The 69,869-nt window shown below is 42.2% G+C and overlaps 7 protein-coding genes across 11 annotated transcripts; 1 reads left to right on the top strand and 6 right to left on the bottom strand.

Moving 5' to 3' along the window:
* Positions 1–10,050: 10,050 nt before the first annotated feature.
* Positions 10,051–11,973, bottom strand: LOC308133800 (serum paraoxonase/arylesterase 2-like; the record flags this gene model as incomplete). Its single annotated transcript, XM_080501312.1, has 7 exons — positions 11,877–11,973; positions 11,714–11,784; positions 11,575–11,630; positions 11,395–11,439; positions 11,290–11,362; positions 10,277–10,400; positions 10,051–10,171 (listed from the first exon to the last, which is right to left on the bottom strand). Exons 1-7 carry the CDS (start codon positions 11,948–11,950, stop codon positions 10,051–10,053), a joined length of 564 nt encoding a protein of 187 aa, XP_080357438.1. The 5' UTR covers positions 11,951–11,973.
* A 1,593-nt stretch (positions 11,974–13,566) lies between these two features.
* LOC308133907 (casein kinase II subunit alpha-like) lies at positions 13,567–21,178 on the bottom strand. Of its 2 annotated transcripts, none has more exons than XM_080501453.1 (15): positions 21,122–21,178; positions 20,281–20,385; positions 19,968–20,045; positions 19,677–19,805; positions 19,485–19,596; positions 19,299–19,400; positions 19,158–19,208; positions 18,997–19,056; positions 18,831–18,914; positions 18,642–18,752; positions 18,420–18,521; positions 16,315–16,415; positions 16,037–16,185; positions 15,858–15,947; positions 13,567–14,469 (listed from the first exon to the last, which is right to left on the bottom strand). In XM_080501453.1, exons 4-15 carry the CDS (start codon positions 19,775–19,777, stop codon positions 14,354–14,356), a joined length of 1,179 nt encoding a protein of 392 aa, XP_080357579.1. In that variant the 5' UTR covers positions 19,778–19,805; positions 19,968–20,045; positions 20,281–20,385; positions 21,122–21,178; the 3' UTR covers positions 13,567–14,353. The 2 variants fall into 2 exon arrangements, with proteins under 2 accessions (XP_080357579.1, XP_080357578.1); XM_080501452.1 differs by having other exon boundaries at positions 20,294–20,385.
* Positions 21,179–24,976: 3,798 nt separating this feature from the next.
* On the bottom strand, positions 24,977–25,731 carry tyrobp (transmembrane immune signaling adaptor TYROBP; the record flags this gene model as incomplete). Its single annotated transcript, XM_080501435.1, has 5 exons — positions 24,977–25,096; positions 25,192–25,259; positions 25,352–25,495; positions 25,580–25,600; positions 25,695–25,731. The coding sequence occupies 5 exons, from the start codon at positions 25,729–25,731 to the stop codon at positions 25,040–25,042; spliced, it is 327 nt and encodes a 108-aa protein (XP_080357561.1). The 3' UTR covers positions 24,977–25,039.
* A 2,644-nt stretch (positions 25,732–28,375) lies between these two features.
* On the bottom strand, positions 28,376–29,241 carry hcst (hematopoietic cell signal transducer). Its single transcript, XM_080500210.1, has 4 exons — positions 29,169–29,241; positions 28,968–28,988; positions 28,693–28,827; positions 28,376–28,474 (listed from the first exon to the last, which is right to left on the bottom strand). Exons 1-4 carry the CDS (start codon positions 29,209–29,211, stop codon positions 28,431–28,433), a joined length of 243 nt encoding a protein of 80 aa, XP_080356336.1. The 5' UTR covers positions 29,212–29,241; the 3' UTR covers positions 28,376–28,430.
* Positions 29,242–34,418: 5,177 nt separating this feature from the next.
* On the top strand, positions 34,419–39,982 carry nfkbid (nuclear factor of kappa light polypeptide gene enhancer in B-cells inhibitor, delta; the record flags this gene model as incomplete). Its single annotated transcript, XM_080501310.1, has 12 exons — positions 34,419–34,512; positions 36,070–36,206; positions 36,310–36,340; positions 36,617–36,807; positions 36,896–37,074; positions 37,980–38,085; positions 38,169–38,315; positions 38,410–38,461; positions 38,629–38,786; positions 39,353–39,469; positions 39,605–39,769; positions 39,860–39,982. 12 exons carry the CDS (start codon positions 34,419–34,421, stop codon positions 39,929–39,931), a joined length of 1,449 nt encoding a protein of 482 aa, XP_080357436.1. The 3' UTR covers positions 39,932–39,982.
* A 7,995-nt stretch (positions 39,983–47,977) lies between these two features.
* LOC308133917 (FXYD domain-containing ion transport regulator 6-like) lies at positions 47,978–57,852 on the bottom strand. 4 transcript variants are annotated; one of them, XM_080501469.1, is made up of 9 exons: positions 57,611–57,851; positions 55,543–55,615; positions 55,392–55,418; positions 52,775–52,798; positions 52,516–52,542; positions 50,769–50,843; positions 49,037–49,120; positions 48,361–48,385; positions 47,978–48,251 (listed from the first exon to the last, which is right to left on the bottom strand). In XM_080501469.1, exons 2-8 carry the CDS (start codon positions 55,592–55,594, stop codon positions 48,381–48,383), a joined length of 294 nt encoding a protein of 97 aa, XP_080357595.1. In that variant the 5' UTR covers positions 55,595–55,615; positions 57,611–57,851; the 3' UTR covers positions 47,978–48,251; positions 48,361–48,380. The 4 variants fall into 4 exon arrangements, with proteins under 4 accessions (XP_080357595.1, XP_080357596.1, XP_080357597.1 ...); XM_080501470.1 differs by having other exon boundaries at positions 52,516–52,539; XM_080501471.1 differs by lacking the exon at positions 55,392–55,418 and having other exon boundaries at positions 57,611–57,852.
* Positions 57,853–58,548: 696 nt separating this feature from the next.
* fcgbp (Fc gamma binding protein) lies at positions 58,549–69,020 on the bottom strand. The gene is made up of 18 exons (XM_080500630.1): positions 68,676–69,020; positions 67,993–68,560; positions 67,573–67,835; positions 67,126–67,467; positions 65,910–66,483; positions 65,612–65,811; positions 65,146–65,287; positions 64,719–65,047; positions 64,056–64,626; positions 63,358–63,956; positions 62,414–62,981; positions 61,721–62,319; positions 61,048–61,615; positions 60,754–60,953; positions 60,253–60,633; positions 59,870–60,156; positions 58,941–58,983; positions 58,549–58,832 (listed from the first exon to the last, which is right to left on the bottom strand). Exons 1-17 carry the CDS (start codon positions 68,886–68,888, stop codon positions 58,971–58,973), a joined length of 6,417 nt encoding a protein of 2,138 aa, XP_080356756.1. The 5' UTR covers positions 68,889–69,020; the 3' UTR covers positions 58,549–58,832; positions 58,941–58,970.
* Positions 69,021–69,869: the final 849 nt, after the last annotated feature.

The raw sequence follows: 69,869 nt of genomic DNA, 5'->3' as shown, positions 1-69,869 counted from the left end.
GGGTGTTTCCGCGGTGGCGGTGGATCGGCCCGGGGGGGGGGCCGCTCCGGCCGCAGCCGCGGCTCCGGGGGTCTCCGGGGCGGAGGGGCGGCCTGCCGGCCCCGCCCCCACGGGTGCGTGGGGTTCCCGGGGTGCTGCAGCCACTGACTCCGGTGTGACTGGAGCTGAGACGGTGCAGAAGGAGACAAGGACAGAGGGAGTGGAGGAGGTTTTCATTTCAAGTGTGGACAAGAATGAGCCGAAAGAAAAGGCAAAAAAAGCTGCGACTGGTGGGCAGGTGACTGGTGAACAGGTGACTGGTGGGCAGGTGACTGGTGAACAGGTGACTGGTGGGCAGGTGACTGGTGGGCAGGTGACTGGTGGGCAGGTGACTGGTGAACAGGTGACTGGTGGGCAGGTGACTGGTGAACAGGTGACTGGTGGTCAGGGGACTGGTGGACAGGTGGGGACTGATGGGGAGCAGTGTATTGAGATGGAGGAGGAACTGCAGACCCTGAGTGGTCGGTCAGCAGAGCAGCAGGCTGGTCCGGAGGCTCCGGAGGTTCCGGGGGCTCCGGAGGTTCCAGGGGCTACTGGACTGGACTCTGAAGATGAGGTTGACTCCGACACTGCATCACTTGCAGGCAGTGTCTCTCACAGCTCGGACATTTACTCTTTGGAGGAGATCAATGTGTTTCTCAAGGACTCCTTTGGTCGGCAGGTTGACGTGGGGAGTTATTTTCCCAGTGCCGAAAAGTTTGTCCGGACGGTGAGCGCTCTTCAGAAGTCAGTCAGCACTGAGCTGCTGGATGAGAAGAAGCGCTATCGTCTGAGGAAGCATGTCACTGCGGTTAAAAATTCTTTAAAGAGCCGCAAAAGGGCAAAGAAGATGAAGTTTTCTAAATAATTGTGGTATGATCATACTTCACGGGGTGTTTTCTTATCTGCTGGTTCTCTTTGTCTGTTCTGTGTTTTCTTCTCCTCTGATGGCCTTGACAGTCGCCTCACTCAATGTAAACGGGGGTAGAAATGCACAGAAGAGGGGCTTATTGATGGAGACAATCAAACAGAAAAGGATAGACGTGGTCTTTTTACAGGAGACTCACAGTGACGCCCTGATAGAACCAGACTGGGGGTTGTGGTGGCCGGGCCAGCAGGTTCTGAGTCACGGCTCCAATCTTAGTGCTGGAGTCGCCATCTGTTTCTCTCCTCATCTTAATGTAAAGATTTTATCACGGCTAGAAATAGAAAAAGGCAGACTTTTAATGGTCACAGCGACAATTGATGATTTCAGTTTTTGTTTTGTTAATATGTATGCACCGAATGGTGGTGCAGAGCGGTTGTCGCTTTTTAAAAAAATGAAGGCAGTGGTGACAACCATCGGTCAAGGTGAGACTGTGGTGATGGGAGGAGACTGGAACTGTTGTCCAGCCGATGGTGTGGACAGGTGTTGAATAATTATCTTATATTTCTTGTAACACCGTATTAAGTGTGTTGATATAACTGAACGTATTATGCATGATGATTGGACAAGTGTAATGTAATAACTCACAAATGTTTTTCACAAATGTTTTTTTAAAATGAAGAAACATCTGGAGCAAAGGTAACTGTGTCCTCGGAAGAGCACAGAGTGACCATGAAAAAACATAGAGTGGACAGATAAGGGATACTATTAAGTTCAAAGAACAGGAACAGGTGCAAGAAAGGCCCCCCCCCCACGTGATAAGTTCAAGGACACCACTAAAACGCAGAGTGGACATCATTAAAAAATGCAGAGGAAGCAGAAGACGACAAAGCTGAGTCTCCTTTGAACATGCCGACTGACACTCTGGTTATCTCCAGATGGTCAGAGGGAAGTCCCTTTGAAGGTGACGGAAGCTCAGCTTATTTTTAGGTAGTCAGATAAAAAAGTTTGAAACACCTGGCAGATCAAAGGTGGTAGGACCCTCAGAATGTGTATATAAGGACTGAACCAAACGAACCATCTTTGTGTCTCTTGGTCGACCGGGGGGCTCCGAGTTTTAGAAATAAAACTCTTTTTGCATCCAGATCTCGTCTCCCAGCCTGTTTTCTTTGTTTTTTAGACTAGCTGAGTACCAGTATAGTTAGAGAATTATTCATTTGTGTTCGTGGAAGATTTCTGACATCGCAGTACTTGGCCCTGGACAGCACTCCATCAAAAAATCCACGACATCAAATTGGCGGATCCAGCCAGGAGGAGCAACCGGAAAGTGATCTCGCCTGCGGACGAAGACCTGACTCAGCACACGGTGGCCACAAACAATTGGAAAAGGTAAGCAGATTGATTTATTCTGCTCTAAATTCTTGTGTGCTTGATGTCTGGTCTCCGCCCCGGTAAGATCCTACCGGACCAAATTAATCCAAAAGAACCTAGCTAAAGATAAAAGTATTAATAATAAATATACGGAGTGGGAGGTTAGACTTGGATGCAAAATAAATTACACTAACACAACCATGGTGCGGAAAGAATGAGTGAAACCTGTCTGAATGTGTTTGTCGTCTTCTGGCTGGTGTGCTGTTTCACATTTCTGGGAGGATTGATCTGGACAGTGATTTAGGCAGTATATGTATCGGAGAGTCAAATCACACAGCAGGTACAGTAGAAGGGCCCGTGGGGGCATTTTTGTTTGTCGATTGATAACGCCATGGTTTGTTGAAAAAAAAAAAAAAAAAAGAAAAAAGAAAAAGAAACCAACGGACGGAGTGCCTTGGTAAGCCGGCGCAGCTCTGTGGATACCGCCGGAAGTTTGTTAAACTAGAATAGCTGGGTGCTATTGTGGTATAACTCAAGGCCGGGTCTGAACGGGCAGAAGCTGCTAGAAGCAGCTCTGTGGATACCGCTGGAAGTTTGTTAAACTAGAATAGCTGGGTGCTATTGTGGAATAACTTAAGGCCAGGTCTGAACGGGCAGAAGCTGCTAGAATTCCTCCTGAAGGTCGGGAGAAGGTGTACACAGCGGCTCTAAGAGGGAGCCAGGACAGAATGTTCTGTCCCAACTCGCGGTTGCCGCCAAAGGTCAATTCAAGGGTTCAGTAGGGAACTGGGCTGTTGAAACAAATTTTGGTGCTGCAAGGGTGGGTTGTAAAACTCTTATTCCCGACAGGGAACAGGTGTGAATGAAAAGCGTGTGTGTGTGTTGAGAAGAACTTCCAGGAGTGAGAGGTTGGAAGGAGCAATTTTGGCCAATTGTATAAATGTAAATAAATGCATGGAATGAAGAGAGGAGTGTCAGTAGAAAAGTGTACATAGGCAGCAAATTTTTAAAACTCGTCTTAAAACACATTTTTATTGTTTGGCTTTTATCTCAGCGTGAGACTTTGCTCTGGTTTTAGTGCCTTCGTTTTTTTTATTGTTTCAACCTTCTATGTTTTTGTTTATTGTTTTAACATCTTATTGTTTTTATTGTTTTAATGTTTTTATTTTGCGATTTATATTTTTATTTTCAATGTACAGCATGTTGCTTCAGCTGCAGCTGCTTAAAAGCGCGTTATAAATAAAGCTGAGTTGAGCTGAGTTGAGTGAGGAGAGAGAGAAGCGGTAAAAGTTGCAAAGGTGGAGAATTTACGACAGATACGCAACCAAACCAGAATAGGTTATCTGATCCTAGGAGCAGGAGCGTGTGTGACGCTGATACTGCTGACAGCAGGGCTGGTGTGGGTAATCATTGATAAAAGATTGTACTTGGGGAAGTGGAGGAAAATACTAAACCAGGTTTAGTGATTAATGTCAGGAATTTGACGAAATATAGAATTAGCAGATTAATTAGGAGTTAGTAAATGCTAAAATCAATAAAGTAAAATTCACTGCTTATATTTAATGAATGAAAAGAACAATTATTATAGAAAATATTACGGCGAGCCAACCCAAAAGTAATTGTTTATGAAAGAAGGCAGCAGTGACGAAGAGTCCTGGCAGCCACACATTGAAGAGACAGGAGATATAGAGACTCACGGAGTGAGAACACATTTTTGGAAAGAACGCACTTACAAGGACGAAGCTGGTGTTGAGCTGTGGCAAACCGAGCAAGAAATCAATCAAGCTGTGGCATTTAACAAAGTTTGTCAATCTAACGCAAATACAGGAGGAGTTTCCTGACGCGCCTTGGATATCAGTACTCAGGAGGCGCTGGAATGCAGGAGGCTTGGATGAGGTGCTGACACGGCTGTGTGAAGCCCCCTCTCGGCAGGCAACAATTCAATTGAGCCCTGCATTAAATGTACCAGAATGATACGGAATAGGTGGACGGCACAGGGTGGCAGTAAACCCACGGCTAAGTATCTCAATCATTCCACGAAAGGTGAAGTGGGAGACAGGTAAATTTGCTCAATTTACACGAACACCACAAGAAGACGGAAGTGAGATATTGTTATATGATTACACCAGAACACCGATAGTAAAAGCAGTAGTCACAGTAAAAGAGATTATTGTTCTAATACGAACTACCCCCACAGATGGAGAAGCAGAACTGCCCAGAGCCCCAGCCGTAAGACAAGGAGTCATGGGGACAAGAATGGGTAAGGAGATCAACAGGAGGGAAAGCCCAGCGGAGGTAATAACACGACAGCACCCCAAATTTGAAAAACAAATTCTAAAAAATATGAAAAAATGGAACAAAAAGAACTCCTGGAAAGGCGCAATGGCCTCTAGAAGGAGCCTTTGATGAAAAATGTTGTGATGAAATGGCAGTAAACATTAGACACTATAAAGCACACGACAACGGCAATAAAAGACGAGGCAAGAGAATAAAAGAACAGGAAATGTTGGAATGGTTTCAGCAGGAGGGACAAAGACGAAGACGATTTAAACAAACAAGACCTCCGACTCCCCATAGTCCAGTCCGCTCATCGAGCCTCAAAGGGGGTGAAGACAAGCAGAATGGTGGTAATGGGGACACCACCCCATTCCCCACTGCACCACCATGGGTGGTCGAGGCACCCCCACCATATGGATATCCTAAGGAGAAGAATCCATTTGCGAAAAATCCAGCTCGCCCAGTCTCATGGGACGCCAATCCATTTAAAGGACAATTCCCAATATTAAATCTGGATCAAGGGGAATGCTGTGGTCATCTGAATGGCAAGATCAAGGTCTCATGGGACAAAGCGGCAAAACCAGATGAGGAGCATCAAGGGGAGTACGACGAGGAGCTGAGACTGACCGCATCAGGTGGGTGGGAAGACGCGGGATCTCATGACAGAAAGAGCTACCAATTGCTGGACCAATGGTGCTTGACCAGTGACGAAGACAAGAGAGCCTATCTGAGGGTGAAGGAGAAACAACAACTGTGGAGTGGAAGTCCCCGCCCTACACCAAGTGACAAGCAAACAAGTAGAGAAAGGTCAAGAGGGTCTTCTCGAAGAAGCTCACCGGAAAGAAAAAGCCAAGCCACCAACTGGGAGGAAGACAGCAGCTGCTCATCACGACACACCGGACAAAGTGCTCCCAGAAAATCTCAAACACCAAGTGGCTCGGAAGAAATGTACACCATAAAGATGGAAGTGGAAGGAAGATTGGAGAAAGACCCTGCATGTAAACTGAGAGAGAGAAAAGACCAAGAATGGAAGCAAGGGCCAGATGACATGAGAGCCCAGTGGAGGAAAGAAGTGGAGAAGAGAGAAAGAAATCAAGTGCTGGATGAACCAGAAGAGGAAGATGATGACCGCAGCGTAGAATCCCCACCAGTGCAGGACAAACAAGAAATGTACACCACACAATGGGAAGACTATGGCCTACTGTCTCCACATGCATACGCTACACCTCCAGCCCCGCCAGCTGCATGGACACCTGACATGATAATGACCAGGCGCAGAACAAAACAACTGAAACAACAACAAGAAAGGGCGCATCCAACCATGATGCAACCACTGATGACAAAAGCGGGAGGACAAATTCAATATGTACCATGGTCTTTCATGGACATGGTAGGACTAGCATCACGTCTGCCTGACCTCACAGAAGGAGCAAACAAATGGATCACCAAGCTGGAGGAAAATACTGCAGGAATAAAATTGGCGCTCGGTGACATCAAGGCCCTGCTCATGAATGTGGCAGGCAAACAAATAACAGAAGAAGTCTTCACAGCCATACACCTGCCTCTAGTGGTGAGAGGAAACACAGCAGATCACGTGGGCTTCGGAGGACACCGCAATGCAGTGTGGGTGGAGCTACGACAGCATTACCCTGAAAAGATGGACCCATCCAAACTAGAAGGAGAAATACTATCCGACACAGACTTCCCAGCAAAATTCCTACGCGAGTTCCAGAGAAAATGGAGGGACGAAACTGGCAGTGCCTGGAATGCCAACCAAACCACACAGTGCCTGTTCAAAGTGATGGTGAAGAAAGCCATGCCAACTGCCGTCCAAAAGAAACTGGATGGAGTGGTGGGACTCATGAAGATGGAATGGCCCCTGTTCTCTGAGCATGTGGTACACTTTGTGGAGCAATGCAGGAAGGAGAAGCAAAAAGAAGAGGACATGAACAAGCAGCTGTCAAACAAACTGACACAGCTACAACTTGGAGAACTGGCTAAACAAAAGAAAGACAAAATGAAGGTGCAAGCTCCCGTCGTGACTGTCACTCAACCACAAGGTTCGGACCAGACCAGCCCACCACAGCCGCAAGCAGTAATGACACAACCAGCTCCCACCCACTAACCACAACAAGCGGCCCCACTGGACGCAGTAATGTCATCATTACCACCCATCAATGTATATGTGAACACCCGTGAAAATGCATACAGACCAGCACAAGGAAGAGGTCGGCCAGGACAAGGAGGAGACATGATGCGACGTGGTGGAGGAAGGGGGACAGACAGACTTCGGAGAGCTCCGTCTAACCCCCAGATTGACTATGCACAAGACAACGCCTGTTGGGGGTGCAATCAAACAGGCCACGTGAGAAGTGACTGCCCAACTAACCCATGGGAGGGCCCTGCCTCACACCGACAATAGGGGTACCCAGAGAAACCAAGGGGGGACACAATGGCACCAGCGCTCACAGGAAGACCTCAAGAAGAGCCCACCTTAGCAGTAGTCATCCAAGATCAAGAACACCAATTTATGGTTGACACAGGTGCCACATACTCTTGTATTGGAAAAACCGGCTCATCCATCCCCCTGTCGTGTACCTCAGTAAGAACTATAGGTTTCTCTGGGAAGGCCCAAATTATACCAGTAACTCAGCCAGTCCCCATGCTAATTGGAGGAAAAGCCATCACCGCATCACTGCTGTAGTCCACTGACACCCCAATCAATCTACTTGGGAGAGACATTTTGTGCCAGCTGCAAGCCAACATAATGTGCACACCGGATGGAGTATTATTAGAGAATTATTAATTTGTGTTCGTGGAAGATTTCTGACATCGCAGTGCTTGGCCCTGGACAGCACTCCATCAAAAAATCCACGACACAGGACAGGAGCAGAACCCCACCCCCAGTCCTCCCAGTTCCTCTCTCAGCTGGTGATGGAGGCTGACCTGGTGGATGTGTGGAGGAATAAACACCCCTCTGATGTACAGTTCACTTGGGTCAAGGTGGTGGACAATCGAATCAGTGCAGCCAGACTAGATAGGTTTTATATGTCTGCCTCTTTTATCACTCGTGTTGTGAATTGCCGCATTGTCCCTGTTGGGTTTACAGACCACCACCTAGTTTTAGCAGAGCTTCTTTTATCTGCTAAAAGGACAACAGGCTCTTTTTGGCATTTTAATGTTAAACTTTTAAATGATTTCAATTTTTGTGGGAATTTTAAATACTTTTGGAAATACTGGGCAGGACAAAAAGAGGTTTTTTCTTCTCTCAGTCAGTGGTGGGAGGTGGGGAAGGGCCAGATTAGGAGTTTCTGCCAGCAATACACCTCCTTCTCCACAGTCAGGATTCGGAGGGCGGTTGAAGAGCTGGAGACCGAAATTAGTGGACTGCAGAATGGTTCTGATCCTGACACTGGCTTGCTGCTCTCTAAGCAGCACCAACTGAAGACTCTACTTCAGGAGAGAGCCAAAGGAGCCTTGGTCCGGGCCAGGCTCAGCACCCTGAGGGACATGGATGCTCCGACATCCTTCTTCTTCGCCCTGGAGAGATCGGAGGCTCAGGGGAGGCAGATGGTGTGTCTCCGACTGCCTGATGGGCGGCTGACGTCGGACCCAGCAGAGATGAGGAGGCATGCTGTTGCCTTCTACACGGACCTGTTTGGGGCGGAGAACTGTGACGGGGATGCTGCTGCTGAGCTGCTGCAGGATCTGCCTCAGCTGAGTCCAGAGGACCGTCAGGTGCTGAGCTCAGGCCTCTCTTTGGAGGAACTGAGCACTGCAGTGGCCCAGATGGCCTCTGGGAAGTCTCCGGGCCTCGATGGACTTCCCCCAGAGTTTCATAAACATTTCTGGAGCCTGCTGGGAGGGGACCTGCTGGACGTCTACAGAGACTCTTTTAATAACGGGACCCTTCCTGCTTCCTGCCGCCGTGCGGTGATCTCCCTGCTGCCTAAGAAGGGGGATGTGACCCTATTGAAAAACTGGAGGCCTGTCGCTCTGCTGTGCACGGATTATAAAATTTTATCAAAAGTTCTGTCTAATAAATTAAAGGATTTTATTGATTTATTAATTGGCAGTGAACAATCATACTGTGTCCCCGACAGGTCAATCCATGACAATTTGTTTTCATTGAGGGACATTTTTGACTGTTGTAAATTGTACCACTTGAACACTGCTATTATTTCAATTGATCAGGAGAAAGCATTTGATCGGGTCGATCACTCTTTTTTGTTTTCAACATTGCAGGCGTTTGGGGTGGGAGACACTTTTCTGTCATGGATCAAGCTGTTATACAGCCAGGCGTCATGCGTCATTAAGGTGGGGGGAGGGCTAAGCTGTCCTGTACCTGTCCATAGAGGCATCCGGCAGGGCTGCCCCATATCAGGCCAGCTGTACAGCATGGCTGTTGAGCCACTGCTGTGCAGACTGAAAAATCGGCTGAGGGGTCTGTGTCTGCCGATGTCTGCTGCCGAGTCCAAGGTGGTTGTGTCGGCTTACGCAGACGACATAAACGTGTTTGTAGCAGGTCAAGAGGATGTGCTTGCTTTGCAGGACAGCTTAGCCCTGTATGAGAAAGCCTCTTCAGCCAGAGTGAACTGGGGGAAGAGTGAGGCGTGTTTGGTGGGACGCTGGAGTCCTCAGGACACTCCTGACCTCCCTGGTAATCTTAAGTGGGGGACCTCAGGCATAAAGGCCTTGGCTCTGTGGCTGGGGAACGAGGACAGGGAGGGGAAAAACTGGGAGGGAGTGCTGGATCTGGTGCAGGCCAGGTTGTCTAAATGGAAATGGGTGCTGCCACAGTTGTCCTACCGGGGAAGAACTCTCATCGCCAACAATCTGGTCGCCTCGTCTCTGTGGCACAAAGTAAAAGTTCTGGTCCCTCCGCCGGGCCTCCTGGAAAGACTGCAGCAACTTCTGGTAGATTTTTTTTGGACTGGCCGACACTGGGTGCGAGCGTCGGTCCTGTATCTCCCTGTGGCAGAGGGGGGGCAGGGCCTCATCGACACCGTCTCCAGAACTGTGGCCTTCAGGCTGCAGGCTCTACAGAGGCTCCTCTATGGCTCGGCGGTCTGGACACCACTGGCACGGCTGGTACTGAGGAAGGCTGGGGGACTCGGTCTGGACAAACAGCTCTTTCTCTCTAACCCAGCTGAGTACGATCTTTCCGGACTGACTCCTTTCTACAAATCCATGATGGAGGCATGGAAGACTCTGACAATCTCCCGTTCAGACACCAAGCCGGGGCCAAGGGTCTTTGAGGAGCCTCTGCTCCACAACTGTCTGATCCCCACCACGGCCTTCTCTTCAGCCACCTTGAGAGGTCAGCTCATCAAGGCGGGGATCATAAAGGTGGGCCATCTGGCTCGGACATCCACGCAGCAGCTGACGGTGATGCTGGGGGTTCGGTCCAGCAGAGTGGTCCAGTGCCTGGTGGAAGAGGTGTGGCGGTCTTTTCCTGCTCCTCTTCATTCCTTCGCACAAGACAAGAATCGTGTTGGACAGTGGAGTAGCGGAGAGGACTACGTTTTCCCCTCCCTGAGGGTTCGTCCTGCTGTGGGGGAATGGGAGGAAGAGGAGGGCAACCTGCTGACCACTACAACTCTCAGACTGGGCCCTCCCACTGCAACGATGTCATTCACACTGGGGGTGGGTAAAAAAAAAAAAAACCCACTCAGAATACTACGTTTCAGCATGTGATCAGTAAACATATACCACATTAATTAGAGTCAGGTTTTTGAAGTGTACCTGTGGAGAAGCTCATGTTTGATGGTTTTCACATGCACAAGAGAGATGTCTTCCTCATCAAATATGAAGAGCTCCACTTGGCTTTTGTGTTGAGGATGATTGACCACAAACAGATATATCTCATCTAAGAAACAATGAGAAACAAAGGGCCATGAAGGATATAGTGAAGATAGACTGAAAGAGTTAAAACAGAGAGGGGGCATACAGTTCCTCTCACTGATGATATAAAGCCTGATACTGTGAACAGGTACATTTCAATCACCTGAAGACATGAAGTCCTGTGTTCTGTGCAGATTGTAAAGTTTCCCAAGTCTTTGGTGATAAACTGGATCACGTAAATACAATCTGACTCGACTTGTTATACAAATTCGGGAGTATTTCTTTTAATTGAACCGTCAGAAACGCATCTTTAGTTGCAGGATGTCTTTAAAAACAAACAAAAAAAAAACAATGGGGTAATGCTTATTCCTCCTTCTGCATGCTGTATATGCCTTATGTGCTTCATCACAGAGATATACTGTACAATTAGTGAACGATTTCTTCATTTGTATTCAGTGTCAAATGTACAGGCACACCCAAAACTGTCCTGTTTATTGTACCCAGAAGGTAACTACTGTCTTTAATCACTGCCAGTGATTGCAGCAGGTTTGGCCGCATATTGTGCGCACCCATACACACACACACACACACACACACACACACACACACACACACACACACACACACACACACACACACACACACACACACACACACACACACACCTAAACACATAAAAAACCAACACTTGAAGGGAAGCAGCCTTCAGTTCAAGTGAACTAAAAAGAAATTCTTTACTTTACATAAAATGCATCTTTGGAGATATATATATATATATATATACACACACACAAACTATATATCTTATAGTGTGTGTGTGTGTGTGTGTGTGTGTGTGTGTGTGTGTGTGTGTGTGTGTGTGTGTGTGTGTGTGTGTGTGTGTGTGTGTGTGTGTGTGTGATTATAGACTCTACCGGTTGGATCAATGTACACACTGATGCCGTGAGGATTGAATGACTCCAGATCAAAGTTCCCACTAATGTGCATCTCCATCGCACTCAGACCAGGATCTTGTAGGTCCAGGTAGAAGATTTTTCCGGGTGCAGTCCTGGATATTTAAGTCCCTTAAAGTCAAATATAAATGAAAGATATTGCTAAAAAAAAAAAATCAAATTATGAACAAACGGCTATGGTTTGTAATGTCAACACCAGCCGTGCTCCTCACTTTAATACTCCCATCATTCAGTTTAAACACTTACAGCACTGATGAAAGCAACTCCATCATCAAGGATCGTTATGTCTTCGGATCCATTGACTGGGAAGAAAATGAAAAGTCTCTCCTGTTAAATTTCCTAAACGTCACACCAGTCATCCGGCTGCATTTTGATAAATACCAACCAAGATTTTTCAGGAAACTACAGTTGGGAAGATGATTCTGCACCAGCTCTCTGGAAGCCAGACTCCTTTTCCTGCAGATTTTCCAACATAATAAGTTAAAAAAAAAAAAAACAGCAGGAATAAACATCTAACCACATGATGACGCTCTTGAGTTCTACATTACCTCAAGTTGATGGCTCTCTCTCCCAAAAGCGCTGACAAGGCAGCGATGGCAAGTGTGACGAAGACCTTTCCCATAGTGAAATCATGAAGACGACGCTTCAAAAGTGCGTTAAATTGAGCGACTGTTGAGTCCAGGCGCGTCCCCACAGGCGCGTCTCGAGGCGCGTCCCCGGAGGCGCGTCCCCAGAGGCGCGTCTCGAGGCGCGTCTGCAGGCTGCGTTCAAGACCGTCGGAAATAATCCCAAAGCACACGTCTTCAGACGTCTACTTCCTTTCTTGTTGTCTTTGGTTGACCTTTATATCACACAACGCATGCATTGTGTGATTGAGCAGCATCAGTACAACAAGTCATGAGCGAAATCAAGATAATTATTCAAATTCATTGAACTAAAAATGTATAGTGATGGATATTTGCCAGCACAACAAAGTTTAATGATAAAAATCTTTAGCAAATGGAAGGGCCTAATCAGTTTATTATTGTTCATTATCAATGGAAATTGAACCTGAATGCTTCTGATTGGGAGTCGACCTCTTCACGCCACTGAGCCACAGCCACCCCCAGACTTACTTACTGAACCCACTGTACAACTACAGTATCTCCCATATTGGTATATACGAGATATAATTGATTTAAATCAAAATTTTCCCTTAGTTTAAGAGCATTTGTACATTTTAGAAAAGTTCACGAGATCATACAGCATGAACAAGTTGAACATTTTCAAGAAAATTAGGTGAAGTCTAAACATAAAGCTGCTTTCAACTATGCTGCTTGGTGGAAAATAAGCTTCTTTTGTTCAGCTGTGAAAGAAACCAGAGCACCTGGTGAACTTGGAGAACGAGTCCCTTCAACGCACAATGATGAGGGTCCAATGGTGGAATGGGAATGTTCATATGCAAAACATGTGTGGACGCAACGGTTCTTCTTTCAGGATGAGGTGCCAATTTCAAATTTGCCCTGTTCCTCGCCAGATCATTCTCTTAACGGCTTTTCATCCTTATATATTCTTTCCATCGATGGCTGTGCTGTGATGAGTGCATCTCTCTCCACCGTCAGACTCCTGGGCCTCAAGTTCAAAAGCTTTTCCCTTTCAAGAGATCGTTGTAGGTTGTGTACAATTTCTCTGTCAAACTAGATTGCACAAGCTCTCCATTCCTTTGTTCTCATTCTCCAAAACCTGTTCTGCCTGTTTTTTCATTTGTTTGACCAGCGACTTGTACTCGTTTGTACCGTTTACTTCTGAGAAAATTCTGCTGACATCAATTTCTTTTGTCAAGTCGTTTGAGCTGATATACACACATGCCAACAAACGTTCTCTGAAGTAGCGAAGACCCCTTCAAGGCTGCTTACTTCAATTAAAAACAGATTTCATCATATTGTGCATATTATGTATAAGATATGCAGCTTCAACATGTCAATAAGCTGCTGATGTTGCTCATGATCAACTTCTTGATTTAAAATTTTAGACCACATTCAGCCTTGCAGGTCTCAAGAAACCTTGATTCAAATCTCGTTCCTGTCAAAGCAACTGACTAAACTCATGTATTTGAGTCAGCAGGCTTTGCTGAAAACATATGGGATTATATATAATGAAATTAGTGTTGTTGGATAGTCTAAACACGTTGTGCCCAAGATTTATTCGTGTATTGCCAACCACCCAATAACAATGTAGTGCTTGCAAAAAAAAAAAACCCTGTTTAAATTGTTTATTTTTGAAGTTGTTTTTTTTGTAGGTGATGACTCCTCCCAACATAAAGCAAAAAAGTTACAAAATTGTCTATGTAATCAAAATCATGTGTAAGAGACCTCATAAAAAACAAACATGAACACATACATACACGTACAGAAGTGAAAGTAACATAAAATTGGCAAACTATTGACCCTGTGAAACTCAGCATTGGGTGCATGCAACCTGACAGTAACTGTAGAATATCTACAAAGAGTCCAATTAATGAATGATAGCATCTAAACAACTTCAACACACCAACAAACTCCTGCACATTACATCGTGTGCAACCGGCGAGCGCTGTTCGGGCGGGGCGGTGCGCGCCAGGCTCCTGACTCGAGTCATGTGAAGTCGTGTAAAGGTTCACAGTGTAATACAGCAGGATCCCCCATCAAACAGTTTCAAGCAAGACTGTATATTTGGAACATACAAAATAAATTTTATTATCCATTCTCTTCATGTCTACATCTTATTAGAATTTCTAGACAATGGCATTGTCAAATAACACACCCAAATTAATTCTAATAATCCTGACAGGTGCAACAATACGTTTCTGTCAAGTCCAGGTGTCAAAATATAACTGAATGTGAAAAGCAAAAACAAAACAAAAAAAAACAAAACAAAAAAAAGAACCTTTTTTTCCTTTTTTAAATCTTCTTTGTTATTCTGAACATAAAAAGGGCGAGGCCGTGGGCCCCGAGAACTCGGCGGGACGCGGCCACAAACACACATGGACACGGGAGAGGGAGTGGCTTCAGGGCTGGGACCCGGCGGCGGCGGGGACTTGTGTGGCCAGAGTGTTGGGGGCAGAGATGACGGGGGATCCAGCGATGTTAGCCAGCGGCTGTGAGGAGGACATTGAGGTGATGCCTGGGAGAGACGACGGGGCTCGTTAATGGTTACGCCACAGAATCACACGTGTAACTCCAATACATGTTGGTGACACTGGTCCAAGACTGAAGGGTTTTTTTTATTGTCACCTTAACACTTTTTTTTTTTTTGAAATTCCGTTTGGCGTGCTCTGTATTGACAACGTTGAAAGAGATCATGTAAAGCAAGGTTAAATACGGATTTAAAGTTTTATAGATTTGTAAAAAAAAATATATATATACATACATACACACACATATACACACTTTTTTTGGGGGGGGGTTAAAAATGTTCTGTAGGATAAAACTTTTAAAAGCAAAAATTCTAAATTACAAATGGCTGCAAAATGAAATAAAAGTATGGTTTAATTTAAATATAAATGTAATTAAAATATAAATACAATGCAAAAGGTCATTTATTAAATCACATGGCAAAACTGGTTGAAATAAGTCCTTTTTGTTTGAGAAATCTTAAATTAAAAAAAAACTATTTGTATATTTCATAAGATTTAAAAGGCCATAAATATAATTACAATAAACAAGCTAGAATTTTTCTACATTAGGCATTTGTAGAAATAACTGAAAAATACATAATTGTTATGATATTACAATAATCTGAAACATTTCAATGAAATGCTGTAATTATCTCTCAGATTTGATCTTTTTCTGAAAGTTTTCTGATGACAGAAAACCTTTTAATGTCGTCACCGAGTATCCTATTCAGTCCAAATGCGTTTTTAAATAAAAATGTCAATTATTAATAACATGAATGAACATTTGCTTCATTCAATTCCTCCATTTTGGGAAGCTTCAGGTGACATGAGGCATTTACTTAATCAATGAGTGTTTTTGTTTTTTTTCATATGCAGGTCACTTGGCTGCGAGTCGTAATAAAAACATGTATCAGCAACCCTTGAACAGTGAACAGACACGACGACAAATAACCTGCTTTAAAACAAGCTGCTTGCACTGCCGCTCTATCAAAATAGGGGCGTCAGAACACATTTTATTTCAGGAGCCACATAAGTAAACACGTTTGGAGAATTTACCAAAATGCAGATGAGCCATTATTAGCCATGCATCTTTAATCACATGTACACAACTCAAAATATGCATAGCATTGTGACTAACAACAAGCGAAGTTAAGACCCAATCAGGGCTGGATGCTAAATAACGTGGGGGTGTTCAAACCTTTTTCACTTCATACAGAAAACGACAAACTGCAGGGCCTAATGAGACGAGTTCAAGAAGTTTCTCGTCCCAAGGGCCGGTTATAAAAGTGAATAAAGATTTATATAAATCAAAATATAATAAATAGACTGTTCTTGACCAGTGAGACAACCACTGGATAGCCTTTGAGAAAGATTTACAGTTTGTGAGAGGACCTACCAGCCATCATACTTGAGGAGCTGACTGGAGTGGAGCTGGCAGCCATCCCTCCAGGAGTGGCCCCCCTTCCCTGATCTTTGACGATGGGATCTGAGAAAGGGCAAAGTGTGTGTGTGAGTGCCGTTAAAGCACCAAACGAGTAGCGTGTAAAAGAGGAGCTCAGAGCAGAATGAGCTCACAGAAGTAGGGATGATCCATGGCCTCTCTGGCCGTGAGGCGAGCTTGATGGTCGTAGCGCAGCAGTTTGTCGAGGAAGTCCAGGGCCTCTGTGCTGACTAGGTGCTGGTTCTCACTGTGCACAAACCGCTCCCACCTTTTGCGGGAATGTCTAGAATAGAGAGACAGAGAGAGAGAGGGGAAAAAAAAAAAAAAAAAAAGAAAAGATTCATCTGTCAAAGCCTTGCCCCAAATCTTTCAGGGAGGCTTTCATTGGGGTCAAGCAGCTGCGAGGTTTCACCTTCCCAGGATGTCGTTGAACCGTGGATCCAGTTCAATGTTGTACTTGTCGATGTAGTCGTACAGGTCCTCGGTGCCCAGGACTTTTGCAATTCGCACGAGCTGCAAAGTTCAAACAAAATAAAACATTTCAGGTGACGAATGTCAAAAAGTATTATGGAGTGAGTTTCCATCAGATGCACTGCATTACTCCCAAAAAGAAGATCAGTATGAACATACTGACAATTCATGACTTTTAACCACAAAATAAATGACTATCTCCAATATGTGATATCCAATATGTTCCACAGCAATAAACATCACAATAACTTCATGATTAAGAAGGTTAAGAATAAAAAGGGCAGTGTAGAAAATTCTTTCATTTCTCATCTGTACACTTTGAGCACGACAATGGAAACATGCAGCTAAACGCCAGCAGGCTTTTTACTTCAACTGAGTGAAGATTTCAAGCTGCAGAACTAAGGCCCCGTTTACGCAACGTTTAACGTGACAACACCTAATCCGTTTTTTAAAAAAAGGAGTGCGTTTACACTGCTGCAGACACACTGACAACGATGTAGTGAGTATGCCAGGCCACGGAGGGCGCTGTTACTTGATATTGTAATGAAGCAACACTATAAAGGTGAAGAAAATGGAGAGAACCCTACAACCGTATGGACAGATGACACATCGGATGCTATCAAGGGTGAGTCTCAAATGTAAAACTACGGATATGGATGTTAAAACTAGAATAGGGGCCGCGAGTCAAACCATTGCGGGTCGGCCATGTTTGTTTACAAGTGCATGAGCAGAAGGCTGGGAAGGGAGGGGGAGAGATGCGCATGTGCAGTAACAGGCTCCATAGCTGCCGGGAGTCTCTGCAGGACAGAGTAGCGACCGTGAAAGAATCTTTCCACTTTGGGAGCCGGTATAAAAACACTGGTGTCATGTAAACAGACCCCCCCCCCCAAAAAATGAAGAGGGTTTTGCGGATACAGTCTTATTTGTTGTCGTGTAAACGGGGCCTAAACCATCAGGCATATTCACTGAACGGTGGCAGCAAATCATTTATTTACATAGGAATGATCAGATCAGATGATTACACTCTCTCAATCAAAAAACTTTTTTTTTTTTTAATACCGCAAGTATATACATGCGAATTGGGACTCAAACTTTGTGTTATTTTCATTTCATTCAACGTTAAACTTCAACATTTCATTCAAGATCAAATCGGTCTCTTCCTCTCGGCTGAAGTGACCCTTAAACAGCGTTCTCCAGCACGTACCATTTGTCTTCTGCTCATGTTTTGACTGTCGCTTTAGCTGAGCACAAAACAATCAGATAAACAGGCGCAGGCACGCAGAGACATTACTGGGGAGATTTCTTGGTGTTTTAATGTGATTCCCTATCATCACATTAAGCTGTCAGTGTAAAAACTTTGTAGTCTGCATGTAAACAGGAAGTCTGTCCTCTCCAGCTCTCAACTGTTTTGGCGCTTTGATCATTTCCGTCCATCAAGTACAATCAGAACCTGCTAAAGTCTCAGGTTTGATGAAAACGACACATTCAGTGCCCCATCTTGTGGTACGAAAGTGTTTCCAGACACCGCAGCTTCTTTATGAGCTTGCTTACTTCAACAGGTACACGTTCTGATAAAAGTCTTCGCTAAATTTACACGTTCCTTTAAGGGTTAACACATCTGTCATTTTCTTACTGCATATAAAATGACCAAGAAACTTAATTATACTCATAAATTAGAAGCTGTTATTGGGAAGAAGCTGTTTCACTATATCGTTTATAAATCTATTGCTTGTTTGTCATGTCAGGATTAAATTGTAGTTCGAGGCTGTGAGAATCAATCAGAGCTTCCTAATGCACGATTTACAACTAGTAATACACAGAAGGATTTTAGTCTCTGGGTTATCAACAAGTGGTTACATATTAAACCTGAGGGAGTGCACTAATGTTGAAAGCTACATTTGAATGATCCAATGAGCAATTCCAAAAAATAATTTCAGTATGTTAAGATCATTTTAAGATTAAAGTCAATGAAACAAACTGTGTAGTTCATTGAATACAGCGTCACACACTGCTCTCTTCATTCACAGCAGACTGGATTCTTCATACCTGATCATAGTTGTCATGACCATGAAAGAAAGGCTCCTTCCTGAAGATCATGCTGGCGAGCATGCAGCCCAAACTCCACATGTCCAAGCTGTAGTCATACATCTACACACACACACACACAGTGAAAACGAGAGGGAGGGTGAGGGTTACACTGGAGTCAGGTGCTTCCTGTAGACCTCTTGTTGCCTGAGGCCTATATTTGCATTCTCAAACGGGCCTCACCTGGTAATCTACCAGTAGCTCAGGTCCTTTGAAGTACCTGGACGCCACTCTCACGTTGTACTCTTGGTTTGGGTGGTAGAACTCTGCCAGACCCCAATCGATTAGACGGAGCTGAAGAAAGGGGAGATAAAATGCTTCAATGACGGCCGGCGTGACAGACGAGAGACTGAATGAACGAGCATACAATACCTTTCTGTGTTCATGGTCAATCATTACATTGTGTGGCTTGACATCTCTGTGCATAATTCCCATACTGTGGCAGTAATCCAGGGCCTACGAATTGATTACAAAAAAAGTTAACAGCCACAATTATGATTTAACTCGTGGAAATAGTTGGGAGAACTAAAAATCTCACCTTTAAGATTTCATACATGTAGAACCGTATGTCAAAGTCAGACAGAGTTTGATACAATTGCTGTAAAACAAAACCCCCTCATTAGTCACCAGAAAATACATCAATAAAATTAAATACAGTATTTAAAATTCATGATGCACAGGCGCATTATTTATCATTACCTTGAAGTCTGTGTTGTTCACATGTTCAAAGACCAGAGCGGGAGTTCGGGACTAGAATTAAAGAGAGCATGTGTTCACGAGTCTTTGCAAACATGGAAATTCTGAAATGTGACACAGCAAAAATGTGAATTAAATAAATACCACGGGATCCTTGACGATATCTAACAGTGAGATGATATTTGGGCCTCCTCTCAGATTTTCCAGGATCTTTATTTCTCTCTTGATTTTCTTTTTCTTGACAGGCTGTGAACACAGACATTATTGTGATGCACGTGAAATCTCTACCAATGATCGTTTTCAGAATAAATAAATATGCCGTCTCCATACCTTCAGTATTTTGACAACCACTTTTTCATTGTTTGTGATGTTTATGGCTTCGAACACTTCACTATATTTGCCTCTCCCTAGTTTTCTGACTAGCTGATAGTCGTCTTGGTTCCTAAAAAGAAACGTTAAATACGGTCAGGAATACTCCCAAACAAGGCCATAACAAAGACAAACAATTCCTCTTTGCCTTACCCCCATTCAACAACATGGGACTCATAGTCCCAGTATTCTCGAGGTCTCTGTGTGTTTACATCAGGGTAAACTCGAGAGCGGCTTGGAACAGGGCCAGACATATTCTACACAGGATCTTCTCTAAATCTCCTAAAAGACAAAAGAAACTAATAAGAAAAAAAAATGTTCCATCTGTTGTATAATTGTCAGAAATGTACAAGTGACAGACAAGCACAGTTAGTAGTAATTCATCATGCAAGTAATGTATTTAGTATTTACAGCTGTCATGGAAGACACAAATCAGCACTGTACCTGGGAGGTTTCCTCCAGGATTATGTTGACAGATGAAGTGGAGCAGAAATGTCAGAGATGCCTTTTACAGTCAGATATCTACGTGGTCAACACAAATATATAAAGACTGTTAAAATAGTGAAGCATTTCCAGGGTTTCAACTGCAGATTAATGACATGGTTTAACCGAAAGTTGTCCTACAGGATGTTGATTTAGTTAATTCAAGAGTGCACGCTTCTCACGTGCTTCAGATCTGCAGTAATGGTTCAATGAATTACAATTTTACGTTCGTATTTTTAAGTATAGTCTGCTGTGTTGAAATATGGCAGCGTACGAAATGGAGAAACCTGGATGTTAAATGGGGGCATCCAACCAGTCTAATCAGGAGGTACAGGGTTCAATACAGTCATCACTGGGGGCTACAACAAGGCAGTGTCTCCTGTTGGAAAAGGGCAGAAAGTAGGTTGATTAAAATCAATACTGTCAATTAAAAGCAAACTGTGAGAGGCAGCGGACGGCGCCGACACACAGCTAACGTTAAGCCGGGGTTGTGTTAAATTAATGAACGCCGGGGGGAAAAGCATTCAGACCACAAGCAGTCTCCAGGGGGGGGGGAGGAAACTAGTTTGTTTCGATGAGGGCTAGTTTGCCGGCTTCGCAGTCTGATGAAAAGATGAGCGCAAAACCCCGCACAAACCCGTTGTGGCCCCGCAGGCCTCCAGCGGAGCTAACAGCGAGCTAACGGCTGAGCTAACAGTTAGCCACCGGGCGAGCCGGGCTAGTTAGCATTAGCTCGCGAAAAGCCGGCTGGAAAGTCACAGCTAACTCCGACCACAGTATCACACTATACCCGCGAGAATAAAGCAGATAGCGTCCCAAACAGCCAAAAACACCCCTCGGACGGTCGGTGTTGTCGTAAAACTAAGCGGAAAGCTTCGAAAATCACATTTCCTAAAGCTACAAAAGTGCTAAGCTAACAGGCTAGGGGAGTGAATAGCCTGCTGGCTGGCGAGGCAACTGGCTGACAACGCCTTGAAAAAACCCCAATAAACCCACGGGGAGAGCAGCGGGGTGGCGCCGCGGACGTGGGGCTTGTTTTCAGCTTTACCCCGCATCCGAAGCCCTTGGTGGTGGCTCCGAAACAACGGCGATTTGAGATTAAATAACACGATTACCTCTCAACGTTGTTGGGACGTCAATATGGCGATGCTCGAGATGAAGAGCTTAGTGGGAACAGCCTCTCCAGCAGGGGGCGCTCTCTTTTTTTCTGTCCACACGAGGGGCCTCTGCAGCTCCCTGTGTCACCAACAGGTCTCAGCCCAGCAAGAAACTTCTCTGTGCATGGATCCAGTGATGATCTACGGCTTTCTCAATTGTTTTTCAACATGGCATGTGCACATGTGGCCGCGTCAGATCTGCTGTTTGAATAATAAACGAAACATAAACAGACTTACAGTAATGTGATTATGGTGGAGGCCACAAAAATGTCCTATTGGCCACAACTGTAACACGTTTTTTTTAATCTTGAATGAACACTGAAGCTGCTATTTGAAGTAAAAGTCAAGTTGAAGTGAGCTTTATGGCCAATGCAGTTGTGCAGCAGTGTCCACTGCATTAAAGTTAAAATGAATGAATGTACCAAAAAAATGTACTTTAAAATACATTCAGTTTCCCTTTTGTTTTGTTTTCCCATAATTTTGATTCATACTTGCTTCAAATGTTGACTTTATTCAAGATATGATCTCCTTGCCTGCACAGAACGCAAGCGGGGGACAAAAGAAAAAATACTGAACATGCAGGATTAACTGTAAAATTGATATACGTTTTGTGTTTATCACAATATTACAATATATAATAGTACCAAAGGCCTGTCAGATGCCTGTTAAATCAAATTAAATTCAAACAATGTTGGTTGCTGTGTGGCCTGCACCTCATAACCTGCAACCTCAAAAAGAAGTTAATAATGAATTCATCTGAAGATGTGAAGCAAAAGAAGAAATCATTCTGCACATAAAGACGTCATTAGGCAGAGCTTGTGTGATTGATCACATTACATTGTGCTGACACACCTAATGAAAGGACTGGTGTATAGAGCTCCTCTGTGTAAATGGACAATGGTGCAACAGTTATAAAAAAAAAAAAAAAAAACCTCCAAAAAACAATACAAGCTCTGTGGCATTGACTTCCTCTGTTCTGTGCCAGAATAGTCACTGGGGGCAGTTTAACAAAGTAACCACCTACCTGTAATCAACGCATAATGGATGGGTAGATACAATCACTTTTGTGAGCTTGGATGTTTCAAACAACCGCTTTCAGTTTGATCCCAAATGACTAGGCATTTGTTTTGCTTTTCCGAAACCTATAGCACAACTATTGCTCCTCTGTGTGCACGTCACGCACCGATCAACATGCAGAAGTACTCTTTTGACTGGAACTCAACCTGATACATCTTGTACGAATCTGTAATTAACAAGAGCAAAGCCCACTGATGTATGAACACTGGCGGTACATAAAGTCCGAGCTGCTTGTTTTCTCACAAACCCGGACACTTTTGAGCCCAAATCAACAATGAAGTTGTAAGTATATTTATATCCTTTGAAATTGAAATCCACTTTATTTCACGAGTCATATTAGCATTCATTTATAGTCAAGCTTCAAATAACTCATTGCTGTCTAATGTCATGCAAATGCTTTACATTTTTATTTGATTTATTTCAGCTTCTTGTGTGGTTTGCTACTGTTTCCATTTGCAGTTGAAACAGCCTCAACTGGAGGTAACCAGTCACACGGGAAAATCAATGAGTCAACGTTACATTTAATGCACAGAATCTGTAAGATTTTTAGCAAATTGTGTGGCAGGTATTAAACCAATTCTATATTTTCCTTTCTAGCCCAGGAAGAAAATGTGTTAAGCTTTCTGAATGGTGAGGTTAATTAATAAGGTATTCTGGTTTAACAAAATCTTTTCAAAGTAAGTTTAACAGTGTTTGAAACGTTAAAATAACTTGTAAATTTCAATTTAATTTCCCTCCAGGCGCGCTTAGCACAACTACAGAAAAGGCCACAGCAGCAAGGACCACAGGTCTGTTGTTCAACAGGTTTTACTTATATGAACTTTTAGATTGATTCAGTTATGAAAGAGGAAGGCTATGAGATGTCTCATGCCAGATCCTCAAATGGGTTTTGGTTCCTCAACAAAATAAAACAAAGATCACAAAGTAATAGATAGTCACACTGCATTAGTCCTGCTTGTTGTAGTATAAACAATTATAACCACCCTATGAATCATCATCATCATCATCATCATCATCCTCATCATCATCATCATCATCATCATCATCATCCATCTTATTTCTGCAGTGAGCAAGAACTCTCCGAGAATTCCTGCGAAGGACAACAAATCTGAAGGTTCATTCTTGAGTCTTTCTTTCAGGTCAAAATGTAAAAATATAAATTTGATAATGGGTGCGTCACACATTCCTGAGTTTCTTTTCTTCATTAAAAAAAAAAAAAAAAGAAGAAGAAGAATTTGCAGATATATCAGAGGACGAATCTGCGGAGAAAATCCACAACAGTCGCTTACCAGGTACGTGAGATCCGATGCCAAGAAAATGAAGGGAATTAGATTCTATGTGAGAAAAACAACCAAAACGTCCTTGTGACTGTTTTCAGTGCCAGAGGCTCCCGAGACGACTGGAAGTGAAAGCACAGGTGCAGTATCCTAAACCTTCTCAGTGTCTGTTACAGTGCACAATAAAGCTGGTGGTGAAGGAAAAACATGTCTGTCTTTCCCCGATGCGTTCAAAGACCTCGACAGCTACGAGGTCTTGGTTCCCAAGTGTCCTTCCAGGAGGACCGGGGGACTGAACAGCGACGACGTGCAGTCGATGGATACCACGAGCAGACTGCGTCAGGACTCCAGGAGTGCGGAACACAGCGGGCCTCGGGAGGAACAGCCAGCCAGCAGGGATCACACTGATCTTAACAGCGAGGAAGAAGTCATGACGAGACCTCAGGGGGTCGGGAACCTGAGACGGGCCACATGCGGAAACGCAGGTGGGATGAAGAGTGAGTTGTCTCCGAGCCAAAGTGGAGAGTGGCTGGATGCAGATAGCCTTGAGGACAGCAATGGGCGACCGGCTGCAGTGGGTAACGCTAAGGACGCAAACTATGACGGTAAGACGAGAATCTCAATGTAAAGAAACTGCATTGTGAGCAATCAATGGCTGAATCATTCATGTTCCCTCAGAAACCCGAGAATATAAGAGTTATGAAACGCATCAGTTTGGTAAGTGTTTTTCTTCCGCTTGAGAATGTTGTGAATATCAATATCAACGCTTTATTTTTCTTACTCCAGCACGTCCAGGACATGGCACCGCGACACAGAGTCGAGCTTCCTGATGTTCAAACGAAGGTCTGATTCTGTATTTTACTCTCACAACATGACCTGGAGGGTCATGAAGGGTCTTCTCCCAATCAATTCAACCACCGATCACATTGAAAGCTCTGCGTCTTGTCATTGTGTTTCGAATTAATGTTGGACATTTCTTTTTTGTTTTTTTTTTCTTCTCTATTCCAGATTTGATTTCTTCCTCCTCATGATTCAGGGACTTTAGTCTGTTGACTCACGAGTAGCAGACGGGCCACTTCCACAAGTTTTGGGGATTTTCCCCCTCCTATTGTTAGATTGTTTACATGTACCTTTTTTCCCATCTGCATCATGTGAAAGAGTCTTGAAAATAAAAGGATTTTGACTCTCATGTGTTGCGTGGACTAATTTAACAGAGTATGCTGCTTGGAGTACAGATTGCAGTTGTAAATGTGATTAAAACAGTCTGACGTCTGGTTTAAGATGCTGTTTAATTTATAATAAGTTATAAACATAAACTCACAGTTTGCAACAGATTAGGATTCACAATCAAGCACACATCACATTTAAAGTCAGTCATAATGGAATATGATATATTGCAATTATGTGGAAAATACAAACAAATAGTTCATATAAAAGTAGCATATTGAAAGGTTGTTGATCTGGTTACATTTGGAGATTGCTGGGATTTTTTTTTTTTTTTGTATAGTTTGTTTTTAAACTTTCATTTCCTAAAGTGCCGAAGTTCACTGTAAACATCTGACTGGGCTCCATGTAGCTCCTACAAGACAATCAGATTAGTTTGAGATCATTTCATCACAAATAAAGCGATATACCTTTTGAATATTTACGTCTATATTCATGGTGTTACTTTACCTGATATGGAGATTCTGTGACGTCTGTGGCTGTTTTCTTTGAGACGGATGATGACGGATTTCTTTTGCCTGTTGAAGAGAATCAAAAAGTGTCACGAGGTAGTTTTTTTTTTTTTCCTCAAATGATGAACAGAAAAGCTCTTTACAATGTCAGCGCTCACCGTCATGTGAATCCCAGTCACTCCTCCTTTTGTGATGAGTGGCAAAGCAAAACACCGAGATCGAGATGAAGAGGGTCAAGATGATATCAGAGGCCAAAATGCCCAGTACTGACTCCATGTTTATCAGGTAACAGGAACCACATTCTTTGGGGTAAGAAAATATAGACTTGAGATGCAAAACGAAAACACAAAGCTTCTTATATCAACAGGTGAAGAGATGCAACATACCTTGTTGTCCTTCAGCTGATCCTGCAAGAAAAAAAACCAAACAACTCATAAAAATCACAAATAATAAACGCTATAGTACTGCTGCTATAATTGTCAGAACAGTTGTGGCACTCACCAAACAGCGAATCTACGATGCAGAGGGTATTGGACATCTTCTTGACGCTCGTTTTTGGCCGAAGGGGAAAGAAGAAGAGGCTGAAGGCCACGAGTCCTTGTGCTCCCTTCCAAATCACAGCGTTGTGACCTCCGTAAACAAGATGTGTGAATTCAGAAGTAAACGGGCTCACAGATGAAGAGCTGTCAGTTCACCACCATTTGACGAGAGGAGGAGGAGGAGGAGGAGGAGGAGGAGGAGGAGGAGGAGGAGGAGGAGGAGGAGGCAGTCCACTGTGTAAAGAGGAAGCTGGTATTTTTGTCATGTCTCTCCTATGTCACGAGCACTGTTGGTCTCATGAAAAAAAAAAAAAGGTCTTCAAGGATTCAGGCTTTGCTCCTAATTGATTATAATTGTTTCTTTCTAGCAGGTTGATCACGATAACAAGCTTCTGACTTCTGTAGGTTCTGCAGACTGACGTGTGATTGTACCTCCACACTGAGCATTTCCCCTTGACCTGTGGTTTACTGCTGCTCTCTGAGGCTTCGCCAAACCACAAGGTTGCTCCAATGATGGCGTACTGTCAGTAAAGCGAAAGAACTGCTTTACGGTTTTTATTCCTGTTTTCTTATATTCATATGTTCAAATAGCGACAGACATTTATAGTGTTTCCGCACACATACATATCAGTGTTAATACAATGATGGTTATATTTTAAAATTGTTATTTCCAGACCGCAATAAAAAGTTTCTATAACATAAATAAGAATATCACAAACTTAATACCGTGTGGGATTTTATGTAAATAATATAGACAAATAATGGATTTTATACCTTTGAAATAAACCTGATCTGACAGATGAACTTTTCAGTGCAAATTTCACGGAGGCCAGAAAACTTGAATCCTAATTCTGATTAATAAACTGTGTGTAAGCAGTCAGATTACAGAGGTGTTATTAATGGAACGGAATGAATTTTCATGTTTTGCAGTTGCAAGACAAATGACATTTGGACTGTTGTTTGATTAACAGTAACAGAAAAGCCTTAAATAGGTTTTGTAAAGTCGAACCATTTGCTTCATGACGGTTAACAACCATTCGATTGTTGGTCTTATATTCATTGTAAAACACTAACCGTGAGATTTGAGGTTGTCATGATTGTGAACATTCAGTTTAGCTATGCTTCATCTTTTTCGAAAAGGAAACTTTATTCTACTTCTGTGCTTTCTTAGTTTGGCTTCATTTTGTCAAATGGTGTTGCATAATTTATAGAAAAGAGTTAAAAAGCCATTTAACAATTTGTTTTTTATTAATAACTAAATGATAGAAAATGGTTGTACTCATTAATATTCTACTGTCTCAATTAAGGTCAAATGTGTAAATGGTATTTATTTGATAATTAATCATTCAAAATGTATTATTTTGATATTTAATTGTTAATCTTCCTCTATAATAAATACAAACTAATCAGTCGCTAATAAATAATTCACCTCCTATACCATTTTATGCAACTCGTGATAGCTGACTGATAATTCACTATGCTACACCACTATATTCACTATAACCTTAATCACATTGACCAATCCTCACACACGACAGTGCCGATGGCAGTGATGCAAGAACCAATCCTCATTTGGGACAATTCATGGTTCCGTGTCTTGCATTTGGACAGGGAAAGATGGAGATTGAACCTGCAGCATTGCAGTTGGAAGAGAACAAAGATACAAAGTTGAGACACAAAGTGAAGATGAACAGGAAGCAGAGCCGACATATATAAAGACAGTAAATAGGCTTTGGTCAACATGTTTCAGCTTTGACTCAAATGCCACAACAAACCACATAAATAGGTCAGTGTAGCACGACTCTACTTATAACCTAATCAGGCCTCCTGTCTCAGTAAGACTGCACAGATGTTACAGTACAGGAGAATAAACTATTAAAAATGGAGAGGGTAATGAACAATATTGAGAAATCGTGAGGCCAGCAAACAGAAAACAAACACTTATGAACCACAAATAAAATAATGTATAAAGAAATTAAACTGTGAAGAGTAAAACAATAATTTTCTATTAAAGTTGTTTAAATATATCTAACAAAAATGGGAACAGACACTTTGTTTTGCTGTTTTGCATTTATGAGCTGATGATTTAGAATAGAATTGAATTGAATACAATATAACATAATGAAATAGATATGTTTTATAAATCACATTGGCAAATTCTTTGTAGCATTGTACCCCACAGAAAAAAGTGAAAATATCAATAGGATATAATCAACAAACTTTAAAACAGTGCTGACAATATTTTCTTGAATATGTTGTCAAAATCAACAGGTTCATTCAGATCCGATTTTTATTTTATTTTGTATTTCACACGCAGTATTTGTTAACGTAGGGTAAAATGTGGCGCATTAACTTCAGTACCAGGAAAACAGGTTTCTAATCATTAAAGCCAGCTGCAGAGGGCGCTCTCACATTTATAGTGTGTGTGTGTGTGTGTGTGTGTGTGTGTGTGTGTGTGTGTGTGTGTGTGTGTGTGTGTGTGTGTGTGTGTGTGTGTGTGTGTGTGTGTGTGTGTGTGTGTGTGTGTGTGTGTGTGTGTGTGTGTGTGTGTGTTCTACTATCCCAGTGGGGATCTAATGGGAGTCAGGAACTCCCTATCTTCATATAGATTTCAAAAGAAGACAAGGAGTGTATTCAGGATTCTGATATATATTTCCAAGCAGAACACGTTCACGTTGTTTGTGGCACCATTTTTGGATCAGCTTTTGCAGTTGACGCGGACGTTCATGTACACTTTTTCAGCTGGAAACGAGACAGAAAAAGAGGGAATCTATCACTTCAAATGCTTTGTGGAAGAGTGACACCAGAGGAACAAACATTCAGCATTAAAATGTAGAGAAAAGAAAAAAATCAAAGGGGAAAGAAACCAGACACTGACACTTGACCTTTTCAACGCCAACACATTCTGAAACACACTGCTGACACAAACACTATGAAAACATTAGAGCAGCTTGTTTTACCCTGGTCTCTCCTCTGGCGTTTGGAGCTGGCACACCGGTAGGTGCAAAAGACAACGACCAGAGTCAGAAACAGGTCTGCACAGACGATGCCGGCCACCGTCCCGGGCTCAATCCTGTAGCAGGACACGACTCCGTCTGACGAACAGAGGCGGTTTAACAGATGAGTGGGAAGCAGGAAAAGCACGACTGGAAAATCAGATTCATTCATGTCTAATTCTGCATTAGTGCTACTTCCTTGAGGACATTTATGAACTCTTATTGTTGGTTATACATACCTGGGGCCGCTGCTGTCAGGCCTGGAAGAAGGAAAAGAGATTTAAAAACAAAAAAAGATGTTTAGAGATTTTGCTATTTATCAGAATTGTTCTGAATGCAACACGTCTGTCTGCTAAGTTTCCGTTGTGGTTTCATTTTCCTGTCTGAGACCACCTTCAGGTTGAGTGTGTGTGCAAAACAACAAAGCTGGAAATACTTACTGCAAAGAAATAAAAGGACAATGGAGAATTCATTACGTGCCATTGCCGGTTAAACCAGGTCAGTTATCTGAAAGACAATCTGTTTTTTTTGTAATATTAGTTCTTATCACACACACTTAATTTCGTTTGATTTCAACATCATCCAAAGTTGGGTGGAGAGTTAAAAAAAAACGTGTTGTTTCTCTAAATACAAGCTAGAATATCATCATGTGTAATGTTACTGTGCTTACTTTCAATTGATGAAAAGTGACATATTAACATATTCAGTGTTAAATATCATCATAAATACAAAGTTTTTTTGTTTTTTTTACAGATATTTAGGGTCGAATATGTTTTTAAATCTGGGCCTTTCTATTCAATAGACAAGTTTGCTGTACATGGGAACATTGAAAGGTACACGAGGAAGAGAAACAGCTGGTGTCTCCTACCTGCTCTGCTTTCTGTGGTCCAAAAAGAAAATGTGCCCCGCGCCTCCAAACAGATTTCACTTTTAACAGATGACGTCAGAGTTTCTGACTTCCTTCAGGGGGTTGAAAAATCACTTTTATGTGTGTCAGTAAACAGCACTTTATGGAATGTTCACTTCTGTTTTACAGAAGGTCGTCGAGTATAGATGATCCAGATGTGTCTTTCTATTGATTTGTTATATATAAAAAAAAACTACAGACACTACACACACACCGAAGGTCAGTCGAGCAAAGCTGAAGGGCCCCATATATAGGTCTGCAAATGCTGTAACCGCTACATGTGTGGTTTTGTAATGAATTGTAATATCAGTCTTCTTTCATTCATTCATTCATAAAAGTACCCCACAAACATAAAATATATATGATGATAAACATATTTTGTAGTTGTACAATAGACTGATGGGAGGATGTTGGTCAATAGAGGGAAGAGCGCCATCTTCAGGACTGGTGTACTAAAACACTCCTCAGACACACTGTGGCTGAGAAAGAGTGTGAGATCTTAAAAATCAATCAATCCATGTCATTCAATTAATTGTTACTTCTCATCGCCAGTCGGTCAGGTTTCCTTCTCAAGGATGCAGTCAAGTTTTGTTTTCATGATTTATCAGCTTCTTTGGCCAAGTCGAATACATTATACATGTGGTTTTGCCGCCAGTTTCGGTATAGGTCAGCAGAGCTTCCTTCCACTTCTTGAGATTTGACTGATTGTAACTCTTTGCAACAGCAGAGGGAGCTGCGAAGCTGCTGGCTGCCAGCTCAGGATCCACATCGCCTCAATGAGACTGAACATCTCTGGTGGAGTTTCGGCTCTTTTCCGTTTCTGCTATTTTTTTTTTGTTTCAAGGCTGACTTTATTTTTCCTTGGACAAAATTACTCTTAAAGGAAGTAAAACGTTAGCAATGTTCCCTTTTTATCAGGGAGATTACAGTCTAAAACGAGGACGACTTTACTGGTACAGATTATATATATATATATATATATATATATATATATATATATATATATATATATATATATATATATATATATATATATATATATAATACACCAGTTCCTCTCGATTATGTATAGCTACGGTTTTTGCATAAATGACATGTACAGGATACTGCACACTCAAGAACACATACACACACTTGAAATGAATGAATGAGTGAATGAAATCACACAAGATATTATGTTAAGATAAGAAAATATTCCATCACTCCTCTCAGCCATAACGTGGAGGACTGAGCTTTAAATTGAACCACTTCTGCTCAATATATAGTTTCTTCATAAAAAGTGATGTGCTTAGTTTCTTTACCTCATGTCTTGTTAAAAACATAATATTCTGCTTCTCTTTTTTTGTCTTTCTACTACACATCATTTCTCAAATGACTTTTATGGTATCAGATCTGATAGAGAAATTATAATATGTGACTTAAATAGAAAAGAAACCAACAAACTACAATTATGCTGATCATGATCATTGTGATATTATCACTTATGTGTAAATGTTTATTTCTAAAGCATTTTTCACAGATACAAATCACAAAGTGCTGTAAATAACATGGGCGCAATAAAAATAAAACAAGAATTTCAAAACTACATGGTAAAAGTGTAAAATTAATTTAACCCAAAGTTTTCTCAAGTAGAAAAGTCTTGAAGGGACAGGTCCCCCCGGGTTTTAAAGCGGGTCTTTGGGTCCTTCAGAGACTCAATGGGAGGTTTCGCCCTGAGGTTAACAGGAAGTGAGGCTTTTTCTGTTTTTAAGACACCAGCGTAACTCCTCAAAATTTGCCATAAAGATTATGTATTTTAAAAAATGAGATATTTCTTCACCCAGTTATCGGTCTTGTTGTGGTATACGCACACGCAACAGGTGTCACTGAGTGTATTTATCAATACAGTGTGATATATTAATGCATGGGACGGTTAGGTTGCTGATGTTTATAGTCAAGGCCATAGATTATACATTTTATAAACATCCTTCTGATGGAGGATTTATGAGTCAGGCAGGTGAGACAACCATACCAACCTCTTTTTTCCACTTGTTACATTATCAATGTGGCTTGTTTGCGTTTGAACACTCATAGCTGTCGCACATAATAGGGAATTTTTTTATATAATTTTCTGAAAATGAGAAGTTACTAGGAAAATGTAAGGATGTCTTACATGGGCATATAATTTGTTTGTTAGATTGTCTGAGCTGTCAGCACTGTGTGGGCCAGACTGATGACTTGATGGTGGCACATATGAAAACATTCCAGTCCGTTAAACTTCACCGTTCATTATCTAAATGTTGGTATTTTCACCTCCAGGTGCTCCACTGCATACACAACCTTGAGGGGGGAATGTAGTTTCTCATCGCCATGCAGAACTGGGTCAGGGGCTTGTCAGCTTTTGGCTTCTGACAGTTCACATGAAGGATGGCCTGACCTGGAGCATCAACCTCGCAGACTTTACCTGTAGACTAACTGCCTCACACAGATGCTGCTTGAGAGAGAGCAAACTAACATGTTGTGTGTTTGTGCGGTTCCCCAGCTGCAGAGCTGCAGAGGGGCTTCGCCGCAGGCCGCAGGAGGCCCTCCCTGGAGGACCGGTACTTGCTCCTGCTGCCTCAGATGGGCCTCATCCTGTGGACAGTTTGAGATCGGGCCAGCAGGCAAATCCAATGACAGCTAAGAGAAAGTAAATCTCACAAACAAATTGATATGTTTTTCCCAGGCACGGGTTGATGACACTTAATATATTACTTTTGATGTACTTAGGTAAGTGTGTTGTAGATGTACAGCAACAATAAAGACATTCAATTCAATTCAATTCAATTCAATTCAATTCAATTCAATTCAATTCAATTCAATTCAATTCAATTCAATTCAATTCAATCCAATCCAATCCAATCCAATCCAATCCAATCCAATCCAATCCAATCCAATCCAATTCAATTCAATTCAATTCAACTGTATGACATCTGTCAAAGATGGAGCAGTGGTTATCACTTCACAGTGAGAAAGGTTCAAATTCTAGCCGGGTCTTTCTGTGTGGAGTTTGTACATTCTCCCTGTGTGTGACTGGGATGACTCGCCCTGGGTGTAACCTGCTCTCGCTCTTTGTTTCACTGGGATTTGTTACAGACGTGGCACAGGATGAAGCAGTACAGAAGATGTATGTATGTTTGTATGTATGTATGTATGTTTGTATGTATGTATGTATGTATGTTTGTATGTATGTATGTATGGATGAATGGATGAATGGATGGATGGATGGATGGATGGATGGACATCTGTTGAAAGAAATGAACTCATGACGAGGAGAAGAAGCAGCAATTAAAGTGTCATTATAATCAAACATGAAACAACAGCACACGGGTCTTGTAAATAATATAAAACTTTGTTTAATGACAGACATTTTTCATGTTTATTTGAGAACCGACACTCACCGTCACTACTTCTACAGCAAACAAGAAATATTACTTTTTTTTTTAAATAAAAGCACGGATAGACGGAAAGACATCAGCCACCAGCCAGTGTTCAACCACAGAAACAACTAAACATTTCTTTAAAACGTCAGTCATTGTAATTACTCTGTCATTAACTCTATAGACTGTAGATATTTAAAGGTGAGTTACTGAACTCAGTCAGTATTTGAACTGCTGTAACACCGTAGTAACGCGTTACTTTATGAAGCATTCTTCACAACATTGATGACTTCCCTCTGTGCTTCGCCTCTCTGCTGCTGGGGGGCGTGGTCAACTGGTCGAGGGGGGCGTGGTCACCCAGCCAGAGGGGGGCGGCGCCAGGGGACAACGTGCTTTGTGTGTACAAGCGGCAGTAACAACAAGCCAGACAAGTACCTTCAGCCCACCTGAGCAGCACGGATCCCTCCAGCTCCGAGAATCCCTGCGAGCACATCGGTGACCAAGAGAGAGAAGACTTCCAGGCAAAACCCGCTTCTGACATGCACTTTGATAAGTGTGAGTATGGCAGCTTTTCTCATGCAGTATGGCCATGTTTTAATTCAGTCGTTCACTTGGCAGTCTGGATGACAAATATTTATCTTCATAACAGTGTTACTGTCAGCTGGAGTTTACATCATATGATGTTTTTATCAAGATATATATGTTTTTACTTTATATTTGTCAGCCTGCTACATTAAAGGCCTTCTCTAACTCTAGTTATACACATTCAATAAGTTCATGTTGTGAGAATGGAAAATGCATTTTAGATTACTTTCCCACGACTCATTCGGTCATTTCCATGATAAATAGTTTCATGTATAACAGATTCTGTCAGTTGCCTTCCAATGACATCACAATCTTGGTGAATCCAAGAGTCTGGACAGCCTTTGGGGAAACCCTGACACTCCTCCACCCTTCTTAACTTGATTTTCATTTCCCCTTTTCATTTATGCAAGACAAGCAAGCTGCAGTGTTGTGACAGAGTAACTCGTTTCGCTTGACTTTATTGGTTTGTGTCTTTTCTTTTTTCTTCTCTCAGGCTAAGCCTGACTGGGTGCATAGTGTGTGTTATTCTGTGAGCAGGGTCTGTTAAACCACAAAATGAGGAAACTGGCCATGCACTGCTTCTTTCTTTCTCTGAAGACGAAGCCAAAAGGGAAAGGTTGTCGGAATCCCCATCCTCCCACTCACATGAGTCAATGTCCAGGGGTTTCCACAAGCCGATATTTGAATATACTGTAGCATAGGGCAGCCTGAAACAGTAATGGGAGTCATTGTGAACTCAGATTTGGTGTGTGTGTGTGTGTGTATGTGTGCACGTTTGTGTGTCTCCACACGACACCCCAATGACACACTGTGCTGTGTTGAACAACTCGCACTGTCTGGTGATTCACTGCGCTCTCATGTTGCAGCCTGACATCATCAGTGAAAATACCAAAGGTGGCATTTTTGGTGACTGTTTGACTTGTAGTAATACCTTCTCAACTTGAAAATGAAACTCTGTGGCACTGACATATACAGAGAAATGTCATGTGTTCTCATGAACTGACCTTTACTGGCTGCTGCTGACCTATGACACATACTACAGCACTGTGACATATTGTTAAGGCTTTCAAGTGGAAGTGAGACTGATATTCTAGAGATGAGACAGTAAACAGAAAGCTACACATTCAAGGCCATGAAAGTGTAGCTTTTTCGGGTTTTTTTCCCTGAATTGTCAGAGTTTCCTTCAGTTCCAAGAATCGTGTGGCAGATAACAACGTACGATATTCACAGAATACTAAAGAGACATGATGGGAGAGGGAGGAGTGTTGACAAAAGAACATGTCTCCCTTCTGTGGTGCGACACAAAACTACCCGTGTTGAGATGACGTGCCCGTTGACACGACAAGCAGGAGGATGTGGTAGTGTGTCTGCAGCGTAACGGAGCAGGCCAGGAAGCTGTCACAGAAAAAAAAAAAAAAAAGAAAAGCTGTGGCAATCCCATGCACAAGTTTTTCTGATGAATCTCTTGGGGTTTGCATGACCACAGGATCTGTGTTCCTAATGGAGGAGGTTCCTCCAAGCTTTAGATCTGGTCTGTTGTTCCGCAGACAAGGTGGAAATATCTTTTCTTTTTTTTCTTTTTCTTTTAATCGTGTACACATGCAATGAAGCTTTCAAGGAAACAACCTGTGTGTTCAGATCATGTCAGCTGGAAACATCAAAAATTCTGTTTTGTAACATTTTTTTCCTTTTGTTTTTCATTTCCTTTACTTGTACAATGGAAATGATTCGGTGGCATCGGCAAGGGAAAACAATAGCATGATGGATCTGATGGCCATTTATGTGAAAAAGTGATCAGACAAATGCCACCATGGAGGAAGTGAACACTTTATTTATTTCACTGTAAGGATTTACCCAGAAGAACTTTGGCAGAGTCAAACATCTAAGCTATCATTTATACTTCCGATCTTAATAATTACAGCCTTTATTTGTGAAATTGAGGTGAATTCAAAGCAAAGATTTTGGAGCTCTATGAATCCAACAGTAGTCTCAAATAGATTTATACACACTTAATAAAAAAATTCAAAAAGAAATAAGCTGTGAGAAACTTCTTTAAGTGGCATTGATTTTAAATGACTCCTAAAATGGTCTTGTCTATCTCCTTCAGCAAAGTCTGTCCAAAAACAGAGCTTCAGCATTCACAGAGTCCTTCAACTTTTTATACTAACGTGCAAATATCTACAATCTGAGACTGAATATATTCCACCTGCAAGAAAATGAAAGCAAAACTGCATTTTGGTATTGAACTTTACAGAATTGTTATAGCAGGTATAAATTGTTAAATGATGAGATTTCACAAATGAATGAATGAATGAATGAATGGTTTATTTCTGTTACAGTGCAAAAGTTGAATTTTGTGCACTCAGTTTATAGTGCCGAGACTGAAGCCAAGGCTTATTTTACACAACCAAATGACAAATTCTCTTTCCATGTTGATTTTCTTTTGCTCAGCACCAAAAGAGAAGCCGTGTTGCACTCTGCCTACAGTGAAGAAACTTCTGGAGCAGAAGCGAAAGCGTGAGACGTCCTCTGTGCCGCCTCCCTGCTCTGCCGCCAGCCTAAGCCCTGCTCCTCCAGCTACTGTCACAGTAAGCCAGCACACATTGGAAGGAAGCAGCATTGTGCAAAATGTTGAGCCCCCAAAATACAACATTTGTGATGTTTTTTTTCTTGTTTTATTTTTTTCAACAGTTTTCTTCATCAGAACCATTTACCTATACTGGTAAGAAATGTCGATTTTCTTCTGCATGCATAGGATATGTCTGGGGACCATAGGTGGAAAATAGTCAAGAAAAACATAAAAACACTGTCTGGGTTCTAACCCTTCAATTTACATATTGTGAGTAGATTTCAGGCTGGGAAAAAGACTTATTTTTTTTGCTTTTTCATATTGAAAGCAACAAAAACTAGAGCGTAACACCCACCTACTTTTATGAGCACAACCTCACGACAGAAGGAGTCCCCACTGATGAATCACCATCTGTCCTCCACTTTCCAGGTGCAGCAAGCAGCTTCTCAGACATGGCGGTGAGCTTCGAGCCTTGGACCGCAGCCCAGGAGTCCACATTCGGTTACTACACCGGTCTTCCAGGACCCAGCTACTGTCAAGGCTACGGCCTCCCGATGACGTCCGAGTTCAGCACGCAGCCGCAAGTGTCGGCACTTGGAGAGGCCATGCCTCAGGCATATGTATGGTTTTCTCATTCAGCCTGGACTTTTATTTGTTTGCTTATAGATGTATTCATTTTTACCTCAATGGCTGTCAACTTTTGCACAGTACTCGATGGCAGCCGTGGATCCCAGTCTGACTCCTCCTTGGCCACTGTTGGATCCAAGTCAAACCACACAGGTGGGATGTTGTCCGTCGCTGGACGCCAGTAAGCTGGAGGAGGCCAGGATGCTGTTGACTGGGATGGACTACAGCAGAACTACCTGCCAAGATGAAGATGGAGACACGTGAGTGCTTAAGGAATGTCTACTCAGCATTGCGTCAGGGGCGTACATACGCATCTTAGTTAATTCAACACACACAGCCCAATTTCATCGTGAGTGGGCTAGACTGGTGTAATACTGCCATAGTAACCTTTAAAACTGAACTTTAGAAGTTTTCTTTGTTGTGGCGCAGTGTTTACATCATGAAAATGTCCATATTTTCACAAATGAATCAACAATTACGATCAAAAATGACTACGGTCCCAACATAAAGCCAATTTTAATGAAAACTTCTGGTGCAAAATAGAGTAAAATGTCTAAAAATTGTCTTCTATAGCTGTTGAATTCTGTATGTTTTGAGAAGTTCACCCTGACAACATGGCTTCGAAGCTAGTTTGAGGGAGTTCTCTTTCATGGCAGCATCCTCTCAGAGTGCCCTCTTTTTAAGAAAACTATGTAAAAAAAAAAATGTAATCTGTCTTTTCTTTTACATTTTAAAACATTTTTTGGCCCATGGGCCTTATGTTTGACACCTCTATTGTTGATAATTAGTCAATAACTTCCAGTAAAAACACAAACACTACAGAGGTGTCTGAACTTTTCATCATGTTTTTCTTTCTCGGTTTGATTTACGCGCCAGTATTGATTTCACTATGTGCATTTGCGAGTACACACTTAATTCACAGCCGTACAGTTCCAATTTCGGTTCGCGAGCTAAAAGTGAAAGCCACGTGTGCGTCTCTGTAATCCTGGACAGATTACGTAAAAACAAAAACGAGTGAGTCAGCGCTCTGCGCTTGGTGAGTGAAACCCAAGATGAAATGAAAGTTCATCAGCGTGAATATGAGTGGAATCGATTATGGGAATTACTGCGATTTCCCCCGGTCTTCAATGAATAAATAATGTATCGTGTGCTCTCGCTCTGTCAGCATCCTGCACATCTACACTGCCAAGGGACTGAGGGAATACGCCTTTGCTGCTGCAGAGAGGCTGAGAGATATAGGAAAGCTTGATGCCAGAGAACACAAGGGAAAGGTACAATCTCATGAATGTGATCGCTTTTTATTTTTTTAATTACTGCATGATTCTAAGTCCTAATAATAAACGTGTCTGCGCAGACCGCCTTGCTGGTAGCAGTGACGGCAAACCAGCCGGAGATTTTGCAGGATCTGCTGTCATTAGGAGCGGATATCAACGCCTGCGACGTCAAAGGGCAAACCGCTCTCCATCTGGCTGCTCACTACGGATATCCTCAAGTTCTCCAGGTGAGGAAACACAAGCTCTCAGTCAACGTGACCGCGACGCAGAAAGGTTCGGGAGAAGTGTCCTGACCTCCCTGGTTGACTTTTGTTTCTGCAGGCGATTCTATCCAGCAGGTCGGCCTTCAACCTGGAGACGCGTAACTTCGAAGGTAGTGGACGGTTTTATTGGCAGTGCACAACCGGAAGCCTGTGTTAATATAGAAATACATTCAGAACAGTATAATTCCCCCCCAAAAAAGGATGAAAGTGATAAATGAGATAAAGACTGTACATTATAACCTGCCTCAAGCTTTTCTGCGCCGATTCTCCGTTCCAGGTATGACTCCTCTGCACTGTGCGGCCATCTCTCACAGCGTCACTGCCAAGGCCTTATCGACCGTCGTCGTGGCTGATGTCAATCTTCAGACCAAAGCGGCGGAGAAGCTGTCCTGCGTGCAGATGTTGCTCACTGCGAGGGCGTCTCTAACCAGCCAGGTACGGCAGCTCTGTAGGTCAGCCATCAGCAACAAAGGGCTTTGAAGTTCAGCGTGTCGACGTCTGACCTTTTACTTAACATGCACAGTCGATATGGGAAGTGCCGAGGTTGTAACCAACATGATGCCATCGTGATGCATTCACACAATCATTGCACACACACACACACACACACACACACACACACACACACACACACACACACACACACACACACACACACACACACACACACACACACACACACACACACACACACACACACACACACACGGTTGGACTCGTCTTTAAATACATTTAATCAAGTCCAGTTGACTTTGAGGATATAGCCTACCTGGACACGTGAAAATGCATAGAGGTACTGTTGTGTGTGTGTGCGTGTGTGTGTGTGTGTGTGTGTGGTTTATTGACCACCACCACTTCCTCATAGTGCTGCCTAAAGGTTTCTGTTTGTTATCTAACTAAGCACCGAAATGGAATTTCCACCTTGTTATTCAATCTCTTTGTCTGACTGACTTAAGGTTTCATTGTTTTTTTGACATGACATGTAATTTCTCCAATTCCAGGAAATCAAAAGTAACAAGACTGTTCTGCACTTGGCGGTGAAGGAAGGTAACATAGATCTGGTGCGCTATCTGCTGAGGATTCCCCTGCCCAACATGAAAGACTTTGTCAACATGAAAGTGAGTCCCACCCCGATAATGAAACAGTGGACGCGTCATTGTGTAGCCGTGCCTCCGTGTGACAAATGCATGCTGTGGCTAATTCTGACTGTAAACAGTCTGACTCATGCACTGTGTGTGTTTCTCGTTTTTAAGGCTCATGGTCACACGGCTTTACACATGGCCGCCGGACTCCACAACAGCCCCCACCAGGAGGAGATCCTGCAGCTGCTGCTGAGCCGAGGAGGCGACCCGAGCATCCGCAACCTGGAGAACGACCAGCCGGCTCACCTGCTGCAGAGCGGCGTGCAGGGGGAGCAGGTGAGCTGAGCCGGAGCCGCACTGTTCACTACACTGTTCTCAGTGAGAAAAATCCACTAATTTTGTTCTTTCCCTCGATTGATTTTCCAGCTCAGGCTCATGCTGAAGAAACGAAGCGCTTCCTCGCGGCGACGTATCGCGTTCTTCCAGGACCAGGAATGACTTAAAAAGCACTTGTAATCCCCATTTGGAGGGAGTGAGTCTTCAAGAGGGTTCCTCTGTTGAGAAGGGGATTTACATATTATTGTGATGAGACTGTGGGAGTCCCTGGCCTTTTATTATTGATATAAAAAAAACACATTTTGGAGTGCTACTCTCTGGACACAATTCAAATTATATTTGACAAACAGTATTTCAAGATGAAAGCTTACTGTAAAAGCTGAGACTGCTTTATTTATTCTTCAACACTCAGGGGAACATTTTCATGTGGGGGTGAAACATTTTATTTCAAAATGTCATATCCTCCATCAAAAAAAGTGTTGTTTGATGTTTTTGATCAATTTTAAATGATTTGTGTATATTTCGAGACATTTTCTTTTTTTTTTCATATTGAAATAGAAAGCATGAGACATGCTGGTACTTTGAAAGTTAGAACACAAAAGGAATGTTGTTTCTCATAGTTTAATTTAAACTACATATAAACCTTATGATATTTTGTAAGAACAGAGTTATAGTTTCTTTAGAAATGTTGGTGATTTTTAGATAGATGTAAAAGTTTCAGTCATACATGCTTTGAAGGAAAGTGAAGTAATGTTCATTTTCTAGGTTGGCTAAACTCCCACTTAATGTTGATTTCTGTGAAATCGTGAGACAATACGCCTTGGGACCGTGTCCCAGAACCCCCCCTCTGATTCTCTCACTAAACCCCCAACCTCCCATAAGTTATCATCGTGATACACTGAGTTTTGATTTCAATCAACATGTACACTTATGTTAAGAATACATGTGAGGGGAACCTCTTGCATAACTTCATGGTTTTTTTTTCTTTCTGTGTGCATCACCCATCTGTGAGATAAAGTGTAATTTTTCTTTGTGGAAAAAAACCAAAACAACCCTTTACTGTGTAAAATGACCATGTCAGTGAAACGAGATGTTTTTTCTTTTCCTGTCATAGAGATGTTGCATGAGTACGTGCGGTGATAAATTGTCTGTCTGACTGTAGATTTTAGTCATGAGTCATAAGGAAAAGTACACTGGTTAAGTTCACTTTTTAAAAACATCTGACTGAAATTGTAAGCTTCTCATTTACTTATAGCTATCTATATCTATCTATCTATCTATATCTATATATATATATCAACTATATCTATATCTATATATCTATATCTATATATATCTATACATATGTATATATGTATATATGTATATATGTATATATATCTATATCTATCTATCTATCTATCTAGCTATCTATATATATATATATATATATATATATATATATATATATATATATATATATATAGAGAGAGAGAGAGAGAGAGAGAGAGAGCGAGAGAGAGAGAGAGAGAGAGATATTAATGTGTCGAAACTAAAAATCAGTTTTTACACTCACACTAAAAAAGTATTTACTCCTTAGAGCCGAATTCCACTGCTTTAGTAAGTTAAAAAATAAATGTAGCCACAGCTGAATAATTTGGGTGACAGATTTCTCCCTATGTGTCATCTTTGATATGACACATGCTGTAAATTCCTGTGAAGCAGAAAGAAAAGATCAATCACACAAGTAAACCACATAATCAGAGCTCTCTCTTTGCTTTGATGTCATTTTGAACGACATCATTTCTGATCCATATAACTTTTGGATTATTGAATGTGCTTCTAAAAAAAATCATGCTAATTCAAGGAGATCATTAAAAAAAAAAATTGTATTCTGTTTCTGTCTGTGGGAAGTTCAGTAAATCTATTTTTTAAATTCTCATGCTTTTAATTTTAATTAAAACAAATCTAGTTTCCAGTAAATTCTCAATGTGTAAACAAGCGGATTTCAAAATGTAGGGCGGGTTTAGTTAAACCTCAATTGTAACAGTTACATGAGTTGAATTGCTTATAGATTTGAACTTTAATTAAAAGTAATATTTTATAAAGCATAGAGAAAACAAATCCTGGGACAATTTGGCTCAAGCTGTTTGAGGGTCTCGTGCTCAACACTGTAAGATCCACTTGTGTTCATTCAAATCATTTGTGTTTGACCTGCTGTATTTATTGTTTTTATTCACTTTTTTTTTGTTAAACTACATGTTTTTGTTTTCAAACAGGACAACAATAAAAAGAGACTTAGCTGAAACAACTGATCGAAACTCCATTGATACACGAGCACATTTAGAACTTTGTTATCATGCAGTTGATTTTATTGTTTTACAGAAGTAAAATATATGCAAGAAAAAAAAAACACTTGTTTTTGTTTCTTTAAATGTTCTGACTTTTCTTTTTTGTTTGACTTTTCAAAATACTTGCAGAGACTTTGAGTCCATGTAGTTGTACCATACAGAGTGACATTTTGCAGACATTCTAGTTAATCAGGGCTCAAGATAGGCTGTGTTGTTTACACCCTGTTTATTTCAACATCCCGCTGGTAGAGGTATATTAGCCATAAAAAGGAAAAAAAAAGGCCACAAAACAGCCGGTGTGTGTTTGTGTGTTGCTGCTTGCGTGGATCCCATGACGAGATGCCTCTTCTCTCTGGGATATCTTCTACACGGCTGGAGGAGGCACTGCCAGAGAAAACAGAAAAAGAAAGATGAGTGGGATAACACACACACGAAGCATATAGAGCTCCTTTCAGTAAAACAAACTCACCCTCTATCTTTGGAATTTGGGTACCAGATGAGCTGGAGCTGCATGCAAAGTCGAGAGAGAGAGAGAGAGAGAGAGAGAGAGAGAGAGAGAGAGAGAGAGAGAGAGAGAGAGAGAGAGAGAGAGAGAGTTATTAGTAAATTAATGCACTGATTCATCAAGCTTATTGAAACATGGTTATGCAGTTTGCAAACTGTGGCGGCAACTTCATCAGGCTTTTACACCCATCAGCCATAACGTCATGACCACTCGCAGGCAACGTGAATAACATTGACCAGGTCTTTATCATGGCACCTGTCGATGTGTGAGTGTGTGTGTGTGTGTGTGTGTGTGTGTGTGTGTGTGTGTGGGGGGGGGGGGGGGTATATCAGGCTGTTGTGTAAGAAGGATTAGAGGAAGTTTGCTGTGATGGCGACATGATAGCAACAGAGCAAAACTCAGAGTCCAAAACTAGAAATGTTCCTTCTCCATCGCAGTCAGTGTCAATCAAATATCTGCAGGTACTTCAGAGGTCTAGAGCGGTCATAATGTTACGGCTGATTGGCGTAAGGTGGAACACAGTTGAAGCCACAGGATCCTGCAGAGGAACGTCACTGTGCAGCGTTTTGTCCTGTTGAAACAGCAGCTCTTGTCTTTCTACTTGTCTTGCCATTCAAGCAGCATGCGATCAGCTGGGAGGAGCCGCTGCCCGTTTCACGACCAACACCAAGAGGAGCATGAGGTTTGCAAAATGCCCTCCCCCCCTCCTTATAGAAACAAGCACTGGGGGGGGGGGGGTTGAAATTGGGGCAGTAAGAACAAATGATTGGCCACTGCGTGAACTCGTCTGTGTGTTGGAAGTGCGTTTTGGGTTTTGTGAGTGCAGAACAGGGAGGGGACGTTAGAGAAGAGGCATCCAGGGCGGGGGCAGGAAATAATATAGGGGAGCTTTTTTTTTTTTTCTCTCTCTCTCTTCCTTCAACTGAAAGAAATGTTTGTTCAAAAGGGACAAATTCAAGATCAAACAACATGCACAGAGAGATCATCCACTAAACCTTGCATAACTCTTACTTGGATGAGCCTTTTACACATTTTGTGAATTTTTTACCTGTTTGAAGAATGATAGATAAGTTATAGTTATTTTATGACTAAAAAAAAATCCCTCTATGTTACAGATATTATTAAAAAAAAAAAACTTACTTAGTGCTATTAAAATGCCAGAGACAAACATAATAATAGCAAGGACAACCCCTGTGGTCCGCAAAGTCTCATAGTCTACAAGGAACAAAACCACATGTGACTTAACAGCTGCAAGATGAGTGCAAAAATGCAAATTTTACTGCAATGGATGGTGCACATCTTACCATAATCGAAGTCACTTTGATCGGGAAACAATGCCTCTGCAAAGAGAAAGAGATCATCGCTTGTAATACATTTAAGATGGATTACTTTGAGCACAGTGTGCAGCAGTTTAAAGGGTGTTTTAATTCTCTAGAGCTGACGGCAAGATTTTCAGCTCTCCAAGATCTGCAGGGTTGGCTCTGTTACTGCTCCAGTCATTTTTCTCTCTCCCCCCAGTGAGAGGCACACAATGCAGCATCTTTGCTCAGCAGAAACAAGTGGGTTATCAGCAGGCTGAATTCACACACACACACACACACACATCATCACACCAGCAAAGAACAGAAAGGGCACTAATGATGTGAAATATGTTTAAAAAAAACATGTTTGGATATTGATTATGTGTCAAAGAGCCACTTTAAATGATTTATCTGTGCTAGTAGTTTTAATGCTACATTCAGTTTTCCCCTCTAGAGTAATGCAGTTTTTTTTTTTTTTTTGCTGGTTCCAGATTGTGGAGATGTCAGGGTGTCAATAATGCAGCTTGCATGTTGCTGAACCTTCGAGACTCAAACAGCTGAGCGTGGACTTTTTTTTTTTTCCAAATTCAGCTCTGCACTTTTGCTGGTGAGTTTCGGAGGAACAACATGCTAAAAAAAAAATGAATGCTTGAATTTTGGAGAATAAAATGTGGAATTCCCCCTTATTGCGACACCTATCCAATGCATCAGCACCCAAACTGACTCCCACTGAAAAAAAGACAACCTTCACAGATAGATGTGAAAAAAACCCAAACTTTTCTTAGTCAAATACATTACAATACTAGTGAAGGGTCACATATTCTAACTAAACATGTATTTTTCTAAAGCATGTTAAAGGTAAAATTCATGCTGCATCTTCGAAAGAGATGAAAAACAATCAAACCTGTGGTGGCCATGGCTGCACTGCAGAGATGGAGCAGGGCTCACTGATTTTGCGGGTTGCTGGGTTGCAGTTTGAGGCTGGATACTGAGTCAAGAGAGCTGAGCAGCAGCTTCCAGTGTGAACTCAGCAGGGGCCCCCTGGTGGTGACGTGAAGCACTTGCAGTCACACAGGCAAAGTGGTGCAATCCAGGGGTAATCCCAATACTCAAAAAAAAAAAAAAAAAGAAATCTTTTAAAACGGCAGATTGCAGAGGATAGTAGGTCAGATCCAGAAAGTATTTTTTTTTTTACTACAAAGTGAATATTATATCTGCTGCACAATCTCCAGCAGCCACTTAAATGTGGCCAGAATTCATTCATTCATCCAATCATTCATTTTTGTTCCTTTCATGAAAGCATTTTCTTTTTCCACAACAGTACACCCTAAATGATCAGGAACACCTCCATGATTAGAACTGAACAGCCAGAAGACAACTTTTCTTCTATTTTGCTGCCCCTTCTTTGAGAATAATGAAAATAATAATAATAAAAAGGAAAATTTCTTCCGAAGCCTGGACCTTTCACATAATGATTATAGAACATACAATAAACTAACAAACAATCCAAAACCCATGCAGTATAAATTTACAGGGCTCCAGTTTAAATTGACAGTCTATAACAAAGTTTACTGCATATGTACGCACATTAAAAAAAAAAAAGTATGAATATTTGTACGACCTTTTAAATCTTTGGGAATTCCAGATTTGTATAACAACTGAGATCCACATTTATTTCAAAGTAGTCCAAGCAACACAGTGCTTAAAATCTAATCTCTTCCCGTGATTGTCATTTTCTGAAGTGAACACAAATATCTTTAGTAGTTTCGGCGGTAAAATTCCCATTTTTGGCTTTCTGATCACGATTAGCAGTGTTTGTAAATGTATTCTTTCTGTAGATTTTATTAACCCGCAATTTAACCAATAGATGGTCGGTATGCTGAATATGAATTACTTTGCTCCAATTACCATTACCGGTACTCTTTGTAGGAAACACATGGAAAAAAACACAGTTTTTAAGCTTTAGGTCTGATGGCAGGAATGTATTTCAGTAGGGTCGGGACAGAGGCAATTAAGGGCTCACACACGTATAAATCTGAGAAGGTTTGAAGAATACTGGTCCTTTAAAAAAAAAAAAAAAAAGACAATATTCTTCAAAACCAATTGTTTTACCACATCTACCAGTGGTGGACCACTTCACCCAGAGCAAAATCCGCCACTGACGGTTGTTTTCATAATAAAATCCCACACTCACTCACACACACACACACACACACACACACACACACACACACACACACACACACACACACACACACACACACACACACACACACACACACACACACACACACACGAGAGGAATCTTAATTCTGTTCGGGTGAAAGAATTTCTTGTGAAAAATAGTCTGTGTCACCTGGTAAAATGTGCTCATCAATAGTAATATTTGGTTTATTTCTACAATAGCATTCTTGTGTAAATATCAAATGTGGGGAGAAATGATTTTCCTCCATTTGTCTATAATCCTGTTTATATTTTATTGGAGAATAAGACAATGATAATTGAGTGGTTAAACTTGGAGCACAAGGAAAAAAGAAAATCATTTAAACTCAGTTCAATCCGGTGTAGTTGCATTATCCTCACAGCTTTCTGAAGCAGTCATGCTGAACGTTTCGGTGAAATCTTAATCTTGCATTACAGTAAAAGGCTGGTTCTTTGACATGAAAGCAGTTCGTTAAACATTAGAAATCGGATTTGACACGAACAAAAGTATTTTCAGAAGCATCAAACTGACATTGTTGTCCTCCCCACATCTCCTCCAGTTCTTCTGTGACTGGCTTACGAGGAAGTGATCTCTGATCAGACCTTCAACAAGTGGCTCATGAGCAAAGATCCTGAAGAGCAGCAGGGAAGAGACGTGGCCCTCGGGGCCCTCGGGGCCATCTTTGTGCGTCTGCAGAGGGCCGGGGAGGTGCGAGGGGAGTGCTGAATAAGGAGCTCGCCAGGCGATGTGGCATCGTCAGACAGCATCTTAACGGGAGAGAACACTTTAAAAATAATCCCTCCCCACAACCCTTCTCTCTTCTCTATCCCTTAACCTGAACAGAACGTCTTTGTCTGAGTCTGGTTCTGCGGGTTTCTTCCTGTTAGAAGAGAGTTTTGTCCTTTCTACCATCTGTTCTACTTGCTCATGTTATATTGTTGAATTTGTCTTTGCCAAAGTGCCTTTAAATGTCTGTCCTATTTGTTCCTATATAAATAAAATGTTATTGAATAAATGGTGATGTGTCAATCTCGTCAATGTGTTTGATTATGGCAACTCTAGCCACAAGTCTGAAAAATTGACCAAATATGAGATTACATAATATATCAGTATGAAATACTGGAAGACTGGTGGTGCTGAAGTGACCTCCATGCAGGAAAATCACAAATATAAATCATTTCGCACATAATCAAAGTCCAACTCATTATATCCATGCATGAGTGTCAAGCAGCTGGAATCCAAAATCCAACAAAGAAAGAACAATCCTTCATCAAAACTCTTTTGTTCTGCTCATTTCCTCTCCCACAACAAAGGCAGCCATGTTCTGGGATGCACTGCTGCTGTCATAGTCAAATTTGGCTTTTGATAAAATATCATGTTACTATTCTGTTGTGAATATACGATTTACAAGAAGTGTAAATTGTTATAGCCTATAGCACTCTGTAAAGATTCCACTCCCATGGCTGGAAATGCACCACTTTCCCTCCCATGGTGTGTTTTTTTGTGCAGTGCAGTGCAGGCTGCAACTCCAGGGAGGGAATCAAGCCTACATATGCAGCTTTTACCTGCACATGGAGCTGCTGGAACCCAGGATGGTGGAAAATCTGCCAATAAACAGCACTTAACATGGCGATACACAAAATAAAGCATTTTTTTTTTTTCTTCCAAGGGAGCTCACTGAAAGCTGCAGAATGCAGCAGATAAATCACCCTGCACCCTGGGCTGGTAGTTACTATACCGCATGTGTAACTGAACTGTCTGCAGTGTCAGCAAGAAGTGAGAGTGCAGCACTACAGAGAGCTGCCTGCTCTGCTTTACTCCCACTGTCATAAAAAGCTCAGGGAAAAAAAAGGGAGATATTCTTTTTTTGTTTTGTTTTTTTTCTTAAAACATTTCTTTTATTATAAGCATCAATCAGAAAGTCAAAAAAAAATACACTTGATAATCAAACTACTGCAACTGTATAAAGTTTGGCACAAAATTCACTGGTGATCAACACATATAAAAGAAGGAAAGAGGAAAAGAGTAACATTAAGAAAGTGAAGAAAGTGAAGAAAGTGAAGAAAGCTCCATGTTTAAGGAAAGAGGGTCTTCTTGCTGTCATCATGGTATCTGCTGCCCCCTGCCGGCAGCTTTATGGAAACTGGAAAACAAAACGTGGGGGGGGGTGTTAAATAGCTCTGAAACTATTTATGTACATACATGTAACATCTTTACTCGTTCAAGTGAATGAGTGTTTGTAAGTCACTTACCAGTTTGGCTGTCAGGCCATTTAATCTGTGAAAAGAGTTTAATATTATGATTTTATCATGTTGAATCTAAACTCTAATAAGTGGGTCAAAATGCTTTAGAACATCTCACCTTTTATGTAACATTGATGCAATATGCATAAAAAAAAATAGAAGTTTTAACCCTTTTAGTTTCCTCAGTTACGAGGAGCCTTTTAATGGAGTAGCAAATGCTACTCATTCATACGTTGTTTTTTTTTTTCATGCAAAACTACAAATGATGTCCTGCCAAAATATTAAACCACTGAATGGTAAAAATTTTTACTTATTTTTTTAAAGTTGACTGCTACTTTTTTTTTTTTTTTTTTAATGAAACATGTTCAAATGCCAAGAAAACAGTGAAAGTTTAAGTGCAAGTTGAAAGCATAAAACATTCTGAAAACATTTCTAATAGCATGTCAAGTACTTGTGTCACCACTTGGTAAGGGCAAGTGGTCAAAGTTTAATACTCGTACTTTAAAAAAGTGGTATCGGTGGATGATTAACTATTGAAAGTCGCCACTTTTACCATTTTCTCTCTGTCGTCTTATGTGTCATGTGTTCATTGCTCAGATTTTGATAGAAAAGAGAGATGCTCTGAAAAAAAACAATCGACTCGGACGATATCAGGAGAGAAACGACGACGTCGAGGAAAGTTTACCTCTTTGGACACCAGCTTCTGCGTCAGGACTTCGGGCTTTTGACGTCTCAGGCTTGCCGCTCGTCGAACAGGTACATTTCCGGCCTGTTTGTTGGTAAAAACACACGAAAAGTCGTTACAAAGCGCCTGTTGAGTTTCGACACCAACGCAAACCTGACGTTTTGCCAATAAACAACACGCAATGTGGGGCTCACTGGCCTGCGACCATCGCTGAACGTATGCGTTTAAAATCACAGCACAAATCAGTGGTTTTACTAAAAATAGTAACTCCGAGAGCCGGTGTGGTGAAATGCATCTGGCAGCATTTTCGACTCCTAACCTTTCTCAGTTTGCACTGCCTACGACTTTATTCATTACCGTCGTAAAGGCAGATGATTCCTGCTGATTGTTATCACATCCACAATAACTTGTGATTCTTTAGTCTGCTCTTATCAAACCGCCAATGAAATTTGTGTCAAAAGAATTCCAAGTCGACTGAATGACTCTGTGTTTTCAGCTTGAAGAGAAGAAATAGGATTAAAGTGTAAAGTGAGGGATTTATTCTCGGGACTCACATGATCTTTAGAGGCACGAACAAACAACTTGGAAGGATTAAAGGTTCAAGTTGACAAAAAAAAAAAAAAAAAAAAATTCTAATCTTATCTGTGTTTTCAACACCGCCGGTTGAACTTGATGGAAAATGTCAGAGCCAGTTTCAAGTTCCGAGTACATCCTGAACCGCCAAGTAATACTCTGAAGGTGCATCCTCATGTTCAGTGATGACGCTGCCAACTTAACTTGCATTGGCAGCACTAACGAAATAGCGAGACGTCCCAGACGGAGCTTGTGACCTACAGAGTACCAGGACTAAGAATAAAACGATTGCGCATCTTCTGTTCACTCGGGGAGGCACCGCCGGCAACCCGTGGCTGTTGGTTCTTTTAAAATTTCAAAAGGCGAGATTTTAAAATGGCAAATACACCTAATGGCCTTCTACGCTTTGCCATCTTTACGTTGCTTCTCGTGCTGTGCCTCGGGGATTTTGCCCACGGGCTTCGGCGCCGCACTTTAAAAAAAAAGAAAAAGAAGAGGAGCTGATTAAAACGAGATGAAACACACTTCTTCTAATTTGACGGTGGTTTCATCGATCCGCTGATCTGGAAATGTCTACGACTTAAAAAAAAAAAAAAAAAAAAATGGCTCCACGACGGTGAGGCTTCCCAGGTCACCTTTGGTTTTTGTAAACGTGTTTTATTATTGTTTTCTTTGAAATGGGCACATCTAAATTTCTCACTCACCATCTATGATGTCTGCCCTCGACCCAGACATCCAGGTTAGGAACCACAGATCACAGACACAACTTTTGATGAAATAACCAAGTTTTACATGTTGTTGTTTGTTTTGTTTTGTTTTAATCCAAGGTCATAACCATGACTCTCTTTGATCTGGCTGTCATTTCATTAAATATATGTAATTCAGGTCCTGCCATTTCAGGAGTAAGTCGGGAAGTCACTTTGCTTTATTACCAAATGCGGCGCATGGGAAAAAGTGACAGTCTGAATTATTAATGGGTCTCGGTTTTGGGGGGGGGGGGGCTTCCCCTGGCAGCAGCTTTCAGGTAGGTGGAGGAACCTTAGAAGGACACTGAGGGGAAAGACACTGGCATTGTGCCACTCCCTGCCACACCCCTGTGGAAAACAGCAGTCTGCTCGCTCTGCAGTTGTGCCTGAATGACAGAGGTCAGTTCACTTACTGACGATGAGGGCGATGCCCAGGAGGAAAAGGGCCACTGCGAAGACCAGTCCTCCGATTCTTAGCGATTCATAGTCTGCAATGGAAGAAGAAAAATAGGGAAAAAAATTTAATTCCAGAGTCACAATACACAAAGATAGTGTGCATTCCCCAAATGGTCAAAACAGAACATTTCAGCAGAATTGTAAATTGTACTTAAAATACTGAAAATTTAACAATGACAAAGTTTAGTGTTCTTTTTTTAAAATTTTAAATTATATCTTTAGTTAAGTTAATCTATTTCATTCATTGTTCAACCAAGAAGATCCCCCCCCCCCCCCAACAACTCACTTCAATACATTACAGACAATTTTTTTTTTAATTCTTGAATGAAAGGGAGCAGACAGAAGATGAACTTATAAACTCCGCCCCTTTATCTCAATTAATCGCCTTCATTGAAAGCAAACAGCAAATATCAAACCAAATCAGTATAAAGTCCAAGTGGCCCACATTTCTTTGTGTTTCAATAAAAGCCTTGTTTTAATCGCTTTTTAAAATCTATCTGAAGTGCTTCATATAATCTGATGCGTTTCAATACAAGTATACATAAATGTAGTGATCCTGTATATAGTTCATCCCAAAACAATTTCTTAAAAAAACCTCCACTTCAACTGACATGAGAGTATATATTTGCAATGTAAATATATACGTCTAATGTCATCGTCTTTTCGTCCGACTCAGCATAATGAAACATGAATTGAGACTATTTGAACTTGGTTGTGACTTCAGTTTCCCGACTTTTAAGTCCCCACAGAGCGGCTGGAAAGATCAACATGCCAGATTAAATCAGGAAAGACCGACAAGATTCCACCATGGGAAACCATCATGTGGTCGGTTTCCAAGGTTTTGGCCTATTTATGTTTTGTACGAGTTCGTAATAGTTTCTGATAGAAAACATTATTTTCTCCCCCTCTTTGTTTCATCTTTGTCCACGTTTCTCCGCACTGTTTGGTGAAAGACTGATTGTGCATGTGATAACAGCTTTTAATGTTGTATTGTGTAGTAATATTTGTTCTTGTGAATTTTCCCGCATTAACTCATAACGTTAAGAAGTCGCTTGAAGGTCAGAACTTCTCTGTGGAACTTCATGTTCTTCCCTCAGCATTAGAAGGTCTTTCCACTCTGGCTTCTCTCTATGATCTCAGCCGAACGGCAGCTTGAAAGGCCGCGAGCACAGACCATGTTATCCTGACTTGGTTAAAGTAAGTATACACAATATATCAACAGCATGAGCGTGTGAATGTTTGACTTAATGACGTCATTTATTGTGAAACCCGATTCTGTCAACAACTTTATTTGGACTTCATTTTGGCAGGAAATGGTTTCATCGGGTCTGGATGATTGAATCAAAGGGAAAATGTGAAGGCAGGGTTAAAAAGAAATAAACAAAACACATCCGTTGTGGAAAAAAATGCCTCTTACGCCACTGAGTGAGTGCTTCTATGATTAGAAAATACTTCAGAACGTATACTGGTTTTAAGAGAAACATGGTCATTCTATTTTTTTTAACCATTGAGCAGACTCAAAATCCATCAGAGAAAACTGACTTTCAAGTATTTGCACTGAGGCTCCTCTTTCAGGTTGACCTCGGGGTGAAAGTTTTCCATCACGTCTGGAAAAACAAGTTAAAAAAAAAAAAAAAAAAAAAAAAGCCACACTCATGTCAACCTCCAAGATGTTTCCTGTGCGGACCACGGTCTTCTACTCACCGTAATGAAAGGCGCTGTCGTAGTCTACTAGAAGAGAGCAGAGAGAGAAAGAAGGAGAAATGAGTAGCAGATTTACACAATGACCGGCTGCGCGAGAAGCTCTGTAATGCGACGGCTATTCAGCCTCAGCCTTTCATCCTGACATCAGCCAAATTGGTGCCGCTACAGATTTCTGTTCAAGCCATAATGAGCATGTTGCTTGTCTGCAGTTGGATTTTCTGAGCTTTTTTCTTTTTTTTATTAATCAAATAACACCCACCTTTGTCCCGATCTGCTGCTGAAGCTGTGAAAAGAAGGAAAAAAAAAAAGAAAATATTAGACTGTAAGAAACTCAGCTGGTGTAAAAACTGGTGGCAATATGAGTCAGCGTGACTCATATTTGTTGTATTCATCTAAAAAGCCCCAGAAAATACCATGGATAGGGACGTAAAAACAACAGAGTAGAAGAATATTGTTGGCTTTCTTGAGAAATCTCGATACGCATTTTGTGTTTTTGAAAAAAGTGAGAAAAATAAACACAGTCACAGATCAATCACACTGCAATTGGAGGCACACCACAATTTATTACCACCTTCATATCTGTCACATCAGTTAAGGTGATTGTTGCTTTAATAGGGAGCATGTTTGCAAACCCAAGGAGATTTGATCAGTGCTTAAGGCAAAACTAGAGGGGGATTTTACTGCTCACAGCTAAACTCCACAATGCCAGTGAATTGATGTGGTTTTCAATGGACACGTCTAAAGTTAGGCCGTTCAATTTTTCTGGTAGAAGAGCAGGCTCCTCCATGATATCATGGCTTTGTCCCCAGTTGTCATTGATTCCACATTATGTCAATTATTGTTTCGTTTCCACCCACATTCTATCGTAGGAAGGAAATAAAACTCAAATCTGAAAGTAATTTGAACAGGAAGTGCAGCAAAAGATTGACGTCATCTCTGATTTCACTTTGAAGATACTGTGTTACTGCCTGGTAGCTGAAAATGTATTGTTCTTGTACTTAAACTACATTGAAAATAATGGAAATGGTGGAAAATGGGAAGTCAAACATGCCCTCTGTGCAGAGAGGAAGAATTTACTAAGCCGAAAAGAGCAAACTATAAGTGAAGACAAAAAAAACAACAACCTTGAGCCTAATGTGAAGCATGAAGTAACCGGGGTTACTTTTGATTCATATCAAAGATGACATAAAAAAAACTAAAGTTTTAATATTTAATATTTATCAGTAGAATAACAGTCGTAATCATTCAATAATCCACAGGGGAAAAGCTCAAGTGGAGGAAACTTGGAGGGAAGAAATGACCAAAACATTCCAAAAGCCAATCAGAGATTAGTCAATAATTATGCAAATCATGCACAAGAATGTATTTCTCAGAAAGTGGGGCAAAGCCACATTCTGAGAAGGAGGTGAAAACACCTCTTTGCTCAAAAAACCACAAGAAAAATAGAAAAACTGCTTTCCAATTGTCTTCAAAGAAAATCGACATTTTGTGGTCATTATCTCAACCTTCCCCCGTATTTGTAGGCCTTGTTTCATTGTCCAAATGTGTGTTCAAAAACCCCGAAACACAATAATAATAAAAAACCCCAAAACCTAACAATTTCATAGCTGCAAAGAGAATAAATCATCAAAACGACATGGGAAAGCACAGACCCTACTGATCCGTCGCATTTCTCTTCTCGCCTGTGGTTTTGAAAAGAAAAAAAAAAGTTCTTGCCTACAAGACTTGCTAAAAAAGCATCCGGCACTCGGCTTCTAGTTATGTCACAGTTTGCGTCTCATGCTCGCTGACACCAAGAAAAGGAGGCAGAATAATTAAGATGGTCGACTTCAACATTGTTTATGTGAGGAGTTGTTTGCAAGTGGGAACAAAGTGACCTTGGAATAGCTCTTTGGAGGTTAAACAAATACTTCAGTCGCGCCGAGGCGACATTTCACATCATTAATGCGTTATTTTTTTTTTTTTTATAGCCGTCATTAAAATATTCAACAGGCTGTGAATAGTGTTTTTTAAATGTCACAGTCTCAGCGGTTGCTTGGATGTCGGGTGTCGACAGCAAACGCCGAATACATTAACGTGAATATTTACAAGCACGAGGACACGTGTAGGAGGGAGATACTTCTAATTCCAGTACAATGATAACTCTGGATGTTTCTGGCGATTCAATAACGTGAGCTGCAAAGTACAGCACAGTTTCCACTTTATGAGATTTTGTATATGTGATTTAGCCTGATGTTATCTGGAGAATACAAATCAAGAGTGCTCGAGTTAACTATGACCTTGCTGCAAAAAAAAGAAAAAAAAATACAGAATGATAGACTTTCTCACAGCAAAAGCCGATAAATATTTGACTACAATGGTGTTGACAAGTCTTTTAAACCGAGGACTGACCCAGGAGTCAGACATGAGAGTTAAAGAAGATGAGGAGGAAAAAAAACTAAAAAACTTCCTGCAGGCAAATCTGCTAAGCATCAAGCTCAGCTGATGGCATGCAAGAGAGCAGAGAGCGACACAAATCAAAGAACATGACCTGCATGAACCACACAAAAAAAACAAACTTGGCAGCAGTTGGAAAAACGGATTATTTAAACTGCAGCAAAAGGAAATGTTTACACTACACCGACATGGCCTTTTTGTCAGAGCGAAACACAGGCATGAAGCATTCGGGATGAAACAGATTGTATTTTGTGGACGTGTCGAGTGAAGCTCAGAACAAGTGGTGCTTTTTATACACGGCGGGCCAAAAAGAGGCGCACGGCAAAACAAACCTTCCAAATAAAAAAGGAGGCAGAGGGAAAACAGAAAAGAAAAGAAAAAAAATGAAGAAATCTCAAGCCCATGCATTGTCAGTGACAACTGTAATGCAAGGAACTTACCAAACACCTCCCTGCCAAACGCTGATCCTGTTATACAGACACGTTATCACTACGTTTAGCACGGAGGAGCTCAAAACAAAAACCAGAGAAACAGCAGGACACTGAGGGAGTTCAATATAGCCGCTGGACATTTTGTGAAGACGTCACCTACCGAGAGCAGGAGCCAGCCAGGAGCTGAAGGCCACCAACACCGCAAGATCCATTCTACCTTCTTCAGAAAAAACCTTGTTCGGATACAGAGAAAGAAAAGAAAAGTCTTATGGTCTAATAAGATCTGATGAGGCACTACTGGCTTATTAGTGCAAAGCTGCCGAAAAGTTGAGAATTTTCTTCATTGAAGTCACATTTAAACGGTCACTGTGTGGCTCCCTCCAGACAGGAGAAACTCTGCAGGTTTTATGAACAGAGGATGTTTTTTTGTGATTCACCTTGAACTCTTCCAGAAGCCCTTCAGTTCGAGCAAAAGATATTTAAGGACACTTGTTGATGTGCGTCAAGCCACTGCTCAAAACTACCCTGTTATTCGTGTGACCCACTTAAAGCAATGGCCACAATCCAAACAGAATTAACACGAGTAGTAATACTTTTCATTGCGCAACTTATTTTTATTCGACCCAGATGATATTTTGGGGTTTTACTTAATGAAGCTCTCAGAGGAATGTCACTGACTAACTCAGTCATCCTCACGGAGATGACGACTGGAATTCCAAATGGAAAATTGAGGTAGTGCACCTAAGCGAGAGTATCTCTGGCCGGGACACGATGCACCACTTAGCTAGACACTACATAACCGAAATCAGCAATGTTATTGAGATCGGGGGTCTCAATAATGTGCTCACTTGGCCCTGAGCGGGAGACGGTGATCTATTTCAGGCTGGGGGAATATGGGGCTTGGCAGTGGAGGGGTGCAAGGCAAGGTGTTGAGTTGCACTCGATATTTGGTCAGTGGGTTTGGATTGCTTTTGCTGGGTCATCTAGATTAGGGATGGCTGCCTTTCTGTCCATATATCACCGGGTGCATAACTTAGGATTCTCTTACCCTCATATATTTACAAGGGTCTGAAGACGAGGCTACTGCCGACTATCCGACAGAGGAGTTGAAGAAAGTAGAGCACGATATGTATGCATTATAGTCACACGCACAAAAAAAGGATAAGGATGCATTGCAAGTACAGTAAACAGAGCTTTGCTGCTGCAGGAAATGTATGCCATTAAAAATAAAATGTTTTGCATTGCAAAGATCAAAGCCTCAGTGGGAAGAAGCAGGGGTTGCCTCCTAGGCCCCGAGTACTACTTGGAGATTCATGCATGACTAGAGTGGGGGTGTGAACATGGGGTTGGAGTGCGGAGAAATGAACATTTCAACCCTGGGAGCAGGATTAACAACAAAGGCCTGCCAATCAGCTTTAATCAAACAAACACAGTGTGAGTTATTCCAACAAGAACAATCCAATAACCGTGTTTGTTAGTCTTCTGAGTAATATAGAGGAATATAATGGTGCGTGTGTGTGTGTGTGTGTGGGGGGGGGGGGGGGGTGCAAAGCTGCACAAAAGAAACTCTTAAAATGAATTATTACGGTTTATGATAAAATGGGATTAACATCGACCCTTAATAATGAGGAAAATGAGCTTTTACATCTCACTTAAACGTGCCCATTCAGTGACAACCCCCACAGTGAAGCAGCACCCTCAAAATAGATGTGTCATCAAGTTTGAAATTGTATTCTTGTTTGTGTGACGGAAACATTCAGAGCCTTTCTGGGCTAGTTAATTGCTCCTCTGCATGTTCACGTTGTTGTTGTCCTCACCAATTAACGCGATAAGATGAAATCGAAGCAACTGGCCACAAAGTGTCTGGCAAAAAAAAAAGTTTCTGAAAAAAAAAAACCGAACACCAAACTTTTGCACGTCTCAGATGGCGTGGAATGTTGAAGCTGCACACCAAAGCGCCCCAGCAAACACTTTTTGCAGAACAAAGCATTCAAATAGTGCTGAAGATTTATCCAAGCTAGGCTTGTGCGTAAAGACGCACTCATGGTTTTAACGTTCTTAGGTCGTCACATGCCCCCAGAAGGCATCTAGTTTAAAGGGGGGATAGAAGACAAGTGAGGAAAAACATCTGCTGTGCACAAAGTCACATTCTTAGCTTTCGCAGACTTTGTTTCAGACCTGCTGTTTTATGACAAATAATGCGCACATGCAGCTATAAACAGACTTACCGTGTACCAGCCTCCAATAACCTGAATATGTGTGACACTTTCCAGCCCAGTTGAGCCAAACTTTGCTATGCAAAACAAAAAAGCCCCCCCCCCCCCCAACTCAATTATTACTTCAAATGATAGAAATGTGTGCAGAAAAGTCTCTTGTGACTTGTGTTAAGTAAAAAGTCAAAGTTGCGTTGATCCTTCGGTGCGCTCTCTGGTTCCTCCAAGGTCTTCTTGTCTCAGGAATGAAAGTGTGTGAGAGTAAAAAGAAAGAGGGGGCGGGGTGCAACTGAAGTTACTCCCCAAATTTGCCCCGCACCGGGGTAAACAACACGAGGAGGGCTATTACTGCGCGACTGCGTTGAGAACATTTATCCCCCATGTATTTTTTTTTGCACTGATACTAAAATGTGACTTCATAATGAAGTGTAAATCATGATCATTTCCCCCCTGAAGCAAATAAGCAGCATCAAACAGTGGGCTTGTTGTACTGCGGTGTGATTTACAGGCTCAGTGCAGTGAAGGGAAAGCATAAACACTGGGGCACTTTCATGGCCAGAGCAGTCTGTCACTGAGGTGCAGTTGTCCCCCCCCCTCTCTCTCAGCTATATGAAAACTCTTGACAAGGCCTCCCTCACATCAGACTGCCAAACCTCCCCCTTATGTGGGAACTAAGCTTTGATAGCAGCATGTCTTGTAAATATATCTGTTATTGTAGAAGGCTTCTGTTGCTTTTTATTTTTTATTTTTTTGTTATTGCTGTAACTTTTCCAAGGCCAGAGATCTTATCAAACGAAGGGGTTGACATCTTGTTTCCACGAGCTTTGACAGACACATAAAGGCCACAATGAAACTGCAGCCATGAAATAATCTGGGCAAACGTTCTCTGTATGTTTTGTAAACTGCTTAGTTAAAATATCAGTGAATCAAGGACACGTAGGCACATATTGTCATGAGAAAAGTGTTTATTTAGTCATCTGAAAAGAGCAAATTTAACATACAACATAAGTTAGTAAGGTGACAGAAGAGTATGACGAGATTGTTTACCACACACTTGCCAAAGCTCAGCTTCTCCTCCACTAGATGGAGATGTTGGTCAAGATAGAGAGCTATTGGCGTCTGCAAGTGGAATGAACAATAAAGGACCAAGATCGGCAGGAAACAATCAAATCCCGTTTGATTAATTCAAGAAACTCAAGTGTGATGAGTAGGACTACAACAAGCATCGTTCTTCACCCTGTCCAAGGAAGGAGCAAAACTATTGTAAGTTTCTTTTTTTACAATTCTCACATCAGTCTTGTTTCAGAGTGAAACAAAGCAACTTTTTATTCTTTCCTTTCTTTACCTGTGGCTCAGATGCTTGTGTCAACCAGCTTCACTGCAGGCCGCTACAATGAAAAAGAAGATTGCAGTCAAAGGGGGCAGTGTTGGAAAGTGAAGTCATGCCCGCTGAGGCCCAACAGAGATTACAAGTAACCCCTGCTGGAAATTGTATTTTTAAAAGGCATATGCAAACACTCGGGAGCTGCTCTGCCCCTCAGGGGCGCCTTCCGTGCTGTTTAGGATCCGGTGATGAGAAAATGCCAACTAAAAGACAACCACTTTGAATAAAGAGAGAAATGGGGATGCACAAAACACCGCTCTCTAAAGGATTGACCTAAGGCTAAGACACAAAAACTAAAGACAGGGGCTCAAATTAATATTGCACCCAGATGAGTCTTAAGTGTCCTTGGATGACAAGCGGTGATTGGATTGCAAGCTTGGTAGCTTTTGATGGCCATGCCTGTCAGCCTCACCTGCTTTTTAATCAGTAATTACCATAGGGGATTCTCTGGCATTTCTTAATTAAATTGGCCCAAATGCAATTAAAAGCCACACTCTCATTCCTTTAAAAGGGCTCTGTGGAGTCCTTGTTTAGTTCTTGCTGTTAAGAGAATAATCGGTTGAATGGTCATAGCACCGTCCCATCTCTCGCTGATCTGTACTTGATTATTTCAGTGGTCAAATTAAGTTTGCAGTTTGCATAATAAAGGGAGAGATATAGTTCAAGATTAAAACTTCCACTCCGACTGGAATTAAAGGTTAAAAGCTTAGACGAGCAGTCGGGGCTGTTATGCTATGGAAACAACATTAATGTTAAGAGCACCGCGACGCGATCATGGAACAAAAGGGTGATCGGCGTCAGAACACTAAACGTAGCACGTGTCCCCCCACCCCAGCCCCAATACATTTTCACTAAAACATAATGTGACAGAACGCCTTTCAAATACTCACCATCTGGAAAAATCTTGGGCACTCCAGGAGACGACAACTTCAGACACACCAGTCGCAGTCTTCCCATCAGTTGTCTTCAAGTCATCCTTGGGATCGTTGTTGGAGTTTCCGCAGGCGCCGCACATTTCACCAGCTAGATGTTTGTCAATACTGATATTGACCTCCTGTGTGGCAGAGTAGGTGACTCGCACAACAGACTTCCTCTCTATGATCACAGTGTTGCCCAAGTCTCGGACGGATATGTCATCTGCCACATCGAAGGGAAGGCACATTTTCATGCCATTTATCTGGATGACATAGAAAATGGGAAATAAAAGTAAGAACAAAATGATCAAACAAAATCAGTTTCTGGAGTAAAATGTTAATGCTTGAACAGTCCTCACCCAGACCACATGGTTGCTGTTCACAGTCACAGCACCTTCGTTGAAGAACACATATAAAGCGACAACAGCGGGCGATGTCCCTTTATAGCAGGTCCTGACGTCCACAACCACGCGGAACCAATCAGCCGAGTCCTCGTTGCACATAGATGCCACCTCAAAGGCTCCATGTGCTCCTATCGCTCCAGACAGACCATCAAAGGAGCTCAGATGTCCCATCTGATTGACGGTACACTGGCCCTTTGTCTCGTGGCAACCTCTGACCCCGTCCATTACACCGCAAAACTTGCCACTGCCACAGGACAGTTTTTCACACTTCATCAGCCCTGAGGCCTGGCACACACACTTTGAAGTACAGTCTTTATCCACCACTGCTTGGCCCACCTGGAAACACACATTGTATATCATGGTAAAAGGTTCTTCATCCCTGTATGTGATTAAAGTGTCTTATTTCTCCATTTGTGTTCAAAGACCATGAAAAGGAGATTGAATGATTTTCATTACCATCAAATATTGGCCATTGTGCCCACACCCACATTTGTCGAGTGAAACACACTGGGTGCCATCAAAAACAAATCCTTCATCGCATTGGCATCCTTCAAAGCAGCGTTTCGAACAAGTAACTGGGTTAATGATGCTGGCACATGCGGCGCCACAGGTGTCAGCACAGACCTCATAGTGACTGTGTGGAGGACAGGAGAGAGCTGCAACACAAGACATTAGTAATATATTATAATACATTCGACAAAATCCCAAAGCAGACAATTTCCGCTAAAACTGCTTAATTTTGCAACTCACGGCAGAATGACATGCTCCTCCATGCCTGGATTTGAACGCCCTCATTCTGGCAGGCCAAAGCGTAGGCTTGCACGCTGTTACACAGAGTATCTCTGTTGCCACCCACAGCACAAACATCAAACACGCAATCAGACACGTATGATGTTGGGTTAACTGTACTGTGGCATGCTTTAAAAGGCCCATTAGCATCACTGATGATCCCACAGAAGTTGGGTTTTCTATACAAAGCAGCTTTGTCCAGCTCACACACTGGGCATTCTTCTCCGCAGCCGCCACACTCAATCCCAGACATGTCCACCGCCCATGCCCTCCCAAAATCATCAACATTGCTGGTGGTCTTGCCATCCGGAAGCGTGTAATCATCTTTGACATTCTTGTTGTAGTTGCCACAAAGACCACACATCTTTTGCTGGTATGTAGAGGGAACAATAACCTCAACGTAGTAGACAGTGTCATAGAGCACCATCAGGCCGAAGTCTGTGCGAACAACTATGTTGCGGCCTTCCTGGGTGACTCTCACACGGCCTTTATCCAGGGACAGGGGAAGGTTTACAAGTTCATCATCCACCTGAGGAGGAAAAAAGAGGGAGAATGCATGTTGAGAAGTTCAGTGAGAAACAAAAAAACATGCATAAATGGACCCACACCAAGTGTAATGTATAAATATACTCACAGTGACTTTCCAAGGCTGTCTCTGTTGGATGTAAATGACGTAATCATAGACTAAAACTCCAACTGACTTGGTTACAGCCACATGTCCATTTCCAAACTTCTGATTGCCCTGAGTGACAGTGAATGGTGTCAGGTGGCCTTTGTCGTCGTCACAAACCTTGGCCAGTACATAGACGCAAGTGCCCTGAAAATCAAACTTTTGGCCATCAAAGGTGGTGTAATGAGGGTCACCAGATGCCACACACTTTCCTTGCCCCTCTGGGTGGCAGCCTTTCTCTCCATTTAAAAGCTTACAGACTTCCCCATGACCGCAATTGGCCTTTCTGCATGACACAGCGCCATTCTCTTCACAGGTGCATTGTTCCGCACACTCGTCTTCAGGGAAGAAAACGGCCCCTTTCTCATAGTATTGACCATTGTAGGAGCATCCACAGTCTCTCACGGGAACACAGGTATCACCACTCAGCAGGAAGCCTTCGTCACACTCACAGGCCTCTGCGCAACGCCTATGGCAGCTGGGACTCAAGGGTAAATTGGCACAGGTATCTGGGCAGCCGGTAGCACACAAGGAGTAATGGCTGTTCGTGGCGCAAACCATCGCTGTGGGAGGGGATCAAAGCAGGGAAAAGTGAGTAATGAAATAACAGTAAAAAGAAGTAATTAACATGAAAACTTTGACATATTCCAAACTCACGGCAGAAGTCGGCAGTTCTCCACTTGTAAATGTTGATTCCTACGCTCTGACAGGCAGATACATACACTTCCACAGCATCACAGAGGGATGTGCGGCGTCCACGGTACTGACAAACGTCATAAACACAGTCTGCTATGTAAGGAGCCGGGTCCACATGCTCATGACAGTCTCTGAAAGGCCCTGCCTTGTCAGCAATAATGCCACAGTGCTCGTTGCTTTCATACACCTTCGTCTCGTACTCTGAACAGGCCGGGCACTGCTTCCCTTCGCAAGCTGATGAGCAGCCCGATACTTCGCCCACCTTCCAGCTCTCCCCCAGCTTGGCTGCAGTGGGGGCTATCTGGCCATTTCGCATGGTCATGTCATCCTGAGCTTCTCCATTGTAGTTGCCACACAGACCACAGACTGCGCCCTGGTAGGTGCTGGGCAGAGTAACCCTCACTTTACTCCGCCAGTCAAAGCTCACGGTGATACCAGCAACAGTCTCAACCACAGCTGCTCCGCTACTGTGGTATGCAACAAACTCATTATTATAATCCAGAGGCAATGAAACAAGCTCTCCATTGATCTGCAGGGAAGAAAATGAGGGAGGGAGAGAGGAGCATTTTTTTTTTTAGGAGATTATAGATTTAATAATTCTGCGGACCTTGCTAATCCATTCTAATGTGCAGTTAAATCTTATTTTAATTAAGTCTGCCTGGATCACAATTTTAATATGCAATTAAATATATATGCAGAGGAGCATGAGGGATGTCAGAATTAACACAATGACAAAAGGCATTATCATCCACTGGAATGATTGAGGCTCAGAATATCTATGCTTGGGTTTTTTTTTTCCAAGATGACATGACGTGTCCCATTTCTTGACTTTTAAAAATTCACATGAAAACACTTTACTCATTCAGACTTTTAAATATGTCAACCCTATGCTTCAGATTACCTACCAAGATTTTTCCGGGGTGTTCTCTGCTGATGATGATTTCAACAGAATAGATGGTGAACTGGACCGTCTTTGTAAAGGACACGGCTTTGTTTCCTCGATTGTCATTTTGCACAGTCACCATGAACGGCACCATCCCGTCTTGTGGAAGGCAAAGATCCACCAACCGATACACGCATGTGCCTTGGAAGTCAAACCTGTGGTTGTCAAAGGTGAGGTAGTGGGGGTCACCCGAGGCTATGCAAGTGGCGCTACTGATGGGTCGGCAGGCTCGCTGTCCATCCACGAGACTGCACTTCTCTTTGGCAGAGCAGGAGGCGTCCCGACACTTCACCTCGCCCACTTTGGAATCACATTCGCACTGACGAGTGCAGGCATCATCAGCCCAGAATTTCTGGCCTCGCTTGTAGTAGCGGCCCTGATAAGAGCAACCGCAGTCTTTAAGGGGCACACAGACACCAGCGCTGAGGACAAAACCCTCATCACACGCACAGGTCTCCACACAGACAGCGGCGCAGATTTTCGGCTCTGTAGGGTCCGGGCAGGAACGTGGGCACGGGCTGCCACACTCTTCGAAATGGCTGTGGCGCGGACATTCCATTGCTGTGAATAATTGAGAATGAGATAGTCTTTACCCAAAAAAACCCACAGGTCTAAAAATTGGATAACAATATTGAGCCAAAAAGTTTCTCAAATACTTACGACAGTCAAAAGTTTTCCTCCAATTCTTGATTTCTATTTGTTCCTCGTTACACTGCTGGACGTAGGAGGCCAATGCTTGGCACAGCATCTTTTTGTCTCCTTGATTGTTACACATGTCAAACACACAGTTGTCCAAGAAGGTTTTAGGGTCCACTTTTGCATGACACTTCTGGAAACTATTGTGATTGAAGGCCCCACAGAACTCTTCAGCCTGATAGATCGCAACATCGTCCTCGTCACAGGTAGGGCAATGTTTCTCACATGTGTCTGAACAGCGACGGTCATTGTCCTGATCTAGCGTTTTCCAGCTCTTACCCCATTCTACCACTGAGGACACTAGATTTCCAGCTGGATCTTGGCGGTCATCTCTACTGTTGCCATTGAAGTTGCCACACATGCCAGCGACAAGGCCGTAGTATCTGCTAGGAAGCTTGATTTCAAGATACGAATTCCAGTTATAGGTGACAATAAGACCAAAATCTGTCTCCACATATGCGGCATTCCCCCTTTGAGACACAGTCACTTTACCATCGCCAAGCGTGATGGGAAGGTTTACCAGCTCTTTGTTCACCTGAGGAACAGAAATGAGAAAGATGTACTGTAAACCATGTACACACACTGAATATTAGTGCTTTCAAAAAGAACAACAAAATGAGATCTTACTGCGACATGGCCAACTTGATTCCTTTGGATGGTGATGGTGAAGTCATACACTGAAACATGCACCTCCCTCACATATGAAACTGCTGTATTTCCACGGTTATCGTTCCTCTCAGTTATTGAGAATGGGACTAAATCATATAGATTTCCGGAGGTCTGTGAGATGATGTACTTGCAGGTTCCCTGGAAGTCGTATTTGTATCCATCAAATGTGCTGTAATGAGGGTCTCCCCAGGCCCAGCATTTGCCCGTGTGCATAGGTATACACACAGCTTTCCCATCCCGAACCACACACTCCTCCTTAACGCCACACTTGACAACTTCACAGGGATCTGAAAGAGTCAGACGAAATAAAGTTGTAGTCTAATTCAAAAGTCAATTTATGTTTTGTTCAAAATGTGAAGGCAGATCTAGATTGTTTGTGTCTTGCCTGTCTTTTGGCATGCTGTGATTCCATTCTTGACCATGCATTTGGTGCCTTGGGGACATTTGTGCTCTTCGCAGACGACCCCCTTCCCTGGATGGCAGGTGCACTTCTGACTGCAGTCTTCCTCAAACACAACTTCACCAGGCTGACGAACACAGAGCAAGTTAATTACGCAGAGAGGCCCGCTTGAGATTAAAATAAAGTTGAAAAGTTCTCCAATATTTTATGATTACTTCACGTTAAGAAAGACAGTAACGTGGGAAATCTGCTAATTAAGTCCCTGGAGAAATTCTCACTGTGCACGTCTAAACACAAACTGGCTTATGTCCACAAGTGCTGAAAAAGCAAAGATGGCTTTATTGCCATGTCAGCATGAATGTTACTGAAACCAGAAAAGAAAAAAGCTATTCTTTGAACATTAGTGGACATAAAGCAGCCTTTTTGGACAGACAGATGGGTTGAATTGTACCATGTAAGTTCTCTCGTTTTCATAGCAGCCACACTCGGTCTCTTTAACACACGTCTGTCCATTAAATAGTAGACCTGCATCGCATTCACAGCCTTCAGTGCAGCTGTCAGTGCACGGAACAATGTCTGTGAGGCCGGGGCAGGAATCAGTGCAGGGGTTCGCACACACGTCGTAACGGCTGTTGGCGGGGCATTTCATGGCTGAAAAATAAATAGGACAATGTAAATTCACTCATCTATAATGTACAGAAAAAAAAAAAAAAAGTCCAACCAATCAGCTAGATTAATTTGTCACTTACGACAGAACGAAGCTGTCCTCCATTTAATGCCATCCACTCCTGCCAGGTGACAGTTGAAAGCGTAGGCAGCCACACTGTCACAGAGCACATTTCCGTCTCCATTGGACGCACACAAATCAAACACACAGTCATTGAAATATGGCTGTGGGTTCAGTTTACTGTGGCAAACTGCAAAAGGACTGTCGGCTGCTATAATAATGCCACAGTGGCTTTTCTTTGAAAATGCAGCTTTGAGCTCTATGTCACAATCAGGACAGCTCTTGCCTTCGCAGCCGTCCTCACACTCCACATTAGGAATGATGACCTTCCATGATTTTCCAAACTCATTGACGTTGGTGGTGATCATGTTATCTGGCATCTGGAAGTCGTCTTTTTGGTCCCCGTTGAAGTTGCCGCACAGGCCAGAGACTTTACCACCATAAGTACCAGGTACGGTGACTGTCACATGGTAGACCAGGTCAAAAGTGACACGCAGCCCGAAGTCTGTTGAAATTACATAATTTCTTCCTTCTTGAGAGAGCCGCACTTGTCCATTGTTGTGAGTGATGGGAAGCTGATAAAACAGTCCATTTACCTAAACGAAAGGTACACTTTCATGATTCATGATTATATATATATATATATATATATATATATATATATATATATATATATATATATATATATATATATATATATATATATATATAGTTATAGATATATTAAGTACTTACACATTTTATCTAAAATTGATAGATGAAAGAAATTATGCCAATCAACCACAACATTATGAGAACTTGAAGTGAATACACTGATGGTGGGTGGTCTACTCTGTATAGGCCTTAGGCAGCTATGAAGTAGAAAGATTGACCAAATAAATTGATTTGAGAAACTTGGCTTAGAGTCAACTTGTGATGACAAGTGGGTCTCTCACAAACTGCAGCTGGCATGGGGTGTATTGACCAGTACTTATCGAAAAGAGGTGAACAAGCGACAGGGTCCTGGGCAGCTGAGGCTCACTGATGCACATGGGCAATGAAGACTGACCCGTGTGGCCAACATGTGCTATAGGAGGTCAAATTCCTACAAAAATTAAAGCTGCATCTCAATAAACAGTACATTGCATTTTCTTGCGTTTCAGGAGCAAAACGGAGACAGACACAATATCAGAAATCATAATGTTGTAGTTGATTGACATGTCTCTTGTTCTTACTGAGAACTTAGTGCAGATACTAACCAGCACTCCAGGTGTGTTGCTCCTCAGAATGACAGTCAGGCCGTAAACTTCCACAGCAACCAGTTTGGTGACAGAGACCACTCGGTTTTTCGGCGCCCGGTCCCACGGCATGTTCTCCACTTTAACAGAGAAGGGAACCAGGTGGGTGCCTTCCAGCCCGCTGCTTTTTGAGAGTGTATAGGTGCACGTGCCCTGGAAATCAAATTTTCTCCCATCTAATGAGGTGTAATGGGGGTCACCAGAGGCAATGCATACACTTTCACCCTTAGGGTGACACTTTTGGATGCCATCTACTATTTTACACTCCTCATTCGGGCCACAAATGAACTTCTTGCACTCAACCTGAAAAAACAAAGCAAAAAACAAGACAGGAATTAAAAAAAAAAAAAAAAAAAAAGGCAAGTTAATTTCTACAATAGAAGTTATTGTGATGAGTGTTTTCTTTACCTCTCCACCTGGGGAACACTTGCACTCCTGTTCACACTTTCCATTTGGATAAAACATTTGGCCGACTTTGTAGTAATGGTCATTGTAGATGCAGCCACATTCGGATAAAGGAACGCACAGGTCTCCACTCCAGATGTGGTCTTGATCGCAGATGCAGCCTTCCTGGCAGTGAGTGTTGCAGCCCCGAGCAGCCAGAGTCTTGCAAGTGGCCGGACAGTCAGTTGGACAAATTTCATAGTGGCTGTGGGCGGGACATGTCACAGCTGTGTAGAGTAGAAGACCAGCTGAATATTTAGTTTTTCTTCCACAAAAACATTTCAAATGAATATCATATTCTGAAAAAGGCTGAAGCCTTTTGGAGGAAATTATGATATATTTTTTTTTAATTAATTATCTTTATAAATCGAATGTAATTCTCACCACAGAATTGATTGGTACGCCAGCTATACACTTCAAGTCCTTGATCCTGGCAGGCAGTTGTGTATTCTGTAATAGCCTTACACAGAATATCCTTCCTGCCCCGGTACAAGCATACGTCAAAAACACAGTTTTCAAAGAAGGCAGCCGGGTCGATCTTCGCATGGCAGTCACGGAATGGGCCTTTGGGGTCTGTTATTATACCACAAAAGTCTTTCTTTTCATAGTTCTTCTTCTCCTGGATGTCACAGACTGGACACGCCCCTTTGCAGCCATCGACACAGCCCGGGATCTCAGCCACTCTCCAGCTGGCACCAAAATCTTTTGCTGAGACAGGGTTGTCGCCGTTCTTCGGAATTAGGTCATCCGCTCGATCGTCATTGTAGTTGCCACAGAGGCCACAAACCGCTCCCTTGTAGTTGCTTGGGAGTGTTACAAACACAGCATGGTTCCAGTCGAAGATGACTTTGAGTCCAAAGTCTGTGGTAACAACAGCGTAAAAGCCAATCTTATCAATGTTGACCTTTCCTGCATTCAGTGTAATGGGCAGATTTTGCAGCTCATTATTCACCTGAAAGCAAAACACAGAGTTACATTCATTTTAAATGCTGAAATACTTGATTTCATATTGAATAGCAACACAGAATTGATCAAATTAACTTTGATGAACTAAATATTTTACTTACCAAAATCAAGTTATTGTGTGTCTTAGTTATGATGATGCTGATGGAGTACACCTTCACCTCCACTAACTTGGTGATGGAAACCGCCTTGTTGCCCCGGTTTTCATTTTGCACCCGTACTTCAAAGGGGACTAAATCTGGGTTCTTGGAGCAAAGTGCAGCTAGCTGGTACACACATGTGCCTTGGAAGTCAAACCTTAACTTGTCAAATGACATGTAATGGGGATCGCCTGTGGCCCTGCAGGTGCTGTATGATAATGGCTGGCACTTTCTTATGCCATCAACCACCTGACACCGCTGCCCCGCTCCACAGCCTTTATCTTCACACTCAACTTGTCTGCTTTCACCAGAACATTTGCAGAGTCGGCGGCAGTCATTGTCAGCCCAGAATGTCTCTCCGGCAGGTATGTATTGACCCTCATGAGTACAACCGCATGTAGCAGAAAGTACACATTTATCTCCACTTAAAACAAAGCCTTCATTGCAGACGCAGGTCTCCACACAGCTGCGTATGCATTTGGAGGGCCCCTTCGGGTCAGAACAAGTAGCAGGACAGGCACTCCCACAGAGCTCATAGTGACTGTTTTCTGGGCATGTCAGACCTTTGGAGAGAGAAAACAAAAAGTCTGATTAAATCCACAAAAAAAGAAAAAAACCCACATCATTTCAATAATTAATTTAAGATAACTCACTGCATCTTGCTTTGGTTCTCCAATCTTGAACCTGGATCCCAGCGACTTGACAGTCTTGAGCGTAAGCTTCCAGCGCATTGCAAAGAAATTGCTGAAGGCCACCTCCCATGCATAAATCAAACTGACAGTCCTCTACATATCCTTGAGGTTCAATGACGGCATGGCATTTGCTAAATGGACCATTTTTGAGTTCGATGAGTCCACAATGTGACTCTCTTCCCCATGTCGCCATCATGTCGGGTTTACAAGTATCACACCCACCGTCACAGTCATCTTTGCACCTATTGTTTTCCACTGGTCCCGGAACTTTCCAGCTGCTGCCAAAGGCAACAGCTGTGCTAGCCTGAGTGCCAGAGGGTGTGGTGAAATCATTCATGTGATTGCCATTAAAGTCCCCACAGAGGCCACAAGTTTTCCCAGCGTAACTACCAGACAGAGTGACGTGAAGTTTGTGTTGCCAATCATAACGAACTGTCAAACCAAAGTCAGTCTCAATGACTGCAGA

The sequence above is a fragment of the Blennius ocellaris genome (assembly GCF_963422515.1).
Source record: "Blennius ocellaris genome assembly, chromosome: 8".
Lineage (NCBI taxonomy): Eukaryota > Metazoa > Chordata > Actinopteri > Blenniiformes > Blenniidae > Blennius > Blennius ocellaris.
This window is presented reverse-complemented; position numbering and strand designations above follow the sequence as displayed.

Coding starts and splice junctions, on each gene's coding strand:
- LOC308133907 (XM_080501453.1), bottom strand. CDS start 19,777: ATGTCTGGCCCTGTTCCAAGCCGCTCTCGAGTTTACCCTGATGTAAAC. Junction 19,401..19,484: donor TGGTTGTCAAAATACTGAAG/GTATGGAGACGG, acceptor CTGTGTTCACAG/CCTGTCAAGAAAAAGAAAAT. Junction 14,470..15,857: donor CTCCTCAAGTATGATGGCTG/GTAGGTCCTCTC, acceptor CGTCTCTCCCAG/GCATCACCTCAATGTCCTCC.
- LOC308133917 (XM_080501469.1), bottom strand. CDS start 55,594: ATGGATCTTGCGGTGTTGGTGGCCTTCAGCTCCTGGCTGGCTCCTGCT. Junction 55,419..55,542: donor CTGGCTGGCTCCTGCTCTCG/GTAGGTGACGTC, acceptor TCTGTATAACAG/GATCAGCGTTTGGCAGGGAG. Junction 50,844..52,515: donor CGACAGCGCCTTTCATTACG/GTGAGTAGAAGA, acceptor CTTCCATTGCAG/ACTATGAATCGCTAAGAATC.
- fcgbp (XM_080500630.1), bottom strand. CDS start 68,888: ATGTCATTTGACAAGTTAAGGTTTGACTTCCAAGGCACATGTGTGTAC. Junction 60,954..61,047: donor GAGGAGCATGTCATTCTGCC/GTGAGTTGCAAA, acceptor CTTGTGTTGCAG/CTCTCTCCTGTCCTCCACAC. Junction 60,157..60,252: donor ACAGCAACCATGTGGTCTGG/GTGAGGACTGTT, acceptor TATGTCATCCAG/ATAAATGGCATGAAAATGTG.
- hcst (XM_080500210.1), bottom strand. CDS start 29,211: ATGGCACGTAATGAATTCTCCATTGTCCTTTTATTTCTTTGCA. Junction 28,828..28,967: donor CCTGACAGCAGCGGCCCCAG/GTATGTATAACC, acceptor TCTGTTCGTCAG/ACGGAGTCGTGTCCTGCTAC. Junction 28,475..28,692: donor ACGCCAGAGGAGAGACCAGG/GTAAAACAAGCT, acceptor TCTCGTTTCCAG/CTGAAAAAGTGTACATGAAC.